General features: G+C 39.5%; 2 protein-coding genes across 2 annotated transcripts in view; both read left to right on the top strand.

Annotated features, from left to right (window-relative positions):
• Positions 1-40169: 40169 nt before the first annotated feature.
• LOC128364249 (protein NLRC3-like) lies at positions 40170-56469 on the top strand (the record flags this gene model as incomplete). Its single annotated transcript, XM_053324788.1, has 4 exons — positions 40170-41452; positions 43411-43512; positions 55680-56097; positions 56323-56469. Coding segments are annotated over 4 exons (1950 nt in total), but the record flags the coding sequence as incomplete, so codon positions are not given.
• Positions 56470-67410: 10941 nt separating this feature from the next.
• LOC128364250 (NLR family CARD domain-containing protein 3-like) overlaps positions 67411-71696 on the top strand; it is a 35410-nt gene continuing 31124 nt past the window's right edge. Inside the window, exons 1-3 of the mRNA XM_053324789.1 lie at positions 67411-67470; positions 68979-69178; positions 69290-70810. Coding sequence (XP_053180764.1) covers positions 67411-67470; positions 68979-69178; positions 69290-70810 — 1781 coding nt within the window. The remainder of the gene's footprint in view (positions 67471-68978; positions 69179-69289; positions 70811-71696) is intronic.

The following is a 71696-nucleotide window of genomic DNA, read 5'->3' on the forward strand; positions in this document are numbered from 1 at the left end:
TACCTCTAACTGTACTACAGTAAACTACAAGTACCTCAAACTGTACTACAGTAAAGTACTAGTACCTCTAACTGTACCACAGTAAAGTACAAGTACCTCTAACTGTACTACTGTAAAGTACTAGTATGTCAAACTGTGCTACGGTAAAGTACTAGTACCTCAAACTGTACTACAGTAAAGTACTAGTACCTCAAACTGTACTACAGTAAAGTACTAGTACCTCAAACTGTACTACGGTAAAGTACTAGTACCTCAAACTGTACTACAGTAAAGTACAAGTACCTCTAACTGTACTACAGTAAAGTACTAGTACCTCTAACTGTACTACAGTAAAGTACTAGTACAGTTTGGATAATCTTTGGTTTTTATTCATCATTAATTATCATCACTCAGGTGTCTCGTGTTATTTGGACTGAAACTTTAAACAGTAAAATGTTTCTACTGATCTATAAAAACATATTTATCTCTTTTACTCCTCACTTTATTGTAAACTCAGGACTTTTGTCCATGTCGGGATCCTGTAGGAATGATGGCTCTTTATTTTCCAGTGATCTGATTGGCCGGTGGTCTGGAGCAGGTTGACTGTTCAGCATCAGTTGCCGTGGTGATTTATCCGGTTTAAAAGTGACTCCAGTAAACCTGAGTTAATCCCAAACAGAGCCGGTTAATTTAATCCAGACTGCTGAAGACTCACAGAGTTTACGTCTGGTTCTTCATCACAGCGCTGTAAACACATCAGGAACGACACTTTACTCTTCTTCATGTGTAAAGAACAACGCAGTAACATAAAGTGTAGTATAAAGTACACAGTGACAATACTCCCATAGGATATTACATCACAAGAGAACAGGAGCTGTGTCTGAAATCACTCCGTATTTACTACACAGTGCTCTACATTTACCTTCCACCATTTTATGTGAGTGTTGAATGACTGTGTAAAAATCTCCACTAAACACTCATCACCTGCTTTATTAGGTACACCTGTTCAACTGCTCCTTAACTCAAATATCTAACCAGCCAATCACACGGCAGCAACTCAGCTCATTTATTCATGTAGACGTGGTGAAGACGAGCTGCTGAAGTTCAAACTGAGCATCAGAACGAAGAAGAACGTTGGTTTAAGAGACTGTGAACGTGATCTAGAACCATCTCAGGGTTTACAGAGGACGCTCCCAAAAAGAGGAAAATGCCTTGTTGATGCCAGAGGTCAGAGGTCAGACTGGTTGGAGATGATAGAAAGGAAACAGTCCCTCAAATAACTCCTCATTACAACCGAGGTCTGCAGAAGACCGTCTCTGAAGGCTCAACATGTGGAAGCTTGAAGCAGACGGGATCCAGCAGCAGGAGACCAGACCGGGTTCCTCTCAGCTCAGAACAGGAAACTGAAGATCACCAAAACTGGACGATAGAAGACTGGAAGAACATCGGCGGGTCTGATGAGTCTCTGCTGCCACATTCAGACGGTCGGGTCAGAACATGAAGCATGGATCCATCCTGCCTGGTATCAGCTGGTTAGGCTGCTGCTGGGGGGGGGGTCATGGTGTGTGTGTGTGTGTGTGTGTGTGTGTGTGTGGGGGGGGGGGTTCCTGGCACATTTTGGACCCTTTAGTACCACCTGAGCATCATTTAAAGACCACCGCCCACCTGAGTGCTGCTGCTGACCATGTCCGTCCCTTTAAGACCACAGTGGACCATCTTCTAACGCTCCATGTCCCAAAGCTCAGACCCTCTCAGACCGGTTTCTGGAACATGACGATGAGTTCACTGGACTCAAAGATCTCAGTCTAACAGAGCAGCTTTGGGATGAGGTGGAACAGAAGATTGTCATCATGGCTCTGCAGCAGCTGTGTGATGTCATCATGTTAATATGAACCAACATGTGTGAGGAATGTTTCAGCACCTTGTTGAATCTCTGCCACCAACAATGAAAGGGGGTCCAACCCGGTACCAGCAAGGTGAACCGTATAAAGTGTCTGGTGAGTATTTTGTCCTCAAATATTCCACCATGGAACCAAAAAAGTAGAGTCCACATTTTAAAGACGTGAAAACTACCGTCACATGACTCTACAGCTGATGATGACGACACAAAATGATGAAGATTAGTTAGAGTCAGAAATCTTGATTTGCTGCTGAGTGAATTATTTAGTGTTTATTATTCAGGGAGCAGTGAATGAGTGAATTATTTAGTGTTTATTATTCAGGGAGCAGTGAATGAGTGAATTATTTAGTGTTTATTATTCAGGGAGCAGTGAATGAGTGAATTATTTAGTGTTTATTATTCAGGGAGCAGTGAATGAGTGAATTATTTAGTGTTTATTATTAAGGGAGCAGTGAATGAGTGAATTATTTAGTGTTTATTATTCAGGGAGCAGTGATTGAGTGAATTAGTTAGTGTTTATTATTCAGGGAGCAGTGAATGAGTGAATTAGTTAGTGTTTATTATTCAGGGAGCAGTGAATGAGTGAATGAGTGAATAAAGGAGAGGTTTGGGACCCAGCCAGGATGTATGACAACAAACATAAACTGTGAATCATATATTATGGGATCATATATGGAACATATGAGGTCATCTAACTTAAAGTGAATATAAATAATATTGCAGATGAGAACACAAACATTTAAACTGTTTGTGAGAAATCAGATTGTCGCCATGGTTACTGAATTCACTCCAAAGTGAACCAGATGAAATGTGAATGAAGGTTTTTCTCAACATTGTAATTCAGTTTAAAGCTGTGATTAACTTCTGCTGCAGCTTCCACTTTTTACTGCAGACAGATGTTTGCTGTTATTCACTCACACATACATTTGAATGTCTTCATCACATCACGACTGTTTTAATACAATTTAAATGAATCAAACACTCAATGATTTAACTCTGTTCATTCAGAGCTGAAAGTCTGATGGTGCGTTCATGAAAATCTGAATGTTCTTAGACGTCTTTAAATGCACCATCTGCTCAACATTTCTCATATTTATTATATTTATAAGCAGGATGTTGACACACACACACACTTGACTTCCAGTAAAGAAGGGGCAGGACTGAACTGGGAGGAACTCCGAAATTTAAAGTATTCAGTCAGACGCCATTTTACAGTCATAAGAGCAGAAGCAGGAAAACAGTGTGAGGCAGGTGAGTGTTAATATCAGGACTGTAAATAATGATTACTGTCATTATTGATCAGTTAAGAAGCACACACATGTTTATCGGAAGTGTGTTTGTTGGATTTAAACCAGAGTCAAAGTTTCTCTTTGTGATGACTAAACACGTGTTTATCTGAACTATATCAAGTCTTTTGGGGGAGAGCTCACATTTTTCCGCGGGGTTGACATCGACTGTAAGATCAGCAACTAATATGTTGAAGCATTATATTCTATAGTTTATCGGCACAGACACAGAGAGGGCTCCAGCTTCCTGTGTGACAGCAACTCTAACGTAGGACCGTCCTCGGGAGCGCGCGCAGCCTGTAAAACTGAAAAGCGCATTTCTATACCTTTACCTCTGCTTTCATCTGGATCAAATAGCCATTATGAACAAATATACTAACTGTATGTCCGAGCTCATAGTGATGGCATGTATGTGTGAGGCGATTACGCTTATTTCCACAGAATTTGCGGCCATAAACATGTTTGCTGTTTATGTTGTAATCAGGCATGATACTGACGTGATTACAGTCAATCATGTTATTTTTGTGTGTGTGTGTTTGTTATGTCTGATATCCTTGTTAAAGAGACGGTAATTAACATGCCTTATGTCTGGCTTTATATGCAATCAAGACATTTGGGACATTTTCTCCCTCAAAATGACTTCACTCACCACAATTATGATTTGAGGATAATACCTTAACCAGTACTCTTTACCTGTTGAAAACTGTGTAAAGGTCCAATGCAACACATACAATACAGACCTTTAGATGGCTCAGCTCCTAATGAGATTATTTATTGTTAGGGATACTTGAGCACCCCTAAAAAGGGTCTAATATTTTTGGTCTGGTTGACAGCAAACCAAAAATTGATGATTAAGTAGTTAGACATTTATAATATTAAACACTATAATATGTTTTGTTTTTTTAAAATATGGTCATGTCTTGTGGAATTTGAAATAATGTGTAAGGTTCTTTTTAATTTAAACTGGACAAGTAAAACATAAGCAGTTACCCAATGAGTGTCACCATCCAGCTCCCCTCAGAGTTGACAGGGATCAGTCATCTCCCAAAACAAGAACAAGGATCATTTCTATTAACTGTGAGAGTAAATGAAAGCCTGATATAGTAATTATAAAAAGGAAAAAGTACAGTCACATAGTGACATTAATAACAGTTTTATAAAAACTGTTGCACTTTTTCATTTTTTCAGTCTTCTTCTTCTTCCTCCTGTCCGTCAGCAATAATCCTCCCTGGTAACTCGGACCGCGTTGTGATGTTTGCAGTGCGGTGACCTTTCTCAGCCACCGTACAAAACACACATGGTTGTAGTTAAAGTCATGTCAACTAATAAGAAGCTACTAAGTTGAGAGGCAGGACTGGGTTTATTATACTGTGTATGTGTGTGTGTCTCCAGTGTTACTGGTTTACCTCTCAGACTCCAGAAGATGAAGAAAGAGGAGGAAGAGGAGGAAGAGGAGGACGGAGCAGAGTCTGTAATATCCAGCTGTCTGTCTTTGAAGAGTTACCGGTCTTATGGTCTTCCTCCAGCCTTCAGTAATGAACCTGGACCCTCAGACACAAAGTAAGAGACTGTTTCTACTGTAAACTGACCTGAAGATGATTCAGTTTAATATCATTTGATAATCTTCATTACAACAATATTTAATTTATAAAACTGAGTTTTTTATAATTCAGTCACTGATCCTTTTGGTCATTGAGCATTGACTGTATTATTTCTTCATTTATATCTTTCATTTAGTGAAAGATGTTTGATTGCTGTTGTGAAATGTTTATTAGTAGCTTGAACCAATATTTAATACAGGTTAAGTAGCAGAGGACAGATTGTCTGTCAGAATCTGCCGGCTTCTGTGTCTCTCACCGTGTTTTCTTAACTGCCCTTAGCAACCGTAGGGCCTTAACTGACCTTAGCAACCGTAGGGCCTTAACTGAACTTAGCAACCGTAGGGCCTTAACAGCCCTTAGCAACCGTTGGGCCTTAACTGACCTTAGCAACCGTAGGGCCTTAGCTGCCCTTAGCAACCGTAGGCCCTTCACAACCTGTCGCTGGGCAGAAACTGAGCTACTTTTATGTGATTGGCTAATTCCTGTCTGTCTGTTTTGCCAGTTAACTGAGCTAATTCATTTGAATGGATTAATTCATGTTTACTGAGGACACAATAAATAGTTTTATAGTATTGTATTGTAGTTATATGATTTGTGGTATATAAAAAGATTCAACATTTATCAATAGAAGATGAACAAAATGTACATAATATAATTTCATACAACCAAGTAATTTAAAATAAAAAGTATAATAAAATCTACTCTCTAAATGATTTAAAGATTTACTTAATAATTTCATAACAGTGATGTTCCTGTCTGGAAAAAATGAAGTAGACTTTAATTAATAACTTTAAATAAATATTATTTATGCTTAAATATGATAATAACATTCACTTAATATTTTCAGAGATGTTAAGTTGAGAATAAAGTACATTCATAAAGAAAAAATAAATCATGTACTCATCCCGGCAGCAGCCCCGTGGCACTCAAAATGTCCCTGGAATTTTCTAGTTAATTTTAACACCTCAAATATCAGACAAACATGTAGATGTTTAAAACTCTTGAGTGAAATTGATCCAGATTGCAGCTGAAGATAAAATGTTTAGAACATGTAAAAGGAGATATGAACAGAACTATTAATTATCTTTATTAAATCATGCTTCATGTTACATCTGAACATTATAAAAACTAATTATATGTGTTAAATAATTGTTTCTACAGACAGAGAGCAGAGTCTGTAATATTCAGCTTTCTGTCTATGAAGAGTGACTGGTCTAAATATGAACCTCCATACTTCAGTAATGAATCTGGACCCTCAGACACAAAGTAAGAGACTGTTTCTACTGTAAACTGACCTGAAGATGATTCAGTTTAATATCATTTGATAATCTACATTATAATACTTTGTTTTATAATACTGTGAGGTTTGTTTGTTTTTTGGATCATTTTGTAGTTTGAGCATTGACTGCATTATTTCTTCATTTATATTTTTCATTTAGTAGAAAGATGCTTGATTGCTGTTGTGAAATGTTTATTAATAGCTTGAACCAATATTTAATACAGGTTAAGTAGCAGAGGACAGATTGTGTTGTTTGTTTTGTAGACAGGAACAAGTTATAAGTTGTCTTTATTAAATCATGTTTCATGATGCATCTGATCTTTATAATAACTTATTATATGTGTTAAATAATTGTTGTTTCTACAGACAGAGAGCAGAGTCTGTAATATCCTGCTGTCTGTCTATGAAGAGTGACTGGTCTAAATATGAACCTCCATACTTCAGTAATGAACCTGGACCCTCAGACACAAAGTAAGAGACTGTTTCTAGTGTAAACTGAGCTGAAGATGATTCAGTTTAATATCATTTGATAATCTTCATTACAACAATATTTAATTTATAAAACTGAGTTTTTTATAATTCAGTCACTGATCCTTTTGGTCATTGAGCATTGACTGTATTATTTCTTCATTTATATCTTTCATTTAGTAGAAAGATGCTTGATTGCTGTTGTGAAATGTTTATTAGTAGCTTGAACCAATATTTAATACAGGTTAAGTAGCAGAGGACAGATTGTCTGTCAGAATCTGCCGGCTTCTGTGTCTCTCACCGTGTTTTCTTAACTGCCCTTAGCAACCGTAGGGCCTTAACTGACCTTAGCAACCGTAGGGCCTTAACTGAACTTAGCAACCGTAGGGCCTTAACAGCCCTTAGCAACCGTTGGGCCTTAACTGACCTTAGCAACCGTAGGGCCTTAGCTGCCCTTAGCAACCGTAGGCCCTTCACAACCTGTCGCTGGGCAGAAACTGAGCTACTTTTATGTGATTGGCTAATTCCTGTCTGTCTGTTTTGCCAGTTAACTGAGCTAATTCATTTGAATGGATTAATTCATGTTTACTGAGGACACAATAAATAGTTTTATAGTATTGTATTGTAGTTATATGATTTGTGGTATATAAAAAGATTCAACATTTATCAATAGAAGATGAACAAAATGTACATAATATAATTTCATACAACCAAGTAATTTAAAATAAAAAGTATAATAAAATCTACTCTCTAAATGATTTAAAGATTTACTTAATAATTTCATAACAGTGATGTTCCTGTCTGGAAAAAATGAAGTAGACTTTAATTAATAACTTTAAATAAATATTATTTATGCTTAAATATGATAATAACATTCACTTAATATTTTCAGAGATGTTAAGTTGAGAATAAAGTACATTCATAAAGAAAAAATAAATCATGTACTCATCCCGGCAGCAGCCCCGTGGCACTCAAAATGTCCCTGGAATTTTCTAGTTAATTTTAACACCTCAAATATCAGACAAACATGTAGATGTTTAAAACTCTTGAGTGAAATTGATCCAGATTGCAGCTGAAGATAAAATGTTTAGAACATGTAAAAGGAGATATGAACAGAACTATTAATTATCTTTATTAAATCATGCTTCATGTTACATCTGAACATTATAAAAACTAATTATATGTGTTAAATAATTGTTTCTACAGACAGAGAGCAGAGTCTGTAATATTCAGCTTTCTGTCTATGAAGAGTGACTGGTCTAAATATGAACCTCCATACTTCAGTAATGAATCTGGACCCTCAGACACAAAGTAAGAGACTGTTTCTACTGTAAACTGACCTGAAGATGATTCAGTTTAATATCATTTGATAATCTACATTATAATACTTTGTTTTATAATACTGTGAGGTTTGTTTGTTTTTTGGATCATTTTGTAGTTTGAGCATTGACTGCATTATTTCTTCATTTATATTTTTCATTTAGTAGAAAGATGCTTGATTGCTGTTGTGAAATGTTTATTAATAGCTTGAACCAATATTTAATACAGGTTAAGTAGCAGAGGACAGATTGTGTTGTTTGTTTTGTAGACAGGAACAAGTTATAAGTTGTCTTTATTAAATCATGTTTCATGATGCATCTGATCTTTATAATAACTTATTATATGTGTTAAATAATTGTTGTTTCTACAGACAGAGAGCAGAGTCTGTAATATCCTGCTGTCTGTCTATGAAGAGTGACTGGTCTAAATATGAACCTCCATACTTCAGTAATGAACCTGGACCCTCAGACACAAAGTAAGAGACTGTTTCTAGTGTAAACTGAGCTGAAGATGATTCAGTTTAATATCATTTGATAATCTTCATTACAACAATATTTAATTTATAAAACTGAGTTTTTTATAATTCAGTCACTGATCCTTTTGGTCATTGAGCATTGACTGTATTATTTCTTCATTTATATCTTTCATTTAGTAGAAAGATGCTTGATTGCTGTTGTGAAATGTTTATTAGTAGCTTGAACCAATATTTAATACAGGTTAAGTAGCAGAGGACAGATTGTCTGTCAGAATCTGCCGGCTTCTGTGTCTCTCACCGTGTTTTCTTAACTGCCCTTAGCAACCGTAGGGCCTTAACTGACCTTAGCAACCGTAGGGCCTTAACTGAACTTAGCAACCGTAGGGCCTTAACAGCCCTTAGCAACCGTTGGGCCTTAACTGACCTTAGCAACCGTAGGGCCTTAGCTGCCCTTAGCAACCGTAGGCCCTTCACAACCTGTCGCTGGGCAGAAACTGAGCTACTTTTATGTGATTGGCTAATTCCTGTCTGTCTGTTTTGCCAGTTAACTGAGCTAATTCATTTGAATGGATTAATTCATGTTTACTGAGGACACAATAAATAGTTTTATAGTATTGTATTGTAGTTATATGATTTGTGGTATATAAAAAGATTCAACATTTATCAATAGAAGATGAACAAAATGTACATAATATAATTTCATACAACCAAGTAATTTAAAATAAAAAGTATAATAAAATCTACTCTCTAAATGATTTAAAGATTTACTTAATAATTTCATAACAGTGATGTTCCTGTCTGGAAAAAATGAAGTAGACTTTAATTAATAACTTTAAATAAATATTATTTATGCTTAAATATGATAATAACATTCACTTAATATTTTCAGAGATGTTAAGTTGAGAATAAAGTACATTCATAAAGAAAAAATAAATCATGTACTCATCCCGGCAGTAGCCCCGTGGCACTCAAAATGTCCCTGGAATTTTCTAGTTAATTTTAACACCTCAAATATCAGACAAACATGTAGATGTTTAAAACTCTTGAGTGAAATTGATCCAGATTGCAGCTGAAGATAAAATGTTTAGAACATGTAAAAGGAGATATGAACAGAACTATTAATTATCTTTATTAAATCATGCTTCATGTTACATCTGAACATTATAAAAACTAATTATATGTGTTAAATAATTGTTTCTACAGACAGAGAGCAGAGTCTGTAATATTCAGCTTTCTGTCTATGAAGAGTGACTGGTCTAAATATGAACCTCCATACTTCAGTAATGAATCTGGACCCTCAGACACAAAGTAAGAGACTGTTTCTACTGTAAACTGACCTGAAGATGATTCAGTTTAATATCATTTGATAATCTACATTATAATACTTTGTTTTATAATACTGTGAGGTTTGTTTGTTTTTTGGATCATTTTGTAGTTTGAGCATTGACTGCATTATTTCTTCATTTATATTTTTCATTTAGTAGAAAGATGTTTGATTGCTGTTGTGAAATGTTTATTAATAGCTTGAACCAATATTTAATACAGGTTAAGTAGCAGAGGACAGATTGTGTTGTTTGTTTTGTAGACAGGAACAAGTTATTAGTTGTCTTTATTAAATCATGTTTCATGATGCATCTGATCTTTATAATAACTTATTATATGTGTTAAATAATTGTTGTTTCTACAGACAGAGAGCAGAGTCTGTAATATCCTGCTGTCTGTCTATGAAGAGTGACTGGTCTAAATATGAACCTCCATACTTCAGTAATGAACCTGGACCCTCAGACACAAAGTAAGAGACTGTTTCTACTGTAAACTGACCTGAAGATGATTCAGTGAGACGCTTTCATGAAGGTTGTAGTGTAGATATGAAGGAAAGAAATAATGAAGTAGCTTCCATTCAGCTGTAATCTCCAACAGATCTTCATGTTCATGTTAACCAGAGACAGAGACAGGGCTGCTATTGCTGTTTGATTTTCCAGTCAATAAATGTAAAGTAGGGCGCGCAGGTGGTCGAGTGGTTAGAGCGCATGCCATATACGCAGCCGACCCCGGTTCGAATCCCGATCGGAGATCCTTTGCTGCATGTCACACCCCCCTCTCACTCCCATGTTTCCTGTCGGTCTACTGTTAAATAAAGGCGTCTATGCCAACAAAATCTTTAAAAAAAAATAAAATAAATGTAAAGTAGCAACAGGTAACCCAGGGTGATATTTACTAAGGATTTACTAACAAGTCAAACTGTGTCTGTCCTTATTTACTAAAGGACTGCAGCAGCAGGTACAATGTTTGGTCTCATGTAATACAGACTGTGTCTTAACGTGTTCCTGTTCAAAGACACTAAATATGGGAGGAGGTCATGTAAATGTATAGAAACAGCCTGCTGCAGCTGATTTATCACTGCAGACTGACCACTGCAGCAAAGGAAACTGAGTCTGATGTTTAACGTTTGGGAAAAGTCTAATTACTGTTGAACTCTTGTGATTGTAGTATTTATTATTTTATTTCAAACTGAATGTGTTGAATCTCAGAGGCTGAAGAACTGTGTAAGTGTGTAAATACTGACAGTCTGGACTGTTTATGTGAGGAAAGAGCTGCATGCAGCTTGTGAGCTGTCGGTTGGCCTCCACTAATGTCATGTGACATAAAGAATGTGTTCATGTCCACAGAGAGAGGAAGAAGAAGAGGAAGAGGAAGAAGAGGGCTGTTTCTGTGGAGGAGCAGCTGTCCTGCTGTTCTTTGTGTCAGGACGTCCTGAAGGATCCAGTCTCTTCCAGCTGTGGACACTGGATCTGCAGACAGTGCATCACCTCATACTGGGACCAGTCTGCTTCATCAGGAGACTCCTCCTGTCCCCAGTGTGGAAAAAGATCCAGAACCAGAGCTGGACTGCAGACAGACAGTCAGACCAGCACTGTACAAAGTAAGACTGAAGATCTGTCTGCTGATGTCATCATCTCTGAAAACAGGAATCTACCTCCTCTATCCTACTGAACATTAACAGTCACACTGATTTCTGTTTCATTCTACCTTTTTTTCTTCTCTTTCAGCAGAAAGTGGTCTGCAGGAGGTTTTAGATGAACATCAGATCAGTCTGAGCAGCACATGTGAACGTGTGACTCAAGGAACTGATGAAGCAGGAACTAAAACCTTCCTCATCAGCATCTTCACTGAGGTCCACATCACAGAGGGACAGAGTGAAGAGGTTAATGCCCAGCATGAGGTGAGGCAGCTTGAAACAGCTTCCAAGATGAAGACCCTCCATGACGCTCCAATCAAGTGTCAGGACATCTTTAAAGTCTTACCTGACCAACAGGAAACTGAAGAGGTTAATACCCAACATGAGGTGAGGCAGCTTGAAACAGCTTCCAAGATGAAGACCCTCCATGACGCTCCAACCAAGTGTCAGGACATCTTTAAAGTCTTACCTGACCAACAGAAACACATCAGAGTGGTTCTGATGAACGGCGTCGCTGGCGTTGGAAAAACCTTCTCAGTGCTGAAGTTCACTCTGGACTGGGCACAGCGCTCCAACAACCAAGATATCAATCTGCTGATTCTGTTCTCGTTCAGGTCGCTGAACTTGATCAAATATAAGCAGCACAGTCTGATCACACTGATCCGTGTTTTCTATCCAACATTACAGAAGCTCACAGCAGAGAAGCTCGCTGGCTGTAAAGTTTTGTTCATCTTTGACGGCCTAGATGAAAGCAGACTTTTACTGGATTTCAACAACAGTGAGGTCGTGTCTGATGTCACACAGAAGTCATCAGTCAGCGTGCTGCTGACAAACCTCATCAATGGGAAACTGCTTCCATCGGCTCTCATCTGGATCACTTCCCGACCTGCAGCAGCCAATCAGATCCCTCCATCCTGTGTGGACAGGGTAACAGAAGTACGAGGCTTCACTGACGACCAGAAGGAGGAGTACTTCAGGAGGAGATTCAGTGATGAAGAGCAGTCCAGCACAATCATCTCACACATCAAGACATCTAGGAGCCTCCACATCATGTGTCACATCCCAGTCTTCTGCTGGATCACTGCTACAGTTCTGGATCACATGTTGACTACAGACCAGAGAGGAGAGCTGCCCAAGACCCTGACTGACATGTACTCACACTTCCTGCTGGTTCAGACAAAGAGGAAGAAGAACAAGTATGATGAGGGACATGAGACGAGTCCACAGGAGCTGACGGAGGCTGACAGGAACCTTCTTCTGAAGCTGGGGAGGCTGGCGTTTGAACAACTGATGAAAGGAAACATCTTGTTCTACCAAGAAGACCTGATGCAGTGTGGTCTTGATGTCACAGAGGCCGCAGTGTTATCAGGAGTTTGTACACAGATCTTCAAAAGAGAGAGTGTGATCTTCCAGAAAACAGTCTACAGCTTTGTTCATCTGAGCATTCAGGAGTTTCTGGCTGCAGTCTACATGTACCACTGTTACACCAGCAGTAAGTTAAAGGTACTGAAGAACTCATCTCTTGATGACTTCCTTTTAGGAGCCATGAAGAAATCTCTCCTAAGTAAAAATGGCCACCTGGACCTGTTTGTCCGCTTCCTTCATGGCCTCTCTCTGGAGTCCAACCAGAGTCTCTTAGGAGGCCTGCTGGGTCAGACAGACAACAGTCCAGAAACTATCCAGAGAGTCATCAACAACCTGAAGGAGATGAACAGTGATGATATCTCTCCTGACAGAAGCATCAACATCTTCCACTGTCTGACGGAGATGAACGACTCAGTACATAAGGAGATCCAAGAGTTCCTGAAGTCAGAGAACAGATCAGAGAAGGAACTCTCTGTTATCCACTGCTCAGCTCTGGCCTACATGCTGCAGATGTCAGAGGAGCCTCTGCATGAGTTGGACCTGCAGAAATACAACACATCAAAGGAGGGACGACAGAGACTGATCCCAGCTGTGAGGAACTGCAGAAAGGCTCAGTAAGTCCAGATGTGATTAACATTATAAATCAGTGTAGATTAGTAGTTTATAATAAATATAAAAATAAATAATATTTTTTTATTTAATTTAATATTTTAACACTATTTTAGTTATTGTTAAAATAGTGTTAAAATAGTGCTCTACTTGTTTATATGTGAAATAACATGTCAGTTATATTTAGTCTCAGATGTTGTTGAGCTGTTTAAATGTTGTGAGTTTAAATTATGTTGATGTTTCAGTTGGTTGTTTATAGCTGTTAAGTTAAAGCGATGGTTCAGCGTAATTTTGACCTGGCATCATATGCACCATGAGGTATATCTAAACACCACCTCAGCCGTTCATTTTCATTTGGTCGGAAAATAGTGGATTGTTATCAAACTTCTACAGTAGTACAAATAGGGTCTTCACTCATAAATCGATGCATTTGGACAAGTTTGTAAGTACACCAGGAGTTTATTAAAATAAACACCTACCTGATGGCTTTTACTCTGCTGCTACTGCTAAAGCTGTAAACATCGTTGAAATATTGCGCGATCACGTGCAGATCTCTAGATGTGCTGTGCGGGATCTCGCGAGACCACACAATATTTCAGTGGTCGCGCAATATTTTGACGGCTGATTGCTCTAACTCCATGCCGAACCATCGCTTTAATGAACAGTTATTCTATTTAATTCTAGTAATTATTGGATTTGACAGTGTTTTCTTCTCTTTCTCTTCCTTTGTGTGTTGGAGGATTCATTCAAACCTGTTGAAACACATGAAGGACTTTAGAGGTTGTGGTTGAGGTTTTATTACAGCAGCATTTTATCACAACATATATCAGTATTTTACAGTTATCGGTGAAAGCAGTAAAGTTATTATTACATGATATATAATCAGACATACAGGTAATTCCTGATTTTACTCAGCAGGCTTTAAAATAAGATCTGAATCATTTTGATCTGTTTCTGGATTGAACTGTATTTATTGTAGTAGTAACAACCTGTAAACAGTTTTCATGCCTTTACAGCACTTTGTAAACTTGTGTTTGAAACATAAATGAAGGATTATAAAAATAATAATAATTATTAATTATAAAATGTTATTTAAATGGAGTATGCCACTGTGACAGTGGTTTAGTAGAGAGGCGGGGGATATTGAGTCCGAATGGGCCATGTTCTGTGCCTCCATTGTTAAAGCGGCCGACCAGTGCTGTGGCCGTAAGGTGGCCGGTGCCTGCTTTGGCGGCAATCCCTGAACCCACTGGTGGACAACGGCGGTGAGGGATGCCGTCAAGCTGAAGAAGGAGTCCTATAGGGCCTTTTTGGCCTGTGGGACTCCGGAGGCAGCAGGCAGGTACCGGCAGGCCAAGCGGAGTGCAGCTGCGGTGGTTGCTGAGGCAAAAACCTGGACATGGGAGGAGTTTGGCGAGGCCATGGAAAAAGACTTCTGGATGGCTTCGAAGAGATTCTGGACCACCATCCGGCGTCTCAGGAGGGGGACGTTGTGGATCGGTGGAAGGAATACTTCGAAGACCTCCTCAATCCCACCGACATGCCTTCCGGTAAGGAGGCAGAGCCTAGGGACTCGGGTGTGGGCTCTCCTATCTCTGGGGCTGAGGTCGCCGAGGTGGTCAAAAAGCTCCTCGGTGGCAGGGCCCCTGGGGTGGATGATATCCCCCCCGAGTTCCTCAAGGCCCTGGATGTTGTGGGGCTGTCATGGTTGACACGACTCTGCAGCATCGCGTGGACATTGGGGGCAGTGCCTCTGGATTGGCAGACTGGGGTGGTGGTCCCTCTTTTTAAGAAGGGGGACCGGAGGGTGTGTTCCAACTATAGGGGGATCACACTCCTCAGCCTCCCTGGTAAGGTCTATTCGGGGGTGCTGGAGAGGAGGGTCTGTCGGATAATCGAACCTCGGATTCAGGAGGAGCAGTGTGGTTTTCGTCCAGGCCGTGGAACTGTGGACCAGCTCTACACCCTCAGCAGGATCCTTGGGGGTGCATGGGAGTTTGCCCAACCGGTCCACATGTGTTTTGTGGACTTGGAGAAGGCATTCGACTGTGTCCCTTGGGGAGTCCTGTGGGGGGTTCTCCAGTGATACAGGGTACCGGACCTCCTGATACGGGCCGTCCGTTCCCTGTATGACCGGTGTCAGAGCTTGGTCCGCATTGCCGGTAATAAGTCAGACTTGTTTCCAGTGAGGGTTGGACTCCGCCAGGGCTGCCCTTTGTCAGCGATCCTGTTCATAATCATTATGGACAGGATTTCTAGGCGCAGCCAGTGTGTGGTGGGGGTCCGGTTTGGTGACCTCAGGATTGGGTCACTGCTTTTTGCAGATGATGTGGTCCTGTTGGCTTCATCAGACCGTGACCTCCAACTCTCACTGGATCAGTTCGCCGCCGAGTGTGAAGCGGCCAGGATGAGAATCAGCAACTCCAAATCCGAGTCCATGGTCCTCAGCAGGGTGGAGTGCACTCTCCGGGTCGGGGATGAGATCCTGCCCCAAGTGGAGGAGTTCAAGTACCTCGTGGTCTTGTTCATGAGTGAGGGAAGGATGGAGTGTTACATTGACCGGTGGATCGGTGCGGCGTCTGCAGTGATGCAGACTCTGCACAGATCCGTCGTGGTGAAGAGGGAGCCGAGCTGAAAGGCGAAGTTCTCGATTTACCATTCGATCTTCATTCCTACCCTCACCTCTGGTCATGAGCTTTGGGTAGTGACCCAAAGAACAAGATCGCAGGTACAAGCAGCCGAAATGAGCTTCCTCCGTAGGCTGGCTGGGCTCTCCCTTAGAGATAGGGTGAGAAGCTCAGTTATCCGGGAGGAGTAGACCCGCTGCTCCTCAACGTTGAAAGGAGCCAGATGAGGAGGCTCGGGCATCTAATTAGGATGAACTGAACTGGGAGTGTTCTGGTAGCTTACTGGTCTGTGCTTTGATTCTGGTGCTGGACCTTTGTTGCATGTCATTCTCTGTCTCTCTCTCCTCTTGTTTCCTGTTTATCTCTCAACTGTCCATTAAATGAATAAAATGCCTCACAAAACAAAGATTTAAAATATTCAAAAAGATGATCTGAACCACTGATGTGAAGATCAAATGTTCATTAAAATAGTGAATGTCAAACTGTTTGATCATCAAATGCATGAAGTAAATATAAAGTGTCCTCTTTCATGATAACATATGTTGTAATATTTGTGTCATTACAGACTTTCTGAATGTGGACTCTCAGAGACTCACTGTGAGGTTTTGGCCTCGGCTCTGAAGTCCAACCCTCATCTGACACATCTGGACCTGAGCTACAACTACCTGTCTGATTCATCAGTGAAGCGTCTGTCTGCTGGACTGGAGAGTCCAAACTGTAGACTGAAGACTCTGAGGTGAGTTCACTGACTGTAGTTCTGGTAGATTTATTTCTATTTACTAAATTCAAATTCTTCAGTGAAGTTTCAAATGTTTGGTTCATAATTTTCAGGATTTGTTGAACACAAATGTGTAGAATGTAAATGTTTTCAGGAATTTAAAATCCACAGTCTTGTTGTGAGTAAAAATGACTTCCAGAGTGTAAACTAATATGAGGCTTCAGCAGTCTGAGTTCCACATATCAAGTAAGTATGTTTGTGTTTCTTCAGTGTTTCCTTGCTGAGCTGCAGTGGAGGGATCCAAACACAAGGAGGGAATTTAGAAGGACTTTAGAGGTTGTGGTTGAGTCTGGTTCTGCCTGAAGTTTCTTCCTGTTAAAAGGGAGTTTTTTTCTCGCCACTGTTGCTCATGTGGGAATGTCCTGCTCTATGTGGAAAGTGCCTTGAGATACCTTTGTTGTGATTTGGCGCTATACAAATAAAGATTGATTGATTGATTGAGTGGTTGAGGTTTTATTACAGCAGCATTTTATCACAACATATATCAGTATTTTACAGTTATCAGTGAAAGCAGTAAAGTTATTATTGCATGATATATAATCAGACATACAGGTAATACCTGATTTTACTCAGCAGGCTTTAAAATAAGATCTGAATCATTTTGATCTGTTTCTGAATTGAACTGTATTTATTCTATTACTAACAACCTCTAAACAGTTTTCATGCCTTTACAAAACTTTGTAAACTTGTGTTTAAAACGTGTAGATGAAGGATTATAATAATTATTATTATGAATTATTAAATGTTATTTAAATAGAGTATGTTGCTGTGACAGTGGTTTAGTATCACATGTAGAGAATAGTCATCTAATCATCAAACTGATTCAGTAATGTCAGTTATACAACAATATGTTAAGTTAGCTAACGTTAACCAACATTAGCCTCCGTAAACTACTGGTCATAGAGACTAAACCCCTGAGTGTGTTGAACCGAGCAATGGAGCCTTTTATTTCTCATCAGTTCATCTTCTTATTGTAAAGAGGGAAGTGGTGTTACATGGTGTTGTTCTGAAGTCTTTCTGATATTCTGTTGCTCACAGAAACAAACTCTCAGCTGTTTTCTCTTTTGTTGGTGTAGAGAAGAGTATTAGCAGGAAATGCACGGAGGTCTGATCAATATATGAGAGCAGAATGGCAGAATTCAGCCTGTTTAAAGAGATCTGATACACATTAAAGCTCAATGTTATATTTTAATGTTGATACCCTGATAACATCTTTCTGATGACTGTCAAGTTGTTTGGTTTTGTTTAGTTTTGTTTTGAATTTTTGTTTGGTTGACCACTGTTTTTCCCCAACTTGAAAAAGGTTGACTCCTGATGGAGATTTAAGACACTGGATTCCACTCAGAAAGATTCCACAGACAAGAGATTTCCTTTCTGATTTCCTCTTTTTTTTCTTTTATTAAAGTTCAGTGCATTGTTCCAGTTGGATTCAGTTCAGAAGTTTAGCACAAGGAAATAGTTAAGGAGCTTGTACGGGGTCGTCTTTCCCTCAGGTGGAAAAACCTGGAGGGAGACGTACAGACACAGAGAAAACAGAAATTAGTCAAATGTTAAATGTGCAAATTTTCATGTGCAAACAAGCAAAGCAAAGTGCAAATATGCTTAATAAATATTTTACTAAAAATAAACTTTGCAACATTATTATTATAAATACCAGACTATAAAAATATATTTTTTGTAGAAAAATACCATGAAAATTATTTGCAATTCAACAGACTAATTTTTTCACATAAGTAACCCCACTATAAACAAGACGCCCGCAAGCGCTGGATTACAATAACAATTCCTCCACGACAAACGCCAACCACCAGAACCAAATGCAACTCATGCACAGGCAAGTCTCAAGTCAGTCACAGTAGGTCTCAACCATTTGTGAGAGCACCACAAAGTTAGTGTGTGCTCTTCTCAAAAGTGAATTTTAAACTGAGCGCGGCCAGCTAATTACTTCACCTGCGCTTCACCAGACCTGTGCGTCCACTAATCAGCTGGAGCTGCGCTCGCAGCGCTAAACGGCACACCGTTTTTCTATTTTTTTTCCCGTGAATTTTTCTAAGTGCAATTAAAATAAACAACACCCTTGTTGAACTTCACAATGACATCATGTTAAAATAATTCAACCTTATTGGTTTGTTCATTGTGTTTGTGCTGAATCAGTTTTTCAGATTCTCAAAAGAAAGTGGACAACTAAACATCTAAATATTGAATGACATTCATATTTAATGATGTTCAGGTGTAACATTGTCAGGTCATTAGATTCATTAGTGTTTGTGAACAGTCAGTAAATGTAGCTGCGTATGGATGTGAACCTGACAGCAGCAGGTAGCAAAGAGAGATGATCTTTCTCAACTGGAACTGTTCACTGAGTTGAACTGAGTCTAAATATCCTGCAGTCACATTAAACATAGTGGACAGTAAAAGTGGTTTTCTAATCAAGATGTCCTCATGTTAACTTAGTGGAGACAGACATGGGATCAGATCACACACACACACACTGTGCACATTATGGAAGCCTCAATGTAACTCCATGTTCTCTCCTTCATCTGCAAGATTAAAGCTAAACAAAAATTAAAGTGTGCAGGTCTGAGAGAGAGTGATGAGAATGATTGTTTCATTCAAGCACAGTGAGACAGCATCAGCTGAACTGGGAGTGTTCTGGTAGCTTACTGGTCTGTGCTTTGATTCTGGTGCTGGACCTTTGTTGCATGTCATTCTCTGTCTCTCTCTCCTCTTGTTTCCTGTTTATCTCTCAACTGTCCTTTTAAAGGAATAAAATGCCTCAGAAAACAATGATTTAAAAATGTAAATAAAGATGATCTGGACCACTGATGAGAAGATCAAATGTTCATCAAAATAGTGAATGTCAAACTGTTTGATCATCAAATGCATGAAGTAAATATAAAGTGTCCTCTTTCATGATAACATATGTTGTAATATTTGTGTCATTACAGACTTTATAACTGTAGACTCTCAGAGACTCACTGTGAAGTTTTGGCCTCAGCTCTGAAGTCCAACTCCTCCCATCTGACTCATCTGGACCTGAGTAACAACAACCTGTCTGATTCATCATTGATGCGTCTGTCTGCTGGACTGGAGAGTCCAAACTGTAGACTGGAGGCTCTGATGTGAGTTCACTGACTGTAGCTTTGGCAGTTTTTTCCTGTTTATTAAATTTAAATCCTTCAGTGAAGTTTCAAATGTTTGGTTCATAATTTTCAGGATTTGCTGAACACAAATGTGTAGAATGTAAATGTTTTCAGAAATTTAAAATCCACAGTCTTGTTGTGAGTAAAAATGACTTCCAGAGTGTAAACTAATATGAGGCTTCAGCAGCCTGAGTTCCACATATCAAGTAAGTATGTTTGTGATCATTTTGATCAGTTTCTGGATTGAACTTTATTTGTTCTGAATTATGTAATGTAAAATGAATATGTAACTGTGAAAGGTCTTTGTGTGTAAAAATGTGTGTAAACTTGACATCACCCACAAAAAAATGTACCAGCTGATCTACTAATGTGTTCACTGAGATAATAGCGCTGTTCATTTAGTAGTTTACCTTAATGAACGTAATATGCAGCGTTTTAGCCCAGTGTGCAAATTACAGGAAGGAGAAAATGTTAATAGGTTCTTTAGCACACACATTATGATTTATCAAAGCTGAAGGTAATGTTTGTGACAGTAACTGTGTCTATGAATAATAGGCTAATGATAAAGAGGCACAATGACATTTCTGCTCGTCCAAACTCTCCATTAAGACACAAAACCTTCATTTACATACTGCTGTCTGCACCTGTTGATATTAACACAGTTATTCTTAGTAGATCATCTGTAAAATCACCTGTTTTTCACTGTTTGTATTTGACAGTTTTTAACCTGCATCCGGTTGGGTCCAGCTGTTTGGAGTTTACGTTTTCTAAACTTCTATATTTAAATCTTCTTCAGCTCTGAACAGATTATGAAACATTTCATGATTTCAAACATGAACTTTGTTTCTAAACTGAATTCATTTATTCTTTACTCAGATTGAGGTACTGCAGATTGTCAGAGATCAGCTGTGATTATCTGGCCTCAGCTCTGAAGGACAACCCCTCCCATCTGAGAGAGCTGAATCTGAGATACAACAACCTGAAGGAATCAGGAGTGAAGCAGCTGATTGATCTTCAGCAGAGTCCAGACTGCAAACTGGACACTCTGAGGTCAGTAGAGAGTTGGAGTCAGTCAGTCTGTGCTGGTTTCAGCAGTTTAGTATTGAACACAGTCAGTATTAAAGCAAAGATCCAGTATTTCCTGGTGAAGCTCCAACCTTCTCAGTGCTGCTTTCCTCAGTGAAGCTGTGAGAGGAGAATGGTGACAGGCTTCAGGATTGGACAGAAAGACAGAGAGAGAGAGAGAGAGAACAGTCAGCCAATCAGATGAGCCAGAAGCTTGTTGTGATCATGTGTTTGAGTTGATGTGAAGACGACTGTTGTTGTTGTGTTGATGTCTGCAGGAAATAAAGCTGGATTACAGCTGACAGCCTTACAAGATGTATAGAGACAGTGATCCTCATCATCAAATCTGATCTCAAAGTGTTTGTTCTCTCATTTCAACACTAAACTATTGATCAGTTCATCTTTGTCAGAGCTCTACGATCAGTCTGACTGCAGCCTGCAAATCACTGGCTCTGATTTCACACAAGCATCATTACGTTTAGTAACCATGTGGTCTTTATACAGACCAGAACCTCTGCTGAAGTCCAGGAATCACAGCAGCTGTTTAGCTGAGAGCTCTGACTGATTGTCATGTGATGATTTAACAGCAGGAAACATCTTCAAATCCCACAGAGACTCTGTAGCTTTAAACTTTGATAAGAGTTGACATGTATCAGCAGTAAATCCATCAGTAAACTGATGAGTGAATGTCTCTGTTTCTGCAGTAATGATGTGTTCATGACTCTCAGCACTTTATTTCCTCTGTGTACTTGAGTGAAATCTGCAGAGGAAACACACTTGATAGTAAAAGTGTGTGCAGGTGTGTGAGCTTGGAGCTCAGTGTGTTCACTCCAACACGTTAACATGAGAGCTGAAAGGAAGCAAGCTACGCTGCACAGCTGTTCCACTTGTGGTCTGAACAGGACTGAAGTCCCTGCTGCTCTTTATACTGGATGTGCTGCATCACTGACTGACAGCTGATCAAGTGAGTCTCACTAAACACTCATTTATCTCCTCTGTTCTTTCTTCTTCTCTCATCAGATGGAAGGAATCGGATTGATCTCTGTCAGAGTGAGAGTGAACATCACTTGACTTTACTGGTGGGAGAGAGTGAGACGTGGCTGTTTTACCACAGTCAGAGCAGCAGAGTAGAAATAATGATGACGTGTTGTAGTTTTCTCACAGTCTCAGCTGGAAATATGAAACAGTGGTCATTTGGTATATTATGTGTATAGACAGGTAACCAGGCAGGTAACTTACCAAGGTTATGGAACTAAACTATGTGTGTAAATATTAAATGTATCCAGCTTTTATATGCAGAAATATAATGTTAAAATGAACAGTTTATATCTCATTATGATATGTTATTATTATTTACATTAAGCTGTACGTAAACACTGCTCAGCCAAACAGAGGCCTGTATTACGAAGCTGGATTAACATACCCAGGATATCTCTCCGTTACCGGGGTTGATTTACCCAGACATTCGTAATCTGGATAAGCGGTACTACGAAGCTGGTTATCAACTTGGTAATTGAACCCAGGGTTTTCCAATCTGGATCACTGCGTGCTCACATAAAGGGGAGGAGTCTGCAGCGTCTGACCAATCACAAACATGGAGAAACCCTGCAGAGCAGACTACTTTACCATGGAGGAGCAGACAATTATTCTTCAAAAATATGAAGAATTCAAACATCATCCAGGCCAAAAGCAACACTGCTGCAGCAAAAGCCAGGAAGGAATGCTGGCAGAAAATAGCTGACTCTGTTAATGTGTAAATTCATGAGATTATACAATATTAACAAACTGGGCAATATAAACGGACAGCACTCTGATCACACAATGTCACTTTATTACGGCACAGACGTTTGGGGCAGAGCGCTTCCTTTCATAGCGACATTAAGTTAGTTTAATATTCAACATTCAAAATGCAAACCTATTATGCGCTTCAACCATTTGAGTGAATGATGTCAAACCAACTGTATAACATACAGACTAATATCCCTCATGTGCCTCAAGGATTGTTTTACAAATATTTCTTTTCGTCAATTTTTTACAATTACAATAAATAAATACAGTTATTATGCTCCCTGACCCTTTGATCTCAGGATGTCAAACCAACTGTATAATATACAGACTAATATCCCTCATGTGCCTCAAGGATTGTTTTTTTTAATATATATTTTGGCCAATTAAAAAATTGCATCTATCCCTAAAAACTCTTTCTTTCCTAAACGCTCCTCTCACGATCCGCGCACCAATGTTGACAGGATCTTCTAAGAATGGGCAGGTCATTTTCTAAGAGAGCTGATTGGTCAGGAGGTGGTGCTTTTATACTCGTTGATCTCTTATCCAGAACATAACCTGCTCCGGAGCAAGTTAGCCGTTCAGCATAAGTTACCATGGTGATTTACACCGGTAAGAAGTGAACCAGCTTCGTAGTACGGAAAACCCAGGGTTAACCCTGAAGTTACCTCGATAAAAGAAAATCCAGCTTCGTAGTACAGGCCTCTGATCTATGTGAAAAGTGCCTTAAGATAACTTTCATTTTGATTTGGTGCATATAAATAAAGATTGATTTATTGATTCAATTGAGTTATCAGACTGGAAATGCTATCTTATGTCTGTTTTTTTTGTTTTTGTTTAGTTAAGTTTATGTCTATTTTTGTTTGTTTTGTTTTGTTTTTGGTGAAAAATGCCAGTTTTATAAATATTATTATGATTTTAAGCTTTATTTTGTAGAGTGTACTTCTTCTGTTGGTCTTTGCTGTCAGGGCTCTGGATCAACCTGTTTGATAAGTCTTTATCTTCCTTTAAATCACTTCTTCTAACTCATTTTATCCACTGATCTACCACTTATTTATTTTTACATGCTGTACATCTTACATTTGAATCCTCTTTGTGTTTTACTGATTTGTTTTCTTTACATATTTCAATATTTGAATAACTGATACAGTGTTTTAAATTCAGTATATGTGTGATTTTTCCTGTCACACTTCCAAATGTATGGTTAACGTAATGAAAAATGCATTAAGACAACTTTTGTTTAGATTTGGTGTATATAAATAAAGATTGATTGATTGATTCAATTGAGTTATTAGGCTGGAAATGCTATCTTATGTCTGTTTTTGTGTTTGTTTGTTTTTGTTTAGTTAAGTTTAGTTTTTGGTTACAAAGGCCAGATTTACATATATTCTTAATATTATTTTTAAGCTTTAATTTTGTAGAGTGTAACCTTATTTGTATCCACTGATCTACCACTTATTTAGTTTTATAGTTGCTCATGTGGGAATGTTGGGTCTCTTTAAAGTTAAAACCTGAAGAGTTCGGTTTAGACCTGCTCTATGTGTAAAGAGCCTTGAGATAACTTTGTGATTTGGTTTATATGCTGTATATCCTACATTTGAACCTTTTGTGTGTTTTCTGGTTCATTTATTGCTATATTTTTGTTAGTTGAGTTTTTAATCCAATTTAAGTCTTTTATATTTCAATATTCTAAACAATATAACTTTTGATAAAATCCATCACATTGAAATTCAGTGTATTTGTGGTTGTTGTTGTGAGAGCTACAAATAGTCAATATTGTCAGGTTGGAAATGTTATTTAATATGTTTTAGTGAATAAAGCCAGATGAACATATATTCTTGTTATTATGGGTTTAATCTTTATGTTGTAGAGTGTAGTTCGTGTGTTCCGCCAGCAGGGGGAGGATCCACCAAAACAAGCCAGTTCGTCTCCTCAGACAGAGAACAGCCTGCTGAATGAACACTAACGTCTCCTGTCTCTGCTTTTCTTCTATAAAACAGGTTAGTCATGCGTGTCAACGTGTCACAACTTATCACTAAAGACATTTTAAATCTCTCTGATGTGTTTCAGACCGAGTTTAAGATAGAAAACTGTTAGAAACGTTTTGAATTGAAATGGAGCTTCGTAGAGTTTAGCTAGCTCCCGTGATTAACCCTCGTGTCGTCCTCCCGGGTCAAATTGACCCCGTCTTGTTCTTCTTTCCTCCCTTCCTTCCTTCCGTCTGTACTTCCTCCATCCCCTTTCTTCCCTCCCTCTTTCCTTCCCTCCTTCCTCCCTCTTTTCCTTCCTTCCTTCCCTCCTTCCTCCCTCTTTTCCTTCCTTCCTTCCTCCCTCCTTTCCTTCCTTCTTTCCTTTCCTTTCCTTTCCCTCCTTCCTCCCTCCTTTCCTTCCTTCTTTCCTCCCTTCCTTCCTTCCTTCCTTCCTCTTTTTCTTCCTTCTTCCTCCCTCTTTTTCTTCCTTCCTTCCTCCCTCCTTACCTTCCTTCTTCCTCCCTTCCTTCCTTTCTCCCTCCTTCCTTCCTTCCTCCCTCCCTCACTCCCTCCATCCTTCTGTCCTTTCTTCCCTTCCTTCCTTCCTCCCTCCTTCCTTCCTTCCTTCCTCCTTCCTATTCTTGTGTTATGAAGTGTGTGCATGTGATTGCAGGTCAGGACCAGCAGAGGGCTCCAGTGGTATTGGTATCAGGCAGAGGAGTCAAACTCATCTTCATTCAAGGGCCACATACAGACCAATTTGATCTGATGTGGGCCGGATTATTAAAAAGATGGAGGGAAAGAAGGAAGAAAGGAAGGAAATAAGAAGGGAAGGAAGGAAAGAGAGGCAAAAAGAAGGAGGGAAGGAAGGAAAGAGAGGCAAAAAGAAGGAGGGAAGAAAGGGAGGAAGGACAGATGGAAGGAAGAAAGGGAGGAAGGACAGATGGAAGGAAGAAAGAAAGGATAAAAGGAAGTAGGAAGGACATATGGAAGGAAGGAAAAGAACACAGGAAGGAAAGTGGGCCGGAGTGCACCCCTTGGCGGGCCGGTTCTGGCCCACGGGCCTCATGTTTGACCCCCCTGGTATGAGGGAATGATGAAGAGCAGCATGCAGAGTATGTAGAGCTCAGCTATGAGAGACAGAACCTGTCCATGTTATCATGTGTCTCTGATAGTTTCAGCAATAAACACAACTCTACTGAAGGTAAAGTCTCTGCCTCTCATCATTGATATCACACAATATCACACTTTATATTTAGTAAAGTCTTTTATTTGTGCAGTTAAACATAAAATAAGATTAATATAGTGTTAAAGTTACTGGTAAAGTATATTTTGGAAGCTGGTTACAAACAATGTGTTTTAGTTCATAAAGACTTTACAGTAATATTTGGTAAGTGAACTATTACTGGTAGATGTAACAGCAGAGCTTTGATTGTTGCTGAAATATTGGATCATTTGAACATTTATTGAAATGAAAGCATGTGAGAAGTTTAGAGGGAAGAATCAGTATTTGGTGGAGCTGTTAACAACTCATAGACATCTGAGATGTGAGCCGACTACACACTGCTGACTGGTTTCATCTTTAACAATGTGTTGGATTTTAAAAGCTTGTTATATTAAAGTACTAGTACCTCTAACTGTACTACAGTAAAATACAAGTACCTCTAACTGTACTGCAGTAAAATACAAGTACCTCTAACTGTACTACAGTAAAGTACAAGTATCTCAAACTGTACTACAATAAAATACAAGTACCTCTAACTGTACTACAGTAAAGTACAAGTATCTCAAACTGTACTACAATAAAATACAAGTACCCAAACTGTACTACAATAAAGTACAAGTACCTCAAACTGTATTATAATAAAGTACTAGTACCTCAAACTGTACTACAGTAAAGTACCAGTACCTCAAACTATATTATAATAAAGTACTAGTACCTCAACCTGTACTAAAGTAAAGTACAAGTACCTCAACCTGTACTACAGTAAAGTACAAGCACCTCTAACTGTACTGCAGTAAAGTACAAGTACCTCAAACTACTACAGTAAAGTACTAATACCTCAAACTACTACAGTAAAGTACTAGTACCTCTAACTGTACTACGGTAAAGTACAAGTACCTCAAACTGTACTACGGTAAAGTACAAGTACCTCAAACTGTACTACAGTAAAGTACAAGTACCTCTAACTGTACTACAGTAAAGTACTAGTACCTCAAACTGTACTACAGTAAAGTACTAGTACCTCTAACTGTACTACAGTAAAGTACTAGTACCTCAAACTGTACTACAGTAAAGTACTAGCACCTCTAACTGTACTACAGTAAAGTACTAGCACCTCTAACTGTACTACAGTAAAGTACTAGTACCTCTAACTGTACTACAGTAAAGTACTAGTACCTGTAACTGTACTACAGTAAAGTACTAGTACCTCTAACTGTAGTACAGTAAAGTACTAGTACCTCTAACTGTACTACAGTAAAGTACAAGTACCTCTAACTGTACTACAGTAAAGTACTAGTACCTCTAACTGTACTACAGTAAAGTACTAGTACCTCAAACTGTACTACAGTAAAGTACTAGCACCTCTAACTGTACTACAGTAAAGTACTAGCACCTCTAACTGTAGTACAGTAAAGTACTAGTACCTCTAACTGTACTACAGTAAAGTACTAGTACCTCTAACTGTACTACAGTAAAGTACTAGTAAAGTACTAGTACCTCTAACTGTACTACAGTAAAGTACTAGTACCTCTAACTGTACTACAGTAAAGTACTAGTACCTCTAACTGTACTACAGTAAAGTACTAGCACCTCTAACTGTACTACAGTAACGTACTAGTACCTCTAACTGTACTACAGTAAAGTACTAGTACAGTCTGGATAATCTTTGGTTTTTATTCATCATTAATTCTCATCACTCAGGTGTCTCGTGTTATTTGGACTGAAACTTTAAACAGTAAAATGTTTCTACTGATCTATAAAAACATATTTATCTCTTTTACTCCTCACTTTATTGTAAACTCAGGACTTTTGTCCATGTCGGGATCCTGTAGGAATGATGACTCTTTATTTTCCAGTGATCTGATTGGTCGGTGGTCTGGAGCAGGTTGACTGTTCAGCATCAGTTGCCGTGGTGATTTATCCGGTTTAAAAGTGACTCCAGTAAACCTGAGTTAATCCCAAACAGAGCCGGTTAATTTAATCCAGACTGCTGAAGACTCCCAGAGTTTACGTCTGGTTCTTCATCACAGCGCTGTAAACACATCAGGAACGACACTTTACTCTTCTTCATGTGTAAAAAACAACGCAGTAACATAAAGTGTAGTATAAAGTACACAGTGACAATACTCCCATAGGATATTACATCACAAGAGAACAGGAGCTGTGTCTGAAATCACTCCGTATTTACTACACAGTGCTCTACATTTACCTTCCACCATTTTATGTGAGTGTTGAATGACTGTGTAAAAATCTCCACTAAACACTCATCACCTGCTTTATTAGGTACACCTGTTCAACTGCTCCTTAACTCAAATATCTAACCAGCCAATCACACGGCAGCAACTCAGCTCATTTATTCATGTAGACGTGGTGAAGACGAGCTGCTGAAGTTCAAACTGAGCATCAGAACGAAGAAGAACGTTGGTTTAAGAGACTGTGAACGTGATCTAGAACCATCTCAGGGTTTACAGAGGACGCTCCCAAAAAGAGGAAAATGCCTTGTTGATGCCAGAGGTCAGAGGTCAGACTGGTTGGAGATGATAGAAAGGAAACAGTCCCTCAAATAACTCCTCATTACAACCGAGGTCTGCAGAAGACCGTCTCTGAAGGCTCAACACGTGGAAGCTTGAAGCAGACGGGATCCAGCATTAGGAGACCAGACCGGGTTCCTCTCAGCTCAGAACAGGAAACTGAAGATCACCAAAACTGGACGATAGAAGACTGGAAGAACATCGGCGGGTCTGATGAGTCTCTGCTGCCACATTCAGACGGTCGGGTCAGAACATGAAGCATGGATCCATCCTGCCTGGTATCAGCGGGTCAGGCTGCTGCTGGGCGGGTCATGGTGTAGGAGGGGGCGGGGGAGTTCCTGGCACACTTTGGACCCTTTAGTACCACCTGATTATCATTTAAAGGCCACAACCCACCTGAGTGCTGCTGCTGACCATGTCCGTCCCTTTAAGACCACAGTGGACCATCTTCTAACGCTCCATGTCCCAAAGCTCAGACCCTCAGACCCTCTCAGACCGGTTTCTGGAACATGACGATGAGTTCACTGGACTCAAAGATCTCAGTCTAACAGAGCAGCTTTGGGATGAGGTGGAACAGGAGATTGTCATCATGGATCTGCAGCAGCTGTGTGATGTCATCATGTTAATATGAACCAAGATGTGTGAGGAATGTTTCAGCACCTTGTTGAATCTCTGCCACCAACAATGAAAGGGGGTCCAACCCGGTACCAGCAAGGTGAACCGTATAAAGTGTCTGGTGAGTATTTTGTCCTCAAATATTCCACCATGGAACCAAAAAAGTAGAGTCCACATTTTAAAGACGTGAAAACTACCGTCACATGACTCTACAGCTGATGATGACGACACAAAATGATGAAGATTAGAGTCAGAAATCTTGATTTGCTGCTGAGTGAATTATTTAGTGTTTATTATTCAGGGAGCAGTGAATGAGTGAATTATTTAGTGTTTATTATTCAGGGAGCAGTGAATGAGTGAATTAGTTAGTGTTTATTATTCAGGGAGCAGTGAATGAGTGAATTATTTAGTGTTTATTATAAAGGGAGCAGTGAATGAGTGAATTATTTAGTGTTTATTATTCAGGGAGCAGTGAATGAGTGAATTATTTAGTGTTTATTATTCAGGGAGCAGTGAATGAGTGAATTATTTAGTGTTTATTATTCAGGGAGCAGTGAATGAGTGAATTATTTAGTGTTAATTATTCAGGGAGCAGTGAATGAGTGAATTATTTAGTGTATATTATTCAGGGAGCAGTGAATGAGTGAATTATTTAGTGTATATTATTCAGGGAGCAGTGAATGAGTGAATTATTTAGTGTTTATTATTCAGGGAGCAGTGAATGAGTGAATTATTTAGTGTTTATTATTCAGGGAGCAGTGAATGAGTGAATTATTTAGTTTTTATTATTCAGGGAGCAGTGAATGAGTGAATTATTTAGTGTTTATTATTCAGGGAGCAGTGAATGAGTGAATTAGTTAGTGTTTATTATTCAGGGAGCAGTGAATGAGTGAATTATTTAGTGTTTATTATTCAGGGAGCAGTGAATGAGTGAATTATTTAGTGTTTATTATTCAGGGAGCAGTGAATGAGTGAATTATTTAGTGTTTATTATTCAGGGAGCAGTGAATGAGTGAATTATTTCGTGTTTATTATTCAGGGAGCAGTGAATGAGTGAATTATTCAGTGTTTATTATTCAGGGAGCAGTGAATGAGTGAATTAGTTAGTATTTATTATTCAGGGAGCAGTGAATGAGTGAATTATTTAGTGTTTATTATTCAGGGAGCAGTGGATGAGTGAATAAAGGAGAGGTTTGGGACCCAGCCAGGATGTATGACAACAAACATAAACTGTGAATCATATATTATGGGATCATATATGGAACACATGAGGTCATCTAACTTAAAGTGAATATAAATAATATTGCAGATGAGAACACAAACATTTAAACTGTTTGTGAGAAATCAGATTGTCGCCATGGTTACTGAATTCACTCCAAAGTGAACCAGATGAAATGTGAATGAAGGTTTTTATCAACATTGTAATTCAGTTTAAAGCTTTGATTAACTTCTGCTGCAGCTTCCACTTTTTACTGCAGACAGATGTTTGCTGTTATTCACTCACACATACATTTGAATGTCTTCATCACATCACGACTGTTTTAATACAATTTAAATGAATCAAACACTCAATGATTTAACTCTGTTCATTCAGAGCTAAAAGTCTGATGGTGCGTTCATGAAAATCTGAATGTTCTTAGATGTCTTTAAATGCACCATCTGCTCAATATTACTCATATTTATTATATTTATAAGCAGGATGTTGAGTTTTTGAAAACAAATCACATTCAGAGGAAATTATTTCTTTGTTATTTCATGAATTTGATCTGTGAAACGTTTTTGTCCTGCAGTGTTTAATTTCCTCCAGCAGAGGGCAACATCACATCAATTTATTAGAGACTCATCGGCATAGGAGGAAGTACTCAGATACTTTACTGCAGTAAAAGTATTCATTCAGTAATGTACAAATACTTCATTACAAGTAAAAGTACTGCAGTATTATAGTGATGTAGTATGCAGTATTACAGTAAAAGTACTGCAGTATTATAGTGATGTAGTATGCAGTATTACAGTAAAAGTACTGCAGTATTATAGTGATGTAGTATGCAGTATTACAGTAAAAGTACTGCAGTATTATAGTGATGTAGTATGCAGTATTACAGTAAAAGTACTGCAGTATTATAGTGATGTAGTATGCAGTATTACAGTAAAAGTACTGCAGTATTATAGTGATGTAGTATGCAGTATTACAGTAAAAGTACTGCAGTATTATAGTGATGTAGTATGCAGTATTATAGTAAAAGTACTGCAGTATTACATTAAAAGTACTGCAGTATTATAGTGATGTAGTATGCAGTATTACAGTAAAAGTACTGCAGTATTATAGTGATGTAGTATGCAGTATTACAGTAAAAGTACTGCAGTATTATAGTGATGTAGTATGCAGTATTACAGTAAAAGTACTGCAGTATTATAGTGATGTAGTATGCAGTATTACAGTAAAAGTACTGCAGTATTATAGTGGTGTAGTATGCAGTATTACAGTAAAAGTACTGCAGTATTATAGTGTTGTAGTATGCAGTATTACAGTAAAAGTACTGCAGTATTATAGTGATGTAGTATGCAGTATTACAGTAAAAGTACTGCAGTATTATAGTGATGTAGTATGCAGTATTACAGTAAAAGTACTGCAGTATTATAGTGATGTAGTATGCAGTATTACAGTAAAAGTACTGCAGTATTATAGTGATGTAGTATGCAGTATTACAGTAAAAGTAGTGATATATTATTTGTAGCTGCTGGAGGTGGAGCTAGTTTTATTATATATATATTTTTATTATAAACAGTTACTTCACACTGGTTGAGTTCATTTAGTGAACATATAATTATAATTCTTCATTTCAGGACGCACAGTAGTGTAACGCATTAACCAGACAGGAAGGAAACCATGACAACAACAAACTTAAGTTCTGGTCTCAGTCTTTGTAACAGTTTATTATGAAGAGTAATATAAACAGTGTTTATTATACAGGCAGTCTTATATCAACAGTGTCTCATTCATTTTATTTCCCTCATGTTTATCCAGACAGCTGCTGGTTGTTTTCTTCAGGATGTAATATTTGATATGACTGCACTGCAGTGTTTTCACTCTATTATTGTGATGTATTTATGAGACATACTGTATATTTATATATTATGTACCAGGACTCTCTTAAAGAGCTTTTTCATTTCAATTAGCTTTTCCTGCTTAAACAAAGAACTATTTATTTATCAGACTTTATGATCCAGCTGATAAAGATTTGTACTGTCTGTTAATGTTTGACTCTTGTTCCAGATTGTTGGTTCCAGAGTTCAGAGCTGCTGTTCTGTGATCAGATTCTCTTAAAGAAGACTTCAGGTTAAAGATGAATACAGAGAGTTGAGACCTTAAAAAGCTCCTGCTGTCAGTTCCATGTTTGTTCTTCTTCTGGTTGGTTTCCTGCTTGAAGCTGCGGATTCATTTCACCTTCACTCATCAGCTAAAGGTAACGTCCTCCATCCTCCCTCCTTTCCTTCCTTCCTTTCCTTCCCTCCTTCCTTCCTCTTTTCCCTCCTTCCTTCCTACCTCCTTTCCTTGCTTCAAGCTGCTGATTCATTTCACCTTCACTCATCAGCTTGATTCAGATGATTTTCAGCATCTAAAGGTAACGTAAGCAACAGTTTCATCATGTTTGTGTCAGCAGCTGTTAAAATGATCTGATAACAGTACAGATGGAAGTTATACTGATGACTTATGATCATTTGTTGATGCATTGATGGAATGAACTAAACTACAGAAGAAATAAGAAAAGATGAAGTTGAGCCTCTTCAGATGTTTAATTCTGTGGTTCATGTTGAGACTTAATGACGGCCTGTTAATTGTCTAATCACATTATTTTCTCTGGTTATTTGAAGTAAGAATACAGAGGATCATAATATGGAGCTCTGACCTCTAGTTCAGTGAAGATTGACATGAATATGAAGATGAACTGTGTGCATCAATAGATCAGACTCATGTGTTTGGTCATTACTGTCGTGACTTTACAGTTAACCCCAAATTGCTCCTATCGCTGCGGCAACGGTGTGTGAATGAGAATGAATGGTTCACTTTCCTCTGATGTGTCAGGTAGTTTTTTTTTTTTTAAAGATTTATTCGGCATAGACGCCTTTATTCAACAGTAGACATGGGAGAGAGAGGGGGGTGTGACATGCAGCAAAGGACCTCCGGCTGGGATTCGAACCGGGGTCGGCTGCGTATATGGCATGCGCTCTAACCACTCGACCACCTGCGCGCCCCAATATCAAGTAGTTTTTCAGAGATCTCTGACAATGTTTTAGTCTCAGAAATAGTGAAACCATCTTTTCATTGATGATATTCAGTTATTGAAGCAGCTGAGAGCTGCAGCAGCAGCAACATGTTTCTACTGTAGCTCTGCATTTACTGTTTAGTTTCACACATTTTACATCAACACTCTCATTCTCTCAATGCTTCATGTTTCACTGTAGATAATGTTTAACATCAAGGTTCAAAGATCATTCAACCATATAACCTTCTGATATTACATCCTTATTGTTCAACACTGACATCATTAATATAACTGATAACTTTTATCTACAGTGATATTTATTTTTATAGCATCAGAGTCTTTATGTGTATTCAGTAAATGATTGTTTGAAGCCGTCACGGCTCTGAGTGTAACATGTAGAGTCAGGACTGTTTTTAGACAAAGACACCAAAGAGGAGGAGGAAGTATTTTATAATTAACATGAGCAACATGAGTTTCCAGTGAAATCTGTCAGATTGTTTCATGTCCTCACAGAGAGTCTTGGCAGGTTCCTCCTGTGTGTTTGGAGCTGAACTCTGCTGCAAGCTTCACTGCTTTAATATCATCTTCCTTCCTTCCTTCTTTCTTTCCTTCCTTTCCTTCCTCCCTGCCTTCTTTCTTCCCTTCCTCTTTTCCTTTCTCCTTCCCTCGTTCCTTATTTCCTCCTTCCTTCCTTCCTTCCTTCCTTCCTTCCTTCCTTTCCTTCCTTCCATCTGTTCTTCCTCCCTCCCTCCTTCTCTCCTCCCTTCCTTCTTTCCTTCCTCCATCCCCCTTTCTTCTTCCTTCCTTCCTTCCTTCTTTCTTCCCTTCCTCCCTCCCTCCTTCTCTCTTTCTTTCCTCCCCCCTACCTTCGTTCCTTCCGTCTTTCCTCCGTCCTTCCTTCCTTTCCTTCCTTCCTCCCTCCTTCCTTCCCTTCCTTCCTTCCTTCCTTCCTTCCTTCCTTCCTTCCTTCCTTCCTTCCTTCCTTCCTCCCTCCCTTCCCTTCCTTTCAATGAGTGTCCTACAAAGTGTTAAAGTTACTGGTAAAGTATATTTTGGAAGCTGGTTACAACAACAGTAAAACAATGTGTTTTAGTTCATAAAGACTTTACAGTAACATTTGGTAAGTGAACTATTACTGGTAGATGTAACAGCAGAGCTTTGATTGTTGCTGAAATATTGGATCATTTGAACATTTATTGAAATGAAAGCATGTGAGAAGTTTAGAGGGAAGAATCAGTATTTGGTGGAGCTGTTAACAACTCATAGACATCTGAAATGTGAGCCGACTACACACTGCTTTTTGACTAGATTAGAGTGGATGCAATTTGTAAAAGACGTCTGATGTCTGACTGTATTATTATATACATTACGTGGCGTATGTTATGTTCACACACACACACACACACACACACACACACACACACACACACACATACACACGTGACTTCCAGTAAATGAAAAAGAGGAACAAGCAGACAGGAAGTTAAAGTTTCAAGTGTTCAGTCAGACGCCATTTCACATCAGAGCAGAAGCAGGAAAACAGTGTGAGGCAGGTGAGTGTTAATATCAGGACTGTAAATAATGATTACTGTCATTATTGATCAATCTGATGATTATTGATCACATTCATTGTTTAGTTGATTAAATGTGAAATGACAGAGTTTGAGGTGTTAAACGTTGTTTCCTGTTGTTGTTTTCCTGGTTTGTGCGTCAGTAACAAATGCATGGACTAGTTTTTCAGCATCATTTTGAGACAGGAAGTGTCTAATTCTTGCAATATTACGCAGATGAAAGAAGGCAGTCCTTGACATTTGTTTTATGTGGGAATTAAAAGATAAATCCTGATTAAATATAACTCCTGGGTTCCTTACAGTGGTGCTGGAGGCCAGAGTAATGCCATCCAGAGTAATTATATCATTAGATAATGTGTTTATAAGGTGTTTAGAGCCAAGCACAATAACTATTAACTGAGTTTAGTAACAGGAAGTTACAGGTCATCCATCCGTCCTTAATGCATGTTTGTAGTTTAGTTAATTGGTTAGTTTCATTTGGCTTTATTGAGAGATATAATTGAATATCATCTGCATAACAATGAACATTTATTGAGTGTTTCCGAATAGTATTTCCTAAAGGAAGCATATATAATGAGAATAGTATTAACTAAAGGAAGCATATATAAGGAGAATAGTATAACTAAAGGAAGCATATATAATGAGAATAGTATTAACTAAAAGAAACATATATAAGGAGAATAGTATTAACTAAAGGAAGCATATATAAGGAGAATAGTATTAACTAAAGGAAGCATATATAAGGAGAATAGTATTAACTAAAGGAAGCATATATAAGGAGAATAGTATAACTAAAGGAAGCATATATAAGGAGAATAGTATTAACTAAAGGAAGCATATATAAGGGGAATAGTATTGGTCCAAGCACTGAGCCTTGAGGAACACCATGTCTAACTTTTGTTTGTATGGAGGGTTTATCATTAACATTTACAAACTGAAATCTATCAGATAAATACGATTTAAACCATTTTAATGCTCTTCCTTTAATGCCAATTAAATGTTCAAGTCTCTGCAACAGGATTTGATGATCAATAGTGTCAAAGGCAGCACTAAGGTCTAACAGGACGAGGACAGAGAGAAGTCCATTGTTTTTAGTAGTCATTAGTAACTTTTACTAGTGCAGTCTCTGTGCTATGATGAGCTCTAAATCCAGACTGAAAATCCTCAAATAAGCTAAACCGAACTCTTCAAGTTTAATTTTAAAGAGAACCAACATTCCCACATGAGCAAGCACTTGAAAAAAACCTCAATTTTAACAGGAAGAAACCTCAGACCCAGACTCAAAGTGGGAGAACATCAACTGACCGGTTGGCAGAGAGGAGAGAGAGGAACATTGAAACTCAACATTGAAGGTTTATTATACTGTGTATGTGTGTGTGTCTCCAGTGTTACTGGTTTACCTCTCAGACTCCAGAAGATGAAGAAAGAGGAGGAAGAGGAGGAAGAGGAGGACGGAGCAGAGTCTGTAATATCCAGCTGTTTGTCTATGAAGAGTGACCGGTCTAATGGTCAACCTCTAAACTTCAGTAATGAACCTGGACCCTCAGACACAAAGTAAGAGACTGTTTCTACTGTAAACTGACCTGAAGATGATTCAGTTTAATATCATTTGATAATCTTCATTACAACAATATTTGTTTTATAAAACTGAGTTTTTTTATAATTCAGTCACTAATCCTTTTGTAGTTTGAGCATTGACTGCATTATTTCTTTATTTATATCTTTTCATTTAGTGAAAGATGTTTGATTGCTGTTCTCAATCAATCAATCTTTATTTATAAAGCTCCAAATCACAACAAAGTTATCTCAAGGCTTTTTCCACATAGAGCAGGTCTAAACTGAACTCTTCAGGTTTCATTTAAAGAGACCCAACATTCCCACATGAGCACCACTTGGTGACAGTGGAGAGAAAAAACTCCCTTTAACAGGAAGAACCCTCAGAACCAGACTCAGAGTGGGAGAACACCTCTTAACAGGAAGAACCCTCAGAACCAGACTCAGAGTGGGAGAACATCTTTTAACAGGAAGAACATCTTTTAACAGGAAGAACCCTCAGAACCAGACTCAGAGTGGGAGAACATCTTTTAACAGGAAGAACCCTCAGAACCAGACTCAGAGTGGGAGAACATCTTTTAACAGGAAGAACCCTCAGAACCAGACTCAGAGTGGGAGAACATCTGCCTGGACTGGTTGGAGTAGAGAGGAGAGAGAGGAAGGAGAGGAGAGAGAGGAAGGAGAGGAGAGAGAGAGGAAGGAGAGGAGAGAGAAGCACATTGAAGGTCCGGGACTGGAATCTGACATCCGGACGTCTCCAGGCCCAGATTACCTGTGAGACCAGAAAGCACAGACAACTCCGGGGAAGAAGTTTAGCTTATTGATGCATTAATAGAACATGAATGTTAATGGATATAGATGGATGGATAGAGAGAGAGAGGGAGGAGGAGAGAGGAGCCCAGTGCATCATGGGAGTCCCCCAGCAGTCTAAGCCTATAGCAGCATAAACTAGGAGCTGGAACCGCCCCGAACTATAAGCTTTATCACAAAGGAACGTTTGAAGCCTACTCTTAAACTTAGAGAGGGTGTCTGCCCCCCGGAACCAATCTGGGAGATGGTTCCACAGGAGAGGAACCTGAGAACTTAAGGCTCTGCCTCCTGTTCTACTTTTAGAGATAAAGAACCACAAGTACGCCTGCATGCTGGGAGCACAGTGTTCTAGTAGGTTCATAAGGTTCTATGAGCTGGGAGCACAGTGTTCTAGTAGGTTCATAAGGTTCTATGAGCTGGGAGTGCAGTGTTCTAGTAGGTTCATAAGGTTCTATGAGCTGGGAGTGCAGTGTTCTAGTAGGTTCATAAGGTTCTATGAGCTGGGAGTGCAGTGTTCTAGTAGGTTCATAAGGTTCTTGAGTCTCTAAGGAGACCCAACATTCCCACATGAGCAGCACTTGAAAAAAACTCAATTTTAACAGAAAGAAACCTCAGAACCAGACTCAAAGTGGGAGAACATCAACTGACCAGTAGGAGTAGAGAGGAGAGAGAGGAACATTGAAACTCAACATTGAAGGTTTATTATACTGTGTATGTGTGTGTGTCTCCAGTGTTACTGGTTTACCTCTCAGACTCCAGAAGATGAAGAAAGAGGAGGAAGAGGAGGACGGAGCAGAGTCTGTAATATCCAGCTGTCTGTCTATGAAGAGTGACTGGTCTAAACATCAACCTCCAGTCTTCAGTAATGAACCTGGACCCTCAGACACAAAGTAAGAGACTGTTTCTACTGTAAACTGACCTGAAGATGATTCAGTGAGACGCTTTCATGAAGGTTGTAGTGTAGATATGAAGGAAAGAAATAATGAAGTAGCTTCCATTCAGCTGTAATCTCCAACAGATCTTCATGTTCATGTTAACCAGAGACAGAGACAGGGCTGCTATTGCTGTTTGATTTTCCAGTCAATAAATGTAAAGTAGCAGCAGGTAACCCAGGGTGATATTTACTAAGGATTTACTAACAAGTCAAACTGTGTCTGTCCTTATTTACTGGACTGCAGCAGCAGGTACAATGTTTGGTCTCATGTAATACAGACTGTGTCTTAACGTGTTCCTGTTCAAAGACACTAAATATGGGAGGAGGTCATGTAAATGTATAGAAACAGCCTGCTGCAGCTGATTTATCACTGCAGACTGACCACTGCAGCAGAGGAAACTGAGTCTGATGTTTAACGTCACACTCACACAGAGGGAGAGAGACTATAGCAGAAACAGAGAGAGAGAAACACTCATGAAAAGATGCATTATGAAGATATTTAGCAGAGCTCTCTGTTCAGCAGCACAACACAAAAGAGCAGCAGTCTGTTATTTTTCACTAGTGGACTTTTCTGTTTGGCTCAGTTTCCTCCTGCTTATTGTTCCTGACTTTTAATGACTCAGAGTAGCTTAAAGGAGCCTGTGGAGTTTTCTAACAGACTAAAGTCATGTTCACATTGACTTACTTACCAAAACACATTGTGTGTCTCCTTGTGGTCTAACTAATGTGTTGAATCCACTTCTCTCCTCATCAAACATCTATTTTAAATCCTGCATTGTTTACATGTTTACTAGCTTACAGTCTTCTTCTTCTTCTCTGCCTTTGCTGGCACATTGTTGTCTCTGTCTAATTACTGATGAACTCTTGTGATTGTAGTTTATATTATTTAATTTCAAGTTGAATGTGTTGAATCTCAGAGGCTGAAGAACAGAAAGTGTGTAAGTGTGTAAATACTGACAGTCTGGACTGTTTATGTGGGGAAAGAGCTGCATGCAGCTTGTGAGCTGTCGGTTGGCCTCCACTAATGTCATGTGACATAAAGAATGTGTTCATGTCCACAGAGAGAGGAAGAGGAAGAGGAAGAGGAGGGCTGTTTCTGTGGAGGAGCAGCTGTCCTGCTGTTCTTTGTGTCAGGACGTCCTGAAGGATCCAGTCTCTGCCAGCTGTGGACACTGGTTCTGCAGACAGTGCATCATCTCATACTGGGACCAGTCTGCTTCATCAGGAGCCTCCTCCTGTCCCCAGTGTGTAGAAAGATCCAGAACCAGACCTGGACTGCAGACAGACAGTCAGACCAGCACTGTACAAAGTAAGACTGAAGATCTGTCTGCTGATGTCATCATCTCTGAAAACAGGAATCTACCTCCTCTATCCTACTGAACATTAACAGTCACACTGATTTCTGTTTCATTCTACCTTTTTTCTTCTCTTTCAGCAGAAAGTGGTCTGCAGGAGGTTTTAGATGAACATCAGATCAGTCTGAGCAGCACATGTGAATGTGTGACTCAAGGAACTGATGAAGCAGGAACTAAAACCTTCCTCATCAGCATCTTCACTGAGGTCCACATTACAGAGGGACAGAGTGAAGAGGTTAATACCCAACATGAGGTGAGGCAGCTTGAAACAGCTTCCAAGATGAAGACCCTCCGTGACGCTCCAATCAAGTGTCAGGACATCTTTAAAGTCTTACCTGACCAACAGGAAACTGAAGAGGTTCATACCCAACATGAGGTGAGGCAGCTTGAAATAGCTTCCAAGATGAAGACCCTCCATGACACTCCAACGAAGGATCAGGACATCTGTGAAGTCTTACACAGAGTCAGAGTGGTTCTGATGAATGGCGTCGCTGGCGTTGGAAAAACCTTCTCAGTGCTGAAGTTCACTCTGGACTGGGCACAGCGCTCCAACAACCAAGATATCAGTCTGCTGATTCTGTTCTCGTTCAGGTCGCTGAACTTGATCAAAGATGAGCAGTACAGTCTGCTCATGCTGATCCATGTTTTCTATCCAACATTACAGAAGCTCACAGCAGAGAAGCTCGCTGGCTGTAAAGTTCTGTTCATCTTTGACGGCCTGGATGAAAGCAGACTTTCACTGGATTTCAACAACAGTGAGGTCGTGTCTGATGTCACACAGAAGTCATCAGTCAGCGTGCTGCTGACAAACCTCATCAAGGGGAAGCTGCTTCCCTCGGCTCTCGTCTGGATAACTTCCCGACCTGCAGCAGCCAATCAGATCCCTCCTTCATGTGTGGACAGGGTAACAGAAGTACGAGGCTTCACTGACCCCCAGAAGGAGGAGTACTTCAGGAGGAGATTCAGTGATGAAGAGCAGTCCAGCACAATCATCTCACACATCAAGACATCCAGGAGCCTCCACATCATGTGTCACATCCCAGTCTTCTGCTGGATCACTGCTACAGTTCTGGACCACATGTTGACTACAGACCAGAGAGGAGAGCTGCCCGAGACCCTGACTGACATGTACTCACACTTCCTGCTGGTTCAGACAAAGAGGAAGAAGAACAAGTATGATGAGGGACATGAGACGAGTCCACAGGAGCTGACGGAGGCTGACAGGAACCTTCTTCTGAAGCTGGGGAGGCTGGCGTTTGAACAACTGGAGAAAGGAAACATCATGTTCTACCAAGAAGACCTGGAGCAGTGTGGTCTTGATGTCACAGAGGCCTCGGTGTTATCAGGAGTTTGTACAGAGATCTTCAAAAGAGAGAGTGTGATCTTCCAGAAACCAGTCTACAGCTTTGTTCATCTGAGCGTTCAGGAGTTTCTGGCTGCAGTCTACATGTACCACTGTTACACCAGAAGGAAGACAGAGGTACTGAAGGACTTCCTGGGAGGATACTACTGGTACTCATCTCTGGATCACTTCCTGAAGGCAGCCATGGAGAAATCTCTCCAAAGTAAAAATGGCCACCTGGACCTGTTTGTCCGCTTCCTTCATGGCCTCTCTCTGGAGTCCAACCAGAGTCTCTTAGGAGGCCTGCTGGGTCAGACACACAACAGTCCAGAAACCATCCAGAGAGTCATCAACAACCTGAAGGTGATGAACAGTAAGCGTATCTCTCCTGACAGAAGCATCAACATCTTCCACTGTCTGATGGAGATGAACGACCTCTCAGTACATCAGGAGATCCAAGAGTTCCTGAAGTCAGAGAACAGATCAGAGAAGAAACTCTCTGAGATCCACTGCTCAGCTCTGTCCTACATGCTGCAGATGTCAGAGGAGCCTCTGGATGAGTTGGACCTGAAGAAGTACAACACATCATGGGAGGGACGACTGAGACTGATCCCAGCTGTGAGGAACTGCAGAAAGGCTCTGTAAGTCCAGATGTGATTAACATTATAAATCAGTGTAGATTAGTAGTTTAGTTCTTAAATATAAATAATATAAATGTTTTATTATAGTTAAAATAGTGCTCTACTTGTTTGTATCTGAAATAACATGTCAGTTATATTTAGTCTCAGATGTTGTTGAGCTGTTTAAATGTTGAGTTTAAATAATGTTGATGTTTATAGCTGTTAAGTTAATGAACAGTTATTCTATTTATTTCTAGTCATTATTGGATTTGACAGTGTTTTCTTCTCTTTCTCTTCCTTTGTGTGTTGGAGGATTCATTCAAACCTGGTGAAACACATGAAGGACTTTAGAGGTTGTGGTTGAGGTTTTATTACAGCAGCATTTTAACTTGTGTTTGAAACATGTAGATGGAAGATTATAATAATAATTATTATTATGAAATATTAAATGTTTTTTTAAAGTAGAGTATGTTGCTGTGACAGTGGTTTAGTATCACAAGTAGAGAATAGTCATCTAATCATCAAACAGATTCAGTAATGTCAGTTATACAACAATATGTACAGTTAGCTAACGTTAACCAACATTAGCCTCCGTAAACTAGTGGTCATAGAGACTAAACCCCTGAGGGTGTTGAACCGAGCAATGGAGCCTTTTATTTCTCATCAGTTCATCTTTTTATTGTAAAGAGGGAAGTGGTGTTACATGGTGTTGTTCTGAAGTCTTTCTGATATTCTGTTGCTCACAGAAAGAAACTCTCAGCTGTTTTCTCTCTTGTTGGTGTAGAGAAGAGTAGTAGCAGGAAATGCACAGAGGTCTGATCAATATATAAGAGCAGAATGGCAGAATTCAGCCTGTTTAAAGAGATCTGATACACATTAAAGCTCAGTGTTATATTTTAATGTTGATACCCTGATAACATCTTTCTGATGATATCATGTTAAAATAATTCAACCTGATTGGTTTGTTCATTGTGTTTGTGCTGAATCAGTTTTTCAGATTCTCAGAAAAGAAAGTGGACAACTAAACATCTAAATATTTAATACATTCATATTTAATGATGTACAGGTGTAATATTGTCAGGTCATTAGTTTCATTAGTGTTTGTGAACAGTCAGTAAATGTAGCTGCTTATGGATGTGAACCTGACAGCAGCAGGTAGCAAAGAGAGATGATCTTTCTCAACTGGAACTGTTCACTGAGCTGAACTGAGTCTAAATATCCTGCAGTCACATTAAACATAGTGGACAGTAAAAATGGTTTTCTAATCAAGATGTCCTCATGTTAACTTAGTGGAGACAGACATGGGATCAGATCACACACACACACACACACACACACACACACACTGTGCACATTATGGAAGCCTCAATGTAACTCCATGTTCTCTCCTCCATCTGCAAGATTAAAGCTAAACAAAGATTAAAGTGTGCAGGTCTGAGAGAGAGTGATGAGAATGATTGTTTCATTCAAGCACAGTGAGACAGCATCAGCTGAACTGGGAGTGTTCTGGTAGCTTACTGGTTAAGATGCTTCCAGTATAACTGCAGCTTCCACTGATCTCTCTCCTCTTGTTTCCTGTTTATCTCTCAACTGTTGCTTTATATTAAATAAACTCATAATAATAATAATAATGATTATAATAATGATAATAGAGTCATCAGGCTGAAGCATCAGCTGGGCTTTGGGCTGGATCACCTTATCAAAGCTGGCCTGTGTGTCTCCCTCTCTCTTCCACCAGCAACATCTCTTTTCTTTCTTTGCTTCATGTGTTTGTTATTGTCTAGCACACATTTCCCCTCATCCATGCGCTTCCCTACACTACTGATTCTACACATTACACATGGAGTTTACATTTAGTTTGTTAATAATTTACTTTAATACATTATTTTAGTTTTTGAGATTCAAACATGTGTTCTCCTTGTTAGTCTGAACCTTGAGCCACTTCATGATAATATGTTGTAATATTTGTATCATTACAGACTTACTGCCTGTGAACTCTCAGACACTGACTGTGAAGTTGTGACCTCAGCTGTGAAGTCCAACCCTCATCTGACAGAGCTGCACTTGAGACTCTACATCCTGTCTGATTCATCAGAGAAGCTTCTGTCTGCTGTACAGGAGAGTCCAAACTGTAAACTGAAGACTCTGCTGTGAGTTCACTGACTGTAACTTTGGTAGATTGTTTTCTTTTGATTTAATTCACAACCATTTTCATGATTCTCTTGAATAATAATAATAATAATAATAATAATAATAATAATAATCTAAGAGATGAAACTAAATAATGAGCATGACAGGTTTCTTTATTGCACACTAAGAATAACAAACATGTCAATCATAAGCTGATATAATAAAACCAGAGCTCCATTAGCAGCAGCGATGCTAACGGGCATGATGAGTTGAACGATGATCTGATGCTACATGTCACACTGAGGAAGAGGAAGCCCTTACTGATGAAGATGAAGCCCTTACTGATGAAGATGAAGCCCTTACTGATGAAGATGAAGCCCTTACTGATGAAGATGAAGCCCTTACTGATGAAGATGAAGTCCTGACCTATGAAGATGAAGTCCTGACCGAGGAAGATGAAGTCCTTACTGATGAAGATGAAGTCTTAACTGAGGAAGATGAAGTCCTTACTGATGAAGATGTTCTGAATGAATGAAAGGAAACTAAAGTGAAAGACAAACATGAAAATAAGTGTTTCCTGTCCAGAATCATCAGTATCAGAGGAGCATGGTCAGCTCTGTACAAATGTTGGAAATCAAATCAAACTAACAGTGAAGTTTACTATTTAGCCTAGCAGCTACGTATATGCAGCGCTAGCTAGGAAGCTTACTGCTGAATCACTGGAACCCAAATACAAAGTTAAATGCTGCATAGAAACAACCTTCAAAGTGACTTTATGAAAAGCTCTTGTGATAGATGTTACCTGTGAGCAAAGAAAGATGCTTACTTACTTACTGGAAATCTTTAGAGTGGCCATGTTTCATGTACATTGTTTGATGAAGAAACAAAACAGAGCGAGGAAGCATCTTCTCTCAGAGAAGATCTTTGGCTGCACACAGACTGCGGCTCACTGAACCAGGAACCTGAATCAACGTTAATTAGGACAGCTGATCTCATCTGTGTGTGACTTGACTTTTGAACAAAGGCTAGGTAAAACTATTGCTGCTTGAAGAGAGGAAGTTAAAGTGATGCAGACAGCAACGCAGCTACAATATCTAGATAGAAATCCAAGTACTAGGCTACTAATATTTGCACACACATGTTCCCACAGCAGCAGAGAGCAGTCACGCTGACTGAACACTGCTTCAATGAACAGGCTACAATTGATAAACATGCAGTGAGTACAACAGCAGACTGAGCTGGCTGACAAAGCCTGATACTTGACATTTCTCCCAAGAGTCAACTACTTGAATCTGAATCATCCTGATATGCAGCAGCTCTGAAAGCACTGAGCAGAGAGGGAGAAACATTTAAAAAGACTGCTGCAATATGATAGGCTGACAAAGAAGGTGTGTCAGCGTGCTATTGGTTAGATGTGAGCAGGTGATGTGAACAGCTGACGTATTAATTGATGCCCCAGAAATGACAGAAAGGAAATGATGAGCTGTGAGAAAGATCAGAATGACTGAGGGATGAGAAATCAAACTATAGATGTGAGCTTGTAAAAAAGATGCTCTTCCTGTCTGAACTTTCTCTGAGCTTCATTTTTACATTTAAGGAATAAAATGCATCAGAAAAAATACATTTAATAAAAAGATGATGAGAAGAACAAATGTTCATCAAAATAATGAGCATCAAACTGTTTGATCATCAAATGCATGAAGTAAATATAAAGTTTCCTCTTTCATGATAACATATGTTGGAATATTTGTGTCATTACAGACTTTGGGACTGTAGACTCTCAGAGACTCACTGTAAAGTTTTGGCCTCAGCTCTGAAGTCCAACCCTCATCTGACACATCTGGACCTGAGTGACAACGAACTGTCTGATTCATCAGTGAAGCGTCTGTCTGCTGGACTGGAGAGTCCAAACTGTAGACTGAAGACTCTGATGTGAGTTCACTGACTGTAGCTTTGGTAGATTTATTTCTTTTTATTAAATCCTTCAGTGAAGTTTCAAATGTTTGGTTCATAATTTTCAGGATTTGCTGAACACAAATGTGTAGAATTTAAATGTTTTCAGGAATTTAAAATCCACAGTCTTGTGAGTAAAAATGACTTCCAGAGTGTAAACTAATATGAGGCTTCAGCAGTCTGAGTTCCACATATCAAGTAAGTATGTTTGTGTTTCTTCAGTGTTTCCTTGCTGAGCTGCAGTGGAGGGATCCAAACTCAAAGAGGGAATTTACTTCTAAATATTCTGTTTCAAACTCATCAAGTTTACTTGATGAAGGAGAAATATTTTATATTTAATGTTTTAATGAATAATGTCTGATCATTGATATTGATGCTTCACAACACACACACACACACACACACACACACACACACACACACACACACACACACACACACACACATAAACACACATGCATACTCTAACACACACACACACACAAACACACATTCTCAGACACACACTCACACATTGTCAGGTTCAGGCAACCTAAAACACTTAAAATATTAAACAAAGGAGACAAGACAACAGGATTAGAGTTTTTACTTGCAAGGAGAACGGACAGAGATCAGCTCAGTTTCAATCTCTAACCTGCTCTGAGCAAGCCAAGCCTTGCCGAACCCTTTCTTTTTATTGGTTTCAGGATTTCCCTAATTTACATAGTCATTTTTGCTCTAAGGAGTGGGGGTCACAAGTCGGTCACACACACTTTAAAGATTTTCTGATCAGAGTCACAAGTTAATCAATGGTGGTCACAGGTTGGTCACAGAACTTCAAAGACGTCTTGAGCAGGGTCACAGGTCCTGAAAAACAACTTTTAAACAGCACGCTTGTAGACTATAAAGACTAATGATTATAGAAAGGGTAAATATGGGATAACTTATATACGATAATTCCAACACATACACACACACACACTGTAACACACACACATACACACACACACACAGACAAACACACACACACACACACATATACACACACACGCACACTCACACACACATATACACACACACATACATACACACATACAGACACACACACACACACCCACACACACTATAACACACAGAGACACACACACACACACATGTTCTAAACTTCTACATTTAAATTTTCTTCAGCTCTGAACAGATTATGAAACATTTCATCATTTCAAACATGAACTTTGTTTCTAATCTGACTTCATTTATTCTTTATTCAGATTTTGGGGCTGCAGTTTGTCAAAGATCAGCTGTGATTATCTGGCCTCAGCTCTGAAGGCTAACCCCTCCCATCTGAGAGAGCTGGATCTGAGTCACAACGGCCTGCAGGAATCAGACATGAAGCAGCTGATGGATCTTCAGCAGAGTCCAGACTGCAGACTGGAGACTCTGAGGTCAGTAGAGAGTTGGAGTCAGTCTGTGCTGGTTTCAGCAGTTTAGTATTAAACACAGTCAGTATCAAAGCAAAGATCCAGTATTTCCTGGTGAAGCTCCAACCTTCTCAGTGCTGCTTTCCTCAGTGAAGCTGTGAGAGGAGAATGGTGACAGGCTTCAGGATTGGACAGAAAGACAGAGAGAGAGAGAACAGTCAGCCAATCAGATGAGCCAGAAGCTTGTTGTGATCATGTGTTTGAGTTGATGTGAAGACGACTGTTGTTGTTGTGTTGATGTCTGCAGGAAATAAAGCTGGATTACAGCTGACAGCCTTACAAGATGTATAGAGACAGTGATCCTCATCATCAAATCTGATCTCAAAGTGTTTGTTCTCTCATTTCAACACTAAACTATTGATCAGTTCATCTTTGTCAGAGCTCTAAGATCAGCCTGACTGCAGCCTGCAAATCACTGGCTCTGATTTCACACAAGCATCATTACGTCTAGTAACCATGTGGTCTTTATACAGACCAGAACCTCTGCTGAAGTCCAGAGGGGTATTGCACGAAACCAGGATAAGGGATTAAGCCGGGATAAGTTAGGTATCCTGGCTGAATTTAGCCTCAAGTCGGTTGCATGAAAGCAGGTTAAATTTATCCTGGCCCAGTTACTATGGTAATTTATTCTCTGCAGCTAGCCTGCTCCAGACCAGGCTAACACCCAGGCTAAGATTATTCTCAGGGATTCATCTGGCAGTTCTACTGTCAATCGTGTGACAAATTAATGGGTTTTACAGCATTTCCACGGTCTTTCTAAATATGTTGCATCATTTCAATTATCCTGCATTAAAATACTACAGATAAATTATATTGTAGTTTCATTAAAGTCTGTTGACTGTTTAATTGCAACAGTCATTTTATAGTCATTCATGTGGTATCATTATTGTGTATAATGTACAGTAGATTTACTTTGTACTATTTACTAGCCGATACTCACAATGTTACTTGGCTGCTTCTGAGGCTGAGCAGCATCTGGGTCCTGTTACACGTTATTTTCTATTAGCACCTAATCACTGACTTCATATCCATTATGGGCTAAATGAGCAAGACAGTTCCATAAAATTGACATGATACCTCAAGCCTGGAGTCCAGCAACGCCGTCTCCTCATCTGCAGAAGTGCATCCTGCAGCTGCAGATGTGCCTTCCCCCTGCCCTACACCTAATTATAATAATTGTTTGCACTTAATTATATTTCCTGAAAAGCATGCACTTTTACTTGCCACATTTAAATCAAAGTGTACAACTGTTGATTAGTGGGCTTGGACAGTAACTTCTTTAGTCCTTTAATTGTAATTTTGACAGTTCTAGTGGAGCACTGTTGTATTAATTGTACTTTTTTTTTTTAAAGTATATTTTTGGGCTTTTTGCCTTTGATGTACAGATTAGTAGAGAGGGACAGGAAAACTGGAGACAGAGAGGGGGGAATGACATGCAGGATAGGAGTGCTTGGTGCGGGATTTGAACCGGGGTCGCCTGCAGCTAGGGCTGTAGCCGCAACACACGGGGCAGGTGCTCTACCCACTGAGCTATACTTAACCCATTAATTGCACATTAATTGCACTACTTACGTATTGAGCCGGTCCGCGATTGTCTGCCAGGCTTTCTTCCTTTCCTTGATTACAGTGCTTTGTGCTTGTGTTGCCTTTTTTTCTTATAATTTCTTTAACCTCATCATGAAACTCCATCAGGAGCTGTTGTTCAGCGGCCGTGAAGAATGACGTGCGACACCTTTCCATTTTCCAATCTGTGATTCTGTGATCGATGCCATGGGTCTATTTGAGAATGCCGTCAACACGCACTTATCCCAGCTATCTACACCTGAGGGGTATTGCACAAAAGTAGAATAAAGAAATCCAGGATAACTGAGCAAGCGCAGCTTGATCTAGTCTGACCGGCGCATCTTGGCTTATTCGGTTGCACGTTTGCTGAGCCAGGATGAAAAGGCGCGGCTATGTCAAGCCAGGTGTAGATAGTTGGGATAAGTGCGTGTTGACGGCATTCTCAAATAGACCCATGGCATCGATCACAGAATCACAGATTGGAAAATGGAAAGGTGTTGCGCGTCATTCTCCACGGCCGCTGAACAACAGCTCCTGATGGAGTTTCATGATGAGGTTAAATAAATTATAAGAAAAAAAGGCAACACAAGCACAAAGCACTGTAATCAAGGAAAGGGAGAAAGCCTGGCAGACATTCGCGGACCGGCTCAATGCCTAAGTAGTTCAATTAATGTACCATTAACGGAAAAAGCATAGCTCAGTGGGTAGAGCACTCGCCCCATGTGCTTGAGGCTGTAGTCCTCGCTGCAGACTACCCTAGTTCAAATCCCGCACCAAGCACTCCTATCCTGCATGTCATTGCCCCCTCTCTGTCTCCAGTTTTCCTGTCTCTCTCTACTAATCTGTACATTAAAGGCAAAAAGCCCAAAAAATATACTTTTAAAAAAAAGTACAATTTATACAACAGTGCTCCACTAGAACTGTCAAAATTACAATTAAAGGACTAAAGAAGTTACTGTCCAAGCCCACTAATCAACAGTTTTGATTTAAATTAAATTAAACACTTTGATTTAAATGTGGCAAGTAAAAGTGCATGCTACTCAGGAAATATAATTAAGTGCAAACAATTATTATAATTAGGTGTAGGGCAGGGGGAAGGCACATCTGCAGCTGCAGGATGCACTTCTGCAGATGAGGAGACAGTGTTGCTGGACTCCAGGCTTGAGGTATCATGTCTTGCTCATTTAGCCCATAATGGATATGAAGTCAGTGATTTGGTGCTAATAGAAAATAACATGTGTAACAGGACCCAGATGCTGCTCAGCCTCAGAAGCAGCCAAGTAACATTGTGAGTATCGGCTAGTAAATAGTCCAAAGTAAATCTACTGTACATTATACACAATAATGATACCACATGAATGACTATAAAATGACTGTTGCAATTAAACAGTCAACAGACTTTAATGAAACGACAATATAGTCTATTATATGAGCATATTTAGAAAGACCATGGAAATGCTGTAAAACCCATTAATTTGTCACACGATTGACAGTAGAACTGCCAGATGAATCCCTGAGAATAATCTTAGCCTGGTTGTTAGCCTGGTCTGGAGCAGGCTAGCTGCAGAGAATAAATCACCATAGTAACTGGGCCAGGATAAATTTAACCTGCTTTCATGCAACCGACTTGAGGCTAAATTCAGACAGGATAACTAACATATCCCGGCTTAATCCCTTATCCTGGTTTCGTGCAATACCCCTCTGGCTTGACATAGCCGCGCCTTTTCATCCTGGCTTGGCGAACATGCAACCAATTAAGCCAAGATGCGCCGGGCAGGCTAGATCAAGCTGCGCTTGCTCAGTTATCCTGGATTTATTTATTCTACTTTTGTGCAATACCCCTCAGGAATCACAGCAGCTGTTTAGCTGAGAGCTCTGACTGATTGTCATGTGATGATTTAACAGCAGGAAACATCTTCAAATCCCACAGAGACTCTGTAGCTTTAAACTTTGATAAGAGTTGACATGTATCAGCAGTAAATCCATCAGTAAACTGAGTGAATGTCTCTGTTTCTGCAGTAATGATGTGTTCATGACTCTCAGCACTTTATTTCCTCTGTGTACTTGAGTGAAATCTGCAGAGGAAACACACTTGATAGTAAAAGTGTGTGCAGGTGTGTGAGCTTGGAGCTCAGTGTGTTCACTCCAACACGTTAACATGAGAGCTGAAAGGAAGCAAGCTACGCTGCACAGCTGTTCCACTTCTGGTCTGATCAGGACTGAAGTCCCTGCTGCTCTTTATACTGGATGTGCTGCATCACTGACTGACAGCTGATCAAGTGAGTCTCACTAAACACTCATTTATCTCCTCTGTTCTTTCTTCTTCTCTCAACAGATGGGAGGAATCTGATTGTTCTTCTTCAGACTCCGACTCTGACTGAACATCCAGGAGTGTTGAGAGAGGATCAGCTGGATCCTGATGATCCATCTGGAGTCTGGATCTGGATTTTGTGGTCTTCACTTAAGTCTCTTAACTGACTCCAAACTGAAGAGTTATCTCTGGATTTAGCTGAAGATAAAAACAGGTGTTATAAGTCAGACTGTGAGCCTGGGCTCATATTTATCAAGCGTCTCAGAATCACACTGAGAGTTAACGAGGACTAAAACTAATGAATGAAGCAGAAGAGAATTGACTGACTTTCAGCAGGAGAAGGATTACTGCTGGGAGAGAGTGAGACGTGGCTGTTTTACCACAGTCAGAGCAGCAGAGTAGAAATAATGATGACGTGTTGTAGTTTTCTCACAGTCTCAGCTGGAAATATGAAACAGTGGTCATTTGGTATATTATGTGTATAGACAGGTAACCAGGCAGGTAACTTACCAAGGTTATGGAACTAAACTATGTGTGTAAATATTAAAGGTATCCAGCTTTTATATGCAGAAATATGATGTTAAAATGAACAGTTTATATCTCATAATGATATTTAACAAGTTATTTACATAAGTAAACACTGCTCAGCCAATCAGGTGTCTTTAACAATAACTATATCATTTAAACTTGTAGGTGAGGTCATGTGATCCAGCCCTATCCAATCACATCCTTTCCATCTAGTTTTCTACATTAGTGCAGCATCTTACATGTATTGTACAACAGTGCACACAGCGATAATGATGCAAACGGACACAACTTGATTAAAAACATGAAATGTATCTTCTCCACTGTCCAACTCATCTCCAGCTGAACCTCCTGTTGACTTATGTGTCCTTACAGCTCTTTGAAATCTATCTGTGCCATCAGCAGTTTAAACACATCAATCATTCAATAAATAAAGCCTCCATTAGTTTTTCTCTAACTTCACACTGAGTGGAGGGAAATGAATTAGTGCTGATTATCAGCACAGATAAATATGGAGCCTGGTCTTTGCTGTCAGGGTTCTGGATCAACCTGTTTGATAAGTCTTTATCTTCCTTTAAATCACTTCTTCTAACTCATTTTAATCCACTGATCTACCACTTTGTTTAGTTTTATATGCTGTACATCTTACATTTGAATCTTCTTTGTGTTTTATTGATTTATTTTCTTGCTGTATTTTTGTTAGTTTAAGTCTTTTGTATTTCAAAATTCTAAACAATATAACTTTTGATTGTGTGTTCACTGATCTACCACTTTTATATGCTGTACAGTTTTCTACTGGTCTGAAGGGAGGCTGATGGGATGATGCTGATAATAAACAAAGACCTAATCCTAATAAACGTGGAAATAAATGAAGAGTCAGTGTTTTTATCCTGTGTGGAGCTTCAGCTTCATGTTTCAACATCTATTTTTATTGAAGTTATTTTTCTGTCTTTGTGTATAAATGAGAAATAATCAGAATAATTCCACATTCTGTTTAATTAATCTGATCATCCATCTTTCCATTTTCTCATATTTCAATAACTTTGATGAGATCCATCACACTGATACAATGGTTTAAATTCCTGTCTTGCTGTATATTTGTTAGTTAAGTTTTTAGTCCAATTTAAATCTTTTGTATTTCAATATTCTAAACAATATAACTTTTGATAAAATCCATCACATTGAAATTCAGTGTATTTGTGGTTGTTGTTGTGAGAGCTACAAATGGTCAATATTGTCAGGTTGGAAATGTTATTTAATGTGTTTTAGTGAATAAAGCCAGATGAACATATATTCTTGTTATTATGGGTTTAATCTTTATGTTGTAGAGTGTAGTTCTTCTGTTCCGCCAGCAGGGGAGGATCCACCAAAACAAGCTAGTTCGTCTCCTCAGACAGAGAACAGCCTGCTGAATGAACACTAACGTCTCCTGTCTCTGCTTTTCTTCTATAAAACAGGTTAGTCATGTGTGTCAACGTGTCACAACTTATCACTAAAGACATTTTAAATCTCTCTGATGTGTTTCAGACCGAGTTTAAGATAGAAAACTGTTAGAAACGTTTTGAATTGAAACGGAGCTTCGTAGAGTTTAGCTAGCTCCCGTGATTAACCCTTGTGTCGTCCTCCCGGGTCAAATTGACCCCGTCTTATTCTTCTTTCCTCCCTTCCTTCCTTCCGTCTGTACTTCCTCCATCCCCCTTTCTTCCCTCTTTCTTTTCTTTCTTCTCTCCTTCCTCCCTCCTTTCCTTCCTTCTTTCCTTCCTCCCTCCTTTCCTTCCTTCTTCCTTCTTTCCTTTCCTCCCTTCCTTCCTCCCTCATTCCTTCCTTCCTTCTTCCTTCTTTCCTTCCTTCTTCCTTCCTCCCTCCTTTCCTTCCTTCTTCCTTCTTTCATTTCCTTTCCTCCCTTCCTCCCTTCTTCCCTCCTTCCTTCCTCCGTCCTTTCCTTCCTTCTTCCTCCCTTCCTTCCTTCCTCCCTCCTTTCCTTCCTTCTTCCTTCCTCACTCCTTCCTTCCTTCCTTCCTCCCTCCATTCCTTCCTTCTTCCTCCCTTCCTCCCTCCTTTTACTTCCTCCCTCTTTCCTTCCTTCCTTCCTTCCTTCCTCCCTCCTTTCCTTCCTTCTTTCCTTTCCTTCCTCGACTGGAAGACAACAGGAGGGTTAAACAGTTAGTAGCTGCTCATTCAGATTAATGAACTATGTTAATGTGATTTAATATTCTTCATAATGTAAATGACCAAATGTGTTTCTATAATGTGTTCCTGTGTTATGAAGTGTGTGCATGTGATTGCAGGTCATGACCAGCAGAGGGCTCCAGTGTTATTGGTATGAGGTGTTACGGCCCTCAGCCCTTGGCTGTGTCCTGTGTGTTGTGTGTAGTGGGTGTGGTTGTGTCCTGTGGGTGTGGCTGTGTGTTGCAGGTTGCAAGGAGATGGCTGATTGGGAGCACCTGTGCCCTGGCTCTGCAGCTGATTTAAGCCGGCTGGCTTCAGTCCTCGCTCTCTCTCCCTCTGGATTGACACACTGCTGCTGCTGGACTGCTTTGTTTCGCATTGGACAACACGCACCACATATTTGCCACTGATGTACACTTTCACACTTCATTGTAACTTTAACTCCTGAATTTATAAATAAATCAACCTGCTTTGGTTTAAGACACATGCCAATTATCTGTGTTTTGTTGCGGCCACGGAGCCAGGCGTAACAGAGGGAATGATGAAGAGCAGCATGCAGAGTATGTAGAGCTCAGCTATGAGAGACAGAACCTGTCCATGTTATCATGTGTCTCTGATAGTTTCAGCAATAAACACAACTCTACTGAAGGTAAAGTCTCTGCCTCTCATCATTGATATCACACAATATCACACTTTATATTTAGTAATTTAGTAATAAGTCTTTTATTTGTGCAGTTAAACACAAAATAAGATTAATATAGTGTTAAAGTTACTGGTAAAGTATATTTTGGAAGCTGGTTACAAACAATGTGTTTTAGTTCATAAAGACTTTACAGTAATATTTGGTAAGTGAACTATTACTGGTAGATGTAACAGCAGAGCTTTGATTGTTGCTGAAATATTGGATCATTTGAACATTTATTGAAATGAAAGCATGTGAGAAGTTTAGAGGGAAGAATCAGTATTTGGTGGAGCTGTTAACAACTCATAGACATCTGAAATGTGAGCCGACTACACACTGCTGACTGGTTTCATCTTTAACTATGTGTTAGATTTTAAAAGCTTGTTATATTAAAGTACTAGTACCTCAAACTGTACTACAGTAAAGTACTAGTACCTCTAACTGTACTACAGTAAAGTACTAGTACCTCAGACTGTACTACAGTAAAGTACTAGTACCTCTAACTGTACTACAGTAAAATACTAGTACCTCTAACTGTACTACAGTAAAGTACTAGTACCTCAGACTGTACTACAGTAAAGTACTAGTACCTCTAACTGTACTACAGTAAAGTACAAGTACCTCTAACTGTACTGCAGTAAAGTACTAGTACCTCTAACTGTACTACAGTAAAGTACTAGCACCTCTAACTGTACTACAGTAAAGTACTAGTACCTCTAACTGTACTACAGTAAAGTACTAGTACAGTTTGGATAATCTTTGGTTTTTATTCATCATTAATTATCATCACTCAGGTGTCTCGTGTTATTTGGACTGAAACTTTAAACAGTAAAATGTTTCTACTGATCTATAAAAACATATTTATCTCTTTTACTCCTCACTTTATTGTAAACTCAGGACTTTTGTCCATGTCGGGATCCTGTAGGAATGATGACTCTTTATTTTCCAGTGATCTGATTGGTCGGTGGTCTGGAGCAGGTTGACTGTTCAGCATCAGTTGCCGTGGTGATTTATCCGGTTTAACAGTGACTCCAGTAAACCTGAGTTAATCCCAAACAGAGCCAGTTAATTTAATCCAGACTGCTGAAGACTCCCAGAGTTTACGTCTGGTTCTTCATCACAGCGCTGTAAACACATCAGGAAGGACACTTTACTCTTCTTCATGTGTAGAAAACAACGCAGTAACATAAAGTGTAGTATAAAGTACACAGTGACAATACTCCCATAGGATATTACATCACAAGAGAACAGGAGCTGTGTCTGAAATCACTCCGTATTTACTACACAGTGCTCTACATTTACCTTCCACCATTTTATGTGAGTGTTGAATGACTGTGTAAAAATCTCCACTAAACACTCATCACCCGCTTTATTAGGTACACCTGTTCAACTGCTCCTTAACTCAAATATCTAACCAGCCAATCACACGGCAGCAACTCAGCTCATTTATTCATGTAGACGTGGTGAAGACGAGCTGCTGAAGTTCAAACTGAGCATCAGAACGAAGAAGAACGTTGGTTTAAGAGACTGTGAACGTGATCTAGAACCATCTCAGGGTTTACAGAGGATGCTCCCAAAAAGAGGAAAATGCCTTGTTGATGCCAGAGGTCAGAGGTCAGAGGTCAGACTGGTTGGAGATGATAGAAAGGAAACAGTCCCTCAAATAACTCCTCATTACAACCGAGGTCTGCAGAAGACCGTCTCTGAAGGCTCAACACGTGGAAGCTTGAAGCAGACGGGATCCAGCAGCAGGAGACCAGACCGGGTTCCTCTCAGCTCAGAACAGGAAACTGAAGATCACCAAAACTGGACGATAGAAGACTGGAAGAACATCGGCGGGTCTGATGAGTCTCTGCTGCCACATTCAGACGGTCGGGTCAGAACATGAAGCATGGATCCATCCTGCCTGGTATCAGCGGGTCAGACTGCTGCTGGGGGGGTCATGGTGTAGGAGGGGGGGTTCCTGGCACATTTTGGACCCTTTAGTACCACCTGAGCATCATTTAAAGACCACAGCCCACCTGAGTGCTGCTGCTGACCATGTCCGTCCCTTTAAGACCACAGTGGACCATCTTCTAACGCTCCATGTCCCAAAGCTCAGACCCTCTCAGACCGGTTTCTGGAACATGACGATGAGTTCACTGGACTCAAAGATCTCAGTCTAACAGAGCAGCTTTGGGATGAGGTGGAACAGGAGATTGTCATCATGGATCTGCAGCAGCTGTGTGATGTCATCATGTTAATATGAACCAAAATGTGTGAGGAATGTTTCAGCACCTTGTTGAATCTCTGCCACCAACAATGAAAGGGGGTCCAACCCGGTACCAGCAAGGTGAACCGTATAAAGTGTCTGGTAAGTATTTTGTCCTCAAATATTCCACCATGGAACCAAAAAAGTAGAGTCCACATTTTAAAGACGTGAAAACTACCGTCACATGACTCTACAGCTGATGATGACGACACAAAATGATGAAGATTAGTTAGAGTCAGAAATCTTGATTTGCTACTGAGTGAATTATTTAGTGTTTATTATTCAGGGAGCAGTGAATGAGTGAATTATTTAGTGTTTATTATTCAGGGAGCAGTGAATGAGTGAATTATGTAGTGTGTATTATTCAGGGAGCAGTGAATGAGTGAATTATTTAGTGTTTATTATTCAGGGAGCAGTGAATGAGTGAATTATTTAGTGTTTATTATTCAGGGAGCAGTGAATGAGTGAATTATTTAGTGGTTATTATTCAGGGAGCAGTGAATGAGTGAATTATTTAGTGTTTATTATTCAGGGAGCAGTGAATGAGTGAATAAAGGAGAGGTTTATTATTCAGGGAGCAGTGAATGAGTGAATTATTTAGTGTTTATTATTCAGGCAGCAGTGAATGAGTGAATTATTTAGTGTTTATTATTCAGGGAGCAGTGAATGAGTGAATTATTTAGTATTTATTATTCAGGGAGCAGTGAATGAGTGAATTATTTAGTGTTTATTATTCAGGGAGCAGTGAATGAGTGAATTATTTAGTGTTTATTATTCAGGGAGCAGTGAATGAGTGAATTATTTAGTGTTTATTATTCAGGGAGCAGTGAATGAGTGAATTATTCAGTGTTTATTATTCAGGGAGCAGTGAATGAGTGAATTATTTAGTGTTTATTATTCAGGGAGCAGTGAATGAGTGAATTATTTAGTGTTTATTATTCAGGGAGCAGTGAATGAGTGAATTATTTAGTGTTTATTATAAAGGGAGCAGTGAATGAGTGAATTATTTAGTGTTTATTATTCAGGGAGCAGTGAATGAGTGAATTATTTAGTGTTTATTATTCAGGGAGCAGTGAATGAGTGAATTATTTAGTGTTTATTATTCAGGGAGCAGTGAATGAGTGAATTATTTAGTGTTTATTATTCAGGGGGCAGTGAATGAGTGAATTATTTAGTATTTATTATTCAGGGAGCAGTGAATGAGTGAATTATTTAGTGTTTATTATTCAGGGAGCAGTGAATGAGTGAATTATTTAGTGTTTATTATTCAGGGAGCAGTGAATGAGTGAATTATTTAGTGTTTATTATTCAGGGAGCAGTGAATGAGTGAATTATTTAGTGTTTATTATTCAGGGAGCAGTGAATGAGTGAATTATTTAGTGTTTATTATTCAGGGAGCAGTGAATGAGTGAATTATTTAGTGTTTATTATTCAGGGAGCAGTGAATGAGTGAATTATTTAGTGTTTATTATTCAGGGAGCAGTGAATGAGTGAATTATTTAGTGTTAATTATTCAGGGAGCAGTGAATGAGTGAATTATTTAGTGTTTATTATTCAGGGAGCAGTGAATGAGTGAATTATTTAGTGTTTACTATTCAGGGAGCAGTGAATGAGTGAATTATTTAGTGTTTATTATTCAGGCAGCAGTGAATGAGTGAATTAGTTAGTGTTTATTATTCAGGGAGCAGTGAATGAGTGAATTATTTAGTGTTTATTATTCAGGGAGCAGTGAATGAGTGAATTATTTAGTGTTTATTATTCAGGGAGCAGTGAATGAGTGAATTATTTAATGTTTATTATTCAGGGAGCAGTGAATGAGTGAATTATTTAATGTTTATTATTCAGGGAGCAGTGAATGAGTGAATTATTTAGTGTTTATTATTCAGGGAGCAGTGAATGAGTGAATTATTTAATGTTTATTATTCAGGGAGCAGTGAATGAGTGAATTATTTAGTGTTTATTATTCAGGGAGCAGTGAATGAGTGAATGAGTGAATAAAGGAGAGGTTTGGGACCCAGCCAGGATGTATGACAACAAACATAAACTGTGAATCATATATTATGGGATCATATATGGAACATATGAGGTCATCTAACTTAAAGTGAATATTAATAATATTGCAGATGAGAACACAAACATTTAAACTGTTTGTGAGAAATCAGATTGTCGCCATGGTTACTGAATTCACTCCAAAGTGAACCAGATGAAATGTGAATGAAGGTTTTTATCAACATTGTAATTCAGTTTAAAGCTGTGATTAACTTCTGCTGCAGCTTCCACTTTTTACTGCAGACAGATGTTTGCTGTTATTCACTCACACATACATTTGAATGTCTTCATCACATCACGACTGTTTTAATACAATTTAAATGAATCAAACACTCAATGATTTAACTCTGTTCATTCAGAGCTGAAAGTCTGATGGTGCGTTCATGAAAATCTGAATGTTCTTAGATGTATTTAAATGCACCATCTGCTCAATATTACTCATATTTATTATATTTATAAGCAGGATGTTGAGTTTTTGAAAACAAATCAGATTCAGAGGAAATTATTTCTTTATTTCATGAATTTGACCTGTGAAACATTTTTGTCCTGCAGTGTTTAATTTCCTCCAGCAGAGGGCGACATCACATCAGTTTATTAGAGATTCATCAGCAGAGGAGGAAGTACTCAAATACTTTACTGCAATAAAATGACTAATACAGCAATGTACAAATATTTCATTACAAGTAAAAGTACTGCAGTATTATAGTGATGTAGTATTCAGTATTACAAGTAAAAGTACTGCAGTATTATAGTGATGTAGTATGCAGTATTACAGTAAAAGTACTGCAGTATTATAGTGATGTAGTATGCAGTATTACAGTAAAAGTACTGCAGTATTATAGTGATGTAGTATGCAGTATTACAGTAAAAGTACTGCAGTATTATGAGTGATGTAGTATGCAGTATTACAGTAAAGGTACTGCAGTACTATGAGTGATGTAGTATGCAGTATTACAGTAAAAGTACTGCAGTATTATAGTGATGTAGTATGCAGTATTACAGTAAAGGTACTGCAGTACTATGAGTGATGTAGTATGCAGTATTACAGTAAAAGTACTGCAGTATTATAGTGATGTAGTATGCAGTATTACAGTAAAAGTACTGCAGTATTATAGCGATGTAGTATGCAGTATTACAGTAAAAGTACTGCAGTATTATAGTGATGTAGTATGCAGTATTACAGTAAAAGTACTGCAGTATTATGAGTGATGTAGTATGCAGTATTACAGTAAAAGTACTGCAGTATTATAGTGATGTAGTATGCAGTATTACAGTAAAAGTACTGCAGTATTATAGTGATGTAGTATGCAGTATTACAGTAAAAGTACTGCAGTATTATAGTGATGTAGTATGCAGTATTACAGTAAAAGTACTGCAGTATTACAGTAAAAGTAAGCTGTGAGTTAATTTGTAATGTTCAGAGTATTTTTGAGATTATTTTGTTATTTCCTGCTGACCTGCAATTATGTATCTAACACACACACACACACACACACACACACACCCACACACACACACACACCTACCTTGTAAAGAAGAAGGGAGGAGCAGACGCCATTTCACAGTCATCAGAGCAGAAGCAGGAAAACAGTGTGAGGCAGGTGAGTGTTAATATCAGGACTGTAAATAATGATTACTGTCATTATTGATCAGTTAAGAAGCACACACATGTTTATCTGAAGTCTGTTTGTTGGATTTAAACCAGAGTCAAAGTTTCTCTTTGACTAGATAATAACAAAGCCAGTCCGGCTTAGAGACCGGTTTCTGTTTCTATGGCGATGTTTACACAGAAACGATCTGAACAGAAAACGCAAAAGCGGCGTTGCGTTCTCACTTTTTATTCTGTGTTGTTTGGAGGAAATCTGCGTGCATACGGTCACGCAAAAGTTTGTGGAATTCAATGTTGTATGTACACAACACCACAAAGTCCGCGCGCCTGTGTAAAACCTTCTCTCTGCTTCTCTCTCTAGTAGCGCCAAATGGAAAACCAAAACCAAAACCAAAAACTGACCATTTTGTCTCAGACTACACTTCTCTCCCCCCTCCTCTGTCATTGTCTACAGCAGACAGGTATCAGCAGAAGGATCGGTACGGGACGTCACATGGCTGACCGTCTGTCACCTAGGTTACAGCTTCAGACCACAGTTAAAACTCCGCTGGTTTCACTTTTTTCTGTTTTTAAGCCTCAAAAACTTGTCACCGTGTAAAGGAAAGGCACATGGATCAAACACACATTACTAACAAACACTAACTGTATGTCCGAGCTAATAGTGATCATTAGTGAAACGATAACGTTTGTTTGCTGTTTATAGCGTAATCAGGCTAATCATGATATTCCAGCTCCTCATTTGGGTCTGAAAGGGTTTTTATGCTATAATGACTTCATTATATTTTTAAGATGATAGCTTACCCAGTAATGAAATGAAATGATCTACATTTTAAAGACGAGACCTTGTTGACTGTCTTTATTAATTAAAACAATGTTCCTCCCTCATGACCATAGAGATAGCACTTTATTAGAATAAAGCCACTCTATAAGTTTAGGCACAATATAAAATGATTTTATACAGACATGTATAGGCTACACATATACATAAACACAATAATCATAAACTGACTGAACACACTAACAAGATAAAACTATAAACATTAGAATCTACACTGGCTGCGTGGCTTCTTGGTTCAGCCAGCAGATGTCACAGCCAGTCTGAGTGTGACACAGGGGCCATTCTGGGGTCCGACCTTTACAGGGCTCAGCTCCTAATGAGAATATGGTATACAATGCTCTGCAAGTGTTAAATAAATATATAGTAATGATTTATTTATATTTAGGGATACTTGAGCACCCCTAAAAAGGGTCTAAAATCACCTCTGGTTTGACGACAGCAAACCAAAAAATGATGATTAAGTAGTTAGTCATTTATAATATTAAACACTATAATATGTTTTTTAAAATATGTTCATGTCTTGTGGAATTTGAAATAATGTTTAAGGTTCTTTTTAATTTAAACTGGACAAGTAAAACATAAGCAGTTACCCAATGAGTGTCACCATCCAGCTCCCCTCAGAGTTGACAGGGATCAGTCATCTCCCAAAACTAGAACAAGGATCATTTCTATTAACTGTGAGAGTAAATGAATATAGTAATATAAAAAATATATATAATATAGTAATTATAAAAAGGAAAAAACCTAACTATATAAATAAAACACATTGAAAAGTACAGTCACATAGTGACATTAATAACAGTTTTATAAAAACAATGTTGCACTTTTTAATTTTTTCAGTCTTCTTCTTCTTCCTCCTGTCCGTCAGCAATAATCCTCCCTCGTAACTCGGACCACTTTGTGATGTTTGCAGTGCGGTGACCTTTCTCAGCCACCGTACAAAACACACATGGTTGTAGTTAAAGTCATGTCAACTAATAAGAAGCTACTAAGTTGAGAGGCAGGACTGGGTTTATTATACTGTGTATGTGTGTGTGTCTCCAGTGTTACTGGTTTACCTCTCAGACTCCAGAAGATGAAGAAAGAGGAGGAAGAGGAGGACGGAGCAGAGTCTGTAATATCCAGCTGTCTGTCTATGAAGAGTGACCGGTCTAAAGAGCATCCTCTAGTCTTCAGTAATGAACCTGGACCCTCAGACACAAAGTAAGAGACTGTTTCTACTGTAAACTGACCTGAAGGTGATTCAGTTTAATATCATTTGATAATCTACATTATAATACTTGGTTTTATAATGTGAGGTTTGTTTGTTTTTTGGATCATTTTGTAGTTTGAGCATTGTTGGAGCCATAATATCATTTTTTGTTTCTTCGTTTATTTTTGTTTCTATTTTTTGTTTCTTTATTATACTAAGGGTCATATATGACGTTTCTGTATGTGAGTGGTTGGTGCAGCACCGGAAATGCATAAAGGGAACCCCTAAGGGATGGTCACGGTGTGTGTGAAGGGGAGGGCACACAGTTTTTTGACCGTGTCAGTGTGGTAGTATGACGTGTCTTTTCCTGGAGGAATGAATGAATGAGAAAAGAAACTGATGAATGGAAACTTACTAGGCCAGTGACAATGCCCCTCAAAATTTGAGATACCCCTACCGGAGGTAGAACAAAATCTAACAATGTTTTTCCTCATCTCTAAGGTCTCCCATATATGAAATGGGTTCTTAGGTTAAAATATTTTACTGCAAACATTGTTAAATTGATACATATTGTCATACACCCCAAACTTAAAAAAGAACAAAAATACAGCCTGGCCGTATGGGAGTTAAGCCATATAAACTCATGTAGATTAATAACACAAGCCCTGACAGCTTTGAAACTTGACATAATTGTGGTCAGGAAGTTGCTTTACCTATTAGAAAAAACTGGATGTGAATATCTTGATGTGTGTAACATATAGAGACCTATGAACACTTGCCTAAAATAAGCGGACATACAAAAAAATGAATATCTATGCAGAATATTCTCATTTACTTTGTAGTTGCTTTGCCAGGGATTGTCATAAACACACACATCATGGCTTTTTGGAAAGATGGGGCTGTGCTGAATCCAGTGATACCAAATATATGAATATAGCATGTATAGTCAGTGTGTTACATCACTAAGTGTATGAGGTGTCCCAAATGAAAGAAAGTGAAACATTGACACATGGTTGTGATGAATCCAGCCATGCCAAACATGTAAATACTATGCATTATCATTCATCACTAAATATATAAACTGTCCCAAATAAAAGAATATGTTGCATTGCATAACAATGTATTGTACTGTACCGTTTGACATGACCGGGGGATGAGGCACACAGCTCAGCAATAGCACACAAAGGAGACAGGTGACAGGATTGTAGTTTGGATGATCTTTTTATAACTATAACTAACCTTCACACAGTACAAATTAAATTACTGTTTCAAATCAAACAAATGTTCATCAAACAAAACACTCTGAGGAGGAATGAGCCCTCTCCTCACGTTAAATCAAACAAATGTTCATCAAACAAAACAATCTGAGGAGGAATGAGCCCTCTCCTCACGTTAAACTCCCCAGCTCTTTGGCTGGTGTTCTTCATGGGCTGTTTTTGGTAGCCATCCCTGTCACTCATCCACATTATCATCAGTGACAAAGTGGGTCATATTTGGGCACTCTGGGAAAGAGCAAGAGCAAAACTCAGTGCAAGTCAAGCCCACTGAAAGACACTGGCATTTGCTGGTTTCATTGCATTTTCCATCTTTACAGTACAGGTGGGTGATGTCTCGAACTTCTTTAGGTGCTGGTGCCTTCTGGAACATGATAGGTTCAATGGACCCATCCTGTCTGAGCCTCCATCCTCTACCAACTGGGTTCCAGAGATGAGGCTTGGCCTGATGGCTGTGACGCCAAACTGCTGTTTGGTATAAGGCTCTTAACACATGTTGCTCAAAGGCGTCTTCTGTTGGGGGTAGATTTGCTGCTGAAGAATCTGTGGTAGATGCTAGTGTGTACCTCAGCTCATCTAGGTTGGTACAAGGACGACCATTCTCCTTTTTCTTTTGGCCATACAGGAGGAGGGCATATTTTCTTGCCACAGGCAAAGCTTCGTCTAGATGTCCAGACAGTCCAAACTTGGCCATTTCCTTTAAGTCAGTCAGATGGGTCTTCAGTCTTGTGAAAGCAGTGGTCTTTCCAATTCTGTACAAGCTGCTTGTACTATCGCAACCCGTGAGGGCGTGGCATGCAAAACACTCACAAAGAGCTGCTCCAAGACTCTGAGCAATTGAACAAACTGGGACAAATCTTTCCTTTAGGCCATGTCCAGAATGCATGAAGACTTGTGAGGATCCAAACATCCCTTTGCTTGCATAGTACACAAGCAGAACCAGTACGTCTGTATCGTCACATTTGACAATGAGACGAGAATAGGACTCCACAAGGTGTATTGCATGTAACACCAGCCTTGTGTCAGCCTCCTCCTGGTCACTGTAAAGATCATTCAAACAGTCAACACCTGACTTCCTAACCCTCTTCACCTCCTCACCATTGTCAAAGCCACCTGCCAATATGACTGTGTTCTCTGACGAGATTCTCTCTGGCCCAGCCTTCATTATGTAGTTGCTGACAAAGCTACATAAAGCAGCCTTGTTCCCACTGATCCTCAGGAATTTCCTGTAGTTTGGAACGCTTGCTTGTCCTGTGATAATATGTGTCCTGCTGGTTTGGATGGTACCTCTTCTTTGTCTTTCAAGGTCTTTGACCGAGTGTTGATGATCATATCTGTCAAACACTAAAACAACACAGCTGATGCCTTCCTTTCCCATTAACATTTTGATCTTATTCCAGATACATTCACCAAGATCGTTGAAGGTCTGGAAGCTTGAATCATGGAGACTCTGCAGAAGAGCCATGCCATCGATGAGATATGCTGATGTTTCTTTAACACTGGGCAGCTGCTGTGTCTCTTCAACGACAGACTCCAGTTTCTTAGCAAGGTCAGCTTTTGTGGTCTTCCTCATGCTTCCATCATCATAAAACAAAGATGGTGGGACAGCAGCGAGTTCGTGAAACATCACAGTCTCCATGGACACCTCTCTTTGTTTGGAAACAGCAAGTAACCTTCGAAAGAGCACATCTGAGTCCATGTGAACCTGTCTAGATACACTAACTCCAGCTGATGTTTTCATGTCCTTGAAGGTTGCACATTGGTTTCTTTTCTCTGGGTCCCAGAAGCTCTTTGTTCTTTTTGATTTTGTCAGACGTTGTTCAATAAAGACGGCATTCTGCTTTGCACCATCTTGGAGGAAGTTTGAGAGCTCTTTTGCAACTTTCTCTGATGCAACCTGACCACTTGCAATATTGATCAGTTCCTCAGGAACACTATCAAGGTCAAAAGGATTCTGCTTCTGCTCCACAGCTTCCATTATCTTCTGTATGTCTCTCTCGTCTCTGTCCATTCTGGATGCTCCATGCTCCTTGTGTGCTCTCGGGCTCTTTGCAACAGTGTCACAAAGCTCTTTCATGCCATCTACATATGCTGTGGTCACATGTCTTGTCATTAGCCATCTTGTGAGAGCTCCCTTCCGTAGTGTGAAGCCAACAACTCCACCCTGACTCTTGCCTTCTCGGTTGATGGTTTGCTCCAGTGCCTGATCAGTAGCCACACAGTTGAAGCTTCGATCCTCAGACCGGCGAACAACAAATCCCCCTTGTTGCATGAATGTGTATGCTTCTGGTTGTTCCTGTTCAAGGGATTTCATTTCTGCAACATAGACTGGCGTGTACTTGGCATAATTGGTCCTTCCAGCAGCTCTGAACCAAGGCATAACCTCACACATGCAATTCAGGTGAAGTTGAAAGTCAGCTTCACGCTCTGAACGAAGCATCCTTAGTAACATTGAATCGGTCAACATTCTTGTCACCATTGATAATGGGCTGTGGAGACTTGATTATGTTGAGTATGAGCTGTGTGCCCCATCCCCCGGTGATGTCAAACGGTACAGTACAATACATTGTTATGCAATGCAACATATTCTTTTATTTGGGACAGTTTATATATTTAGTGATGAATGATAATGCATAGTATTTACATATTTGGCATTGCTGGATTCATCACAACCATGTGTCAATGTTTCACTTTCTTTCATTTGGGACACCTCATACACTTAGTGATGTAACACACTGACTATACATGCTATATTCATATATTTGGTATCACTGGATTCAGCACAGCCCCATCTTTCCAAAAAGCCATGATGTGTGTGTTTATGACAATCCCTGGCAAAGCAACTACAAAGTAAATGAGAATATTCTGCATAGATATTCATTTTTTGTATGTCCGCTTATTTTAGGCAAGTGTTCATAGGTCTCTATATGTTACACACATCAAGATATTCACATCCAGTTTTTTCTAATAGGTAAAGCAACTTCCTGACCACAATTATGTCAAGTTTCAAAGCTGTCAGAGCTTGTGTTATTAATGTACATGAGTTTATATGGCTTAACTCCCATACGGCCAGGCTGTATTTTTGTTCTTTTTTAAGTTTGGGGTGTATGACAATATGTATCAATTTAACAATGTTTGCAGTAAAATATTTTAACCTAAGAACCCATTTCATATATGGGAGACCTTAGAGATGAGGAAAAACATTGTTAGATTTTGTTCTACCTCCGGTAGGGGTATCTCAAAAACTAAAGCCCTTTTTGACAGTTAGTCACTAGCCTATACCTGTGCTATGATGTCATGGACTCAAAAGTTGTACCTGTGCTCAGAAAAGAAAAATAATGAATGAAAATAAATGGGTCACCGCACTCAAAAGATAGACAACGTATTGGACATGGTTTTTATTGTTGCCCAGAGCACGCGTCTGAACAAGTTCTCGCCGTTCACCCCTCAGTGGCCAAATGTAGTCTGGATTAAAAGACTCTACAAGCATTGACTGCATTATTTCTTCATTTATATCTTTCATTTAGTGAAAGATGCTTGATTGCTGTTGTGAAATGTTTATTAGTTGCTTGAACCAATATTTAATACAGGTTAAGTAGCAGAGGACAGATTGTGTTGTTTGCTTTGTAGACAGGAACAAGTTAATGTGACAGTCCAGCATCAGGCAGCACTGCCTTTAGTTTAACTGTCACTAAATAAACTGTGATATAAAATCATTAGTTGTCATTTGACAATTTAACACCTCAAATATCAGACAAACATGTAGATGTTAAAAACTCTTGAGTGAAATTGATCCAGCTTGCAGTTGCAGATAAAATGTTTAGAACATACAGAAGGAGATATGAACACAACTATTAGTTGTCTTTATTAAATCATGTTTCATGTTACATCTGAGCTTTATAAGAACTAATTATATGTGTTAAATAATTGTTTCTACAGAGAGAGAGCAGAGTCTGTAATATCCAGCTGTCTGTCTATGAAGAGTGACTGGTCAAAAGGTTTACTTCCTCCAGACTTCAGTAATGAACCTGGACCCTCAGACACAAAGTAAGAGACTGTTTCTACTGTAAACTGACCTGAAGATGATTCAGTGAGACGCTTTCATGAAGGTTGTAGTGTAGATATGAAGGAAAGAAATAATGAAGTAGCTTCCATTCAGCTGTAATCTCCAACAGATCTTCATGTTCATGTTAACCAGAGACAGAGACAGGGCTGCTATTGCTGTTTGATTTTCCAGTCAATAAATGTAAAGTAGCAGCAGGTAACCCAGGGTGATATTTATTAAGGATTTACTAACAAGTCAATCTGTGTCTGTCCTTATTTACTAAAGGACTGCAGCAGCAGGTACAATGTTTGGTCTCATGTAATACAGACTGTGTCTTAACGTGTTCCTGTTCAAAGACACTAAATATGGGAGGAGGTCATGTAAATGTATAGAAACAGCCTGCTGCAGCTGATTTATCACTGCAGACTGACCACTGCAGCAAAGGAAACTGAGTCTGATGTTTAACGTCACACTCACACAGAGGGAGAGAGACTATAGCAGAAACAGAGAGAGAGAGGAACACTCATGAAAAGATGCATTATGAAGATATTTAGCAGAGCTCTCTGTTCAGCAGCACAACACAAAAGAGCAGCAGTCAGTTATTTTTCACTAGTGGACTTTTCTGTTTGGCTCAGTTTCCTCCTGCTTATTGTTCCTGACTTTTAATGGCTCAGAGTAGCTTAAAGGAGCCTGTGGAGTTTTCTAACAGACTAAAGTCATGTTCTCATTGACTTACTTACCAAAACACACTGTGTGTCTCCTTGTGGTCTAACTAAAGTGAATCCACTTCCCTCCTCATCAAACATCTATTCATCTTCTTCTTCTTCTTCTCTGCCTTTGCTGGCACATTGTTGTCTCTGTCTAATTACTGTTGAACTCTTGTGATTGTAGTTTATATTATTTAATTTTAAGTTGAATGTGTTGAATCTCAGAGGCTGAAGAACAGAAAGTGTGTAAGTGTGTAAATACTGACAGTCTGGACTGTTTATGTGGGGAAAGAGCTGCATGCAGCTTGTGAGCTGTCGGTTGGCCTCCACTAATGTCATGTGACATAAAGAATGTGTTCATGTCCACAGAGAGAGGAAGAGGAGGGCTGTTTCTGTGGAGGAGCAGCTGTCCTGCTGTTCTTTGTGTCAGGACGTCCTGAAGGATTCAGTATCTACCACCAGTTTTGCAGACAGTGCATCACCTCATACTGGGACCAGTCTGCTTCATCAGGAGACTCCTCCTGTCCCCAGTGTGGAAAAAGATCCAGAACCAGAGCTGGACTGCAGACAGACAGTCAGACCAGCACTGTACAAAGTAAGACTGAAGATCTGTCTGCTGATGTCATCATCTCTGAAAACAGGAATCTACCTCCTCTATCCTATTGAACATTAACAGTCACACTGATTTCTGTTTCATTCTACCTTTTTCCTCCTCTTTCAGCAGAAAGTGGTCTGCAGGAGCTTTTAGATGAACATCAGATCAGTCTGAGCAGCACATGTGAATGTGTGACTCAAGGAACTGATGAAGCAGGAAGTGAAATCCTCCTCATCAGCATCTTCACTGAGGTCCACATCACAGAGGGACAGAGTGAAGAGGTTAATACCCAACATGAGGTGAGGCAGCTTGAAACAGCTTCCAAGATGAAGACCCTCCATGACGCTCCAATCAAGTGTCAGGACATCTTTAAAGTCTTACCTGACCAACAGGAAACTGAAGAGGTTAATACCCAACATGAGGTGAGGCAGCTTGAAACAGCTTCCAAGATGAAGACCCTCCATGACGCTCCAACCAAGGATCAGGACATCTGTGAAGTCTTACACAGAGTCAGAGTGGTTCTGATGAATGGCGTCGCTGGCGTTGGAAAAACCTTCTCAGTGCTGAAGTTCACTCTGGACTGGGCACAGCGCTCCAACAACCAAGATATCAGTCTGCTGATTCTGTTCTCGTTCAGGTCGCTGAACTTGATCAAAGATGAGCAGTACAGTCTGCTCATGCTGATCCATGTTTTCTATCCAACATTACAGAAGCTCACAGCAGAGAAGCTCGCTGGCTGTAAAGTTCTGTTCATCTTTGACGGCCTGGATGAAAGCAGACTTTCACTGGATTTCAACAACAGTGAGGTCGTGTCTGATGTCACACAGAAGTCATCAGTCAGCGTGCTGTTGACAAACCTCATCAAGGGGAAGCTGCTTCCCTCGGCTCTCGTCTGGATAACTTCCCGACCTGCAGCAGCCAATCAGATCCCTCGTTCATGTGTGGACAGGGTAACAGAAGTACGAGGCTTCACTGACCCCCAGAAGGAGGAGTACTTCAGGAGGAGATTCAGTGATGAAGAGCACTCCAGCACAATCATCTCACACATCAAGACATCCAGGAGCCTCCACATCATGTGTCACATCCCAGTCTTCTGCTGGATCACTGCTACAGTTCTGGATCACATGTTGACTACAGACCAGAGAGGAGAGCTGCCCAAGACCCTGACTGACATGTACTCACACTTCCTGCTGGTTCAGACAAAGAGGAAGAAGAACAAGTATGATGAGGGACATGAGACGAGTCCACAGGAGCTGACGGAGGCTGACAGGAACCTTCTTCTGAAGCTGGGGAGGCTGGCGTTTGAACAACTGGAGAAAGGAAACATCATGTTCTACCAAGAAGACCTGGAGAAGTGTGGTCTTGATGTCACAGAGGCCTCGGTGTTATCAGGAGTTTGTACACAGATCTTCAAAAGAGAGAGTGTGATCTTCCAGAAACCAGTCTACAGCTTTGTTCATCTGAGCGTTCAGGAGTTTCTGGCTGCAGTCTACATGTACCACTGTTACACCAGCAGGAAGAGAAAGGGACTGGAGGACTTCCTGGGAGGATACTACAGTCACTTATCTTTGGATCACATACTGAAGAGAGCCATGAATAAATCTCTCCTCAGTGAAAATGGCCACCTGGACCTGTTTGTCCGCTTCCTTCATGGCCTCTCTCTGGAGTCCAACCAGAGTCTCTTAGGAGACGTGCTGGGTCCGACACACAACAGGCCAAAAACCATCCAGAGAGTGATCAACAACCTGAAAGAGATGAACAGTGGTGATATCTCTCCTGACAGAAGCATCAACATCTTCCACTGTCTGATGGAGATGAAGGACCGCTCAGTACATCAGGAGATCCAAGAGTTCCTGAAGTCAGAGAACAGATCAGAGAAGAAACTCTCTGATATCCAATGCTCAGCTCTGGCCTACATGCTGCAGATGTCAGAGGAGGTTCTGGATGAGTTGGACCTGAAGAAGTACAACACATCACAGGAGGGACGACGGAGACTGATCCCAGCTGTGAGGAACTGCAGAAAGGCTGTGTAAGTCCAGATGTGATTAACATTATAAATCAGTGTAGATTAGTAGTTTAGTTCTTCAAATATAAATAATATAAATGTTTTATTATAGTTAAAATAGTGCTCTACTTGTTTATATGTGAAATAACATGTCAGTTATATTTAGTCTCAGATGTTGTTGAGCTGTTTAAATGTTGAGTTTAAATAATGTGGATGTTTATAGCTGTTAAGTTAATGAACAGTTATTCTATTTATTTCTAGTCATTATTGGATTTGACAGTGTTTTCTTCTCTTTCTCTTCCTTTGTGTGTTGGAGGATTCATTCAAACCTGGTGAAACACATGAAGGACTTTGGAGGTTGTGGTTGAGGTTTTATTACAGCAGCATTTTATCACAACATATATCAGTATTTTACAGTTATCAGTGAAAGCAGTAAAGTTATTATTACATGATATATAATCAGACATACAGGTAATACCTGATTTTACTCAGCAGGCTTTAAAATAAGATCTGAATCATCTTTGATTATTAGTTTCATTAGTGTTTGTGAACAGTCAGTAAATGTAGCTGCTTATGGATGTGAACCTGACAGCAGCAGGTAGCAAAGAGAGATGATCTTTCTCAACTGGAACTGTTCACTGAGTTGAACTGAGTCTAAATACCCTGCAGTCACATTAAACATAGTGGACAGTAAAAGTGGTTTTCTAATCAAGATGTCCTCATGTTAACTTAGTGGAGACAGACATGGGATCAGATCACACACACACACACTGTGCACATTATGGAAGCCTCAATGTAACTCCATGTTCTCTCCTTCATCTGTAAGATTAAAGCTAAACAAAGATTAAAAGTGTGCAGGTCTGAGAGAGAGTGATGAGAATGATTGTTTCATTCAAGCACAGTGAGACAG

This window comes from Scomber japonicus, chromosome 9 (assembly GCF_027409825.1).
Source record: "Scomber japonicus isolate fScoJap1 chromosome 9, fScoJap1.pri, whole genome shotgun sequence".
NCBI classification, from domain to species: Eukaryota; Metazoa; Chordata; class Actinopteri; order Scombriformes; family Scombridae; genus Scomber; species Scomber japonicus.